This window comes from Lycium barbarum, chromosome 12 (genome assembly GCF_019175385.1).
Source record: "Lycium barbarum isolate Lr01 chromosome 12, ASM1917538v2, whole genome shotgun sequence".
In the NCBI taxonomy this organism is placed as follows: domain Eukaryota; kingdom Viridiplantae; phylum Streptophyta; class Magnoliopsida; order Solanales; family Solanaceae; genus Lycium; species Lycium barbarum.
This window is the reverse complement of record NC_083348.1, coordinates 52,856,360-52,928,448: the sequence shown is the minus strand read 5'-3', so window position 1 is coordinate 52,928,448 and position 72,089 is coordinate 52,856,360. Positions and strand designations below refer to the sequence as shown.

The 72,089-nt window shown below is 37.0% G+C and overlaps 3 protein-coding genes across 4 annotated transcripts; 1 reads left to right on the top strand and 2 right to left on the bottom strand.

The window, feature by feature from the left end:
- The first annotated feature begins 50,769 nt into the window (after positions 1–50,769).
- LOC132623937 (BURP domain-containing protein 3-like) lies at positions 50,770–53,203 on the top strand. Its single transcript, XM_060338753.1, has 3 exons — positions 50,770–50,947; positions 51,206–51,317; positions 52,138–53,203. Exons 1-3 carry the CDS (start codon positions 50,909–50,911, stop codon positions 52,923–52,925), a joined length of 939 nt encoding a protein of 312 aa, XP_060194736.1. The 5' UTR covers positions 50,770–50,908; the 3' UTR covers positions 52,926–53,203.
- A 3,273-nt stretch (positions 53,204–56,476) lies between these two features.
- Positions 56,477–59,481, bottom strand: LOC132625069 (uncharacterized). The gene is made up of 3 exons (XM_060339845.1): positions 59,355–59,481; positions 58,454–58,665; positions 56,477–56,846 (listed from the first exon to the last, which is right to left on the bottom strand). The coding sequence occupies exons 1-3, from the start codon at positions 59,403–59,405 to the stop codon at positions 56,792–56,794; spliced, it is 318 nt and encodes a 105-aa protein (XP_060195828.1). The 5' UTR covers positions 59,406–59,481; the 3' UTR covers positions 56,477–56,791.
- Positions 59,482–61,115: 1,634 nt separating this feature from the next.
- Positions 61,116–69,166, bottom strand: LOC132625068 (uncharacterized). 2 transcript variants are annotated; one of them, XM_060339843.1, is made up of 11 exons: positions 68,923–69,166; positions 65,689–67,688; positions 65,524–65,613; positions 64,902–65,366; positions 64,471–64,567; positions 64,215–64,379; positions 62,866–63,089; positions 62,667–62,760; positions 62,527–62,579; positions 62,354–62,447; positions 61,116–62,255 (listed from the first exon to the last, which is right to left on the bottom strand). In XM_060339843.1, exons 1-10 carry the CDS (start codon positions 69,059–69,061, stop codon positions 62,373–62,375), a joined length of 3,402 nt encoding a protein of 1,133 aa, XP_060195826.1. In that variant the 5' UTR covers positions 69,062–69,166; the 3' UTR covers positions 61,116–62,255; positions 62,354–62,372. The 2 variants fall into 2 exon arrangements, with proteins under 2 accessions (XP_060195826.1, XP_060195827.1); XM_060339844.1 differs by having other exon boundaries at positions 62,866–63,086.
- Between the last annotated feature and the right edge of the window lie 2,923 nt (positions 69,167–72,089).

The following is a 72,089-nucleotide window of genomic DNA, read 5'->3' as shown; positions in this document are numbered from 1 at the left end:
CTATGAAGATAATGTATATTCATGTAGGTCATAGTGTTGAGGAATGTTCAGCCCGATCCATATTTAATATCCCATCGGCCTTTTTGCGGCCATCATCATATACATTGCTACGGCATGTGCAGCCCGATCCATATGTCATCATCATTGTGCACCAGCTGATCAGGTGGTAATGCATATATAATGCCTATCCCTTTCCCCATACCCCATATACATATAATATACGCGTATATAACACCTTCTGGTCACGGGTCAATGTGCCTACGTATGAATAAATGCAATGCATAAGTAAAATAAATACATAGAATTCTCAGAGTGACATAAGGTCATACTACCTCTGATACATATCTTCAAGCTGATATCATCAATATAAGTAGTCTCAAGACCCATGAACAGAAGGAATAATCATGAAAAGGGGTACAGGAACATCAAAGACTGAAGTACTCCTAGTGCTTCTAAGAGTAGAGTAATATGGAAGCTCGTTTACTCGCTTGTTGGTTCATGTCATAAGATCATGCCAAAAATGAAAGAAGGATAGCCTTAACATACCTTAACGTTCTCTTTCCAAGTTGGCAAAGTCTACATTCAAGAGGATCATACTAAGGTTAAGTCTTGAAAAAACTCTTATGTTCAAACTAGCGTAATTTAACGAATTAACGAAATTTGGGCAACGTTTCCCTTGTTTTGTCAACTTCCACTATATCATAAAATAGCTCTCAATCAACAACAACGTTATCATCGATTCCATAATCAAGAGACTTCATTTAATGCCCAAAACTCTCTTTCATATTGGACACATAAAAATAATTTCAACACAACTCTATATACACTCGTATACCATACTTCCTTATCATCACTACCACTATTCATAACAGATTATACTCAAAACATTCCAACAATTACAACTCAAGTCAATTTATTACTCATAATATCATCAAACCCACATTTGAACTTCCTCTTTTGCTTTCTTCCCTCAATCAAGTTATTCAACAACTAGTCGTTCTTAATAACATGAAAATTGATGTGAAAGCTTACCTTAATCACATAAGAGAAAACTTTGAATCAACTATCCCACTTGAGTGAAACCCCAACTTCAACACCAAAGAAATTTTTGGGTTCTACAAACCCTAGTGAGCCTCCCAACACTTGATTCTCTTGATTTTTGCCTCTTGATGTTGGATTTCACTTGGATTTTGTTAAATATAATAGGGAGAAGGTTCTAGAGCTCTCAAGAAGTTGAGAAATGTTGGAAATGAAATAAAATGAATGAGCGCCGAATATATATAACTTAAATAAAATCTGGGCCAACTCGGTTTTACGATCAACTTTACGGACCGTAAAACTTATATGTTCCGTATAACAAGACCTTAAATCCTGACTAGTGATTCCCCCTCCTTTGAATCAATTTTACGGTGGGGGTCAGCCAATTATACGGTCTATAAAACCTTATATGATCCATATAATTGGTCTGTAATCCTTCACAGGTGGTTCACCCTTTCTGGAACTAGTTTACGATGGAGGTTAGCCAGATATACTGTTCGTAAAACATTATACGGTTCGTATATCCAGTCGTAAAACACACTTTTCCCCTGAAATATTTTCTCGTCAATTTGCACAACCCTTAATCCGTCCAATACCTGCTAAACATGAACTTAATCCTTTATAACTATGAGATAAACTTGTCTAATCTCATTTAACCTTGACAACCCCCGTATCAAAGACTAGAACCACTAATGCACGGCGAATCTCAGGGTACAAAACCACGGGGTGTAACAGTATACATCACCCATTTAATTCCAACAGCATAATCAAACTTAAAATTCTCCTTCAAATGTATTTACATTCATGAATCAATATTTAATGACAAAAGATAGACTAATTGAACCTAAAAGAATTAAGATAGTTACCTCAATAAGCTGCCATTGTAGGCGATTTTTCGCGTCTGGCATTCTATCCCATCTCTCAACTGATATTGGACAAATTAGTGACTTTTGAGAAAGTTTGCCAAGAAATCTAACAAGCAAGTTTGAACCAGTATCACTTCCTTGTCCATCCCCGTTGGGTTCCACCATAATTTTTTTATTTTTGTTTCAAAGTTCCAAACTCGATCTGCTTGCATCTTTTGAGATGTAACTTCTCAAGTCGAGGTATCTATCATTTAGAAGTAAACATCAACATTAATGAGGAAGCGGAATTGCATTCTTATGTTTCCAGGAAAGTGAAATTCAATTCTTTTGTTAAAAACAATATAAGATGAAGAGTTAGCGTCTTCATTTCACACACAAACACACATATTCCGTACCTAAAAAGAACAAGAAAACAGAAACACTTCCAAGAAATAACACTTTCAAACAACCAATCAAACTATTTCAATTCAACAATTGCATTAAGTTTATCTCTAACCTCTGATATTGACAACTAAGGGCTCCTGTTTCTGTTGTGATTTAGCTTCATTAGAGCTTGAAGAAGAATTTAAGTTGTCATCATCGAGTGTAGGGGTTTTTATGTTCTCATTCTCATGTTGGGCATCAAGTTGATCACGGCTAATTTGTTGCTGCAGATCTTGGGAAGTTGGGCTATTATTATCAGCTTGCTGTCCTCGTAGACTTTCCAACGGTGCTTGAGCTGAATTCTTGCTTTTTCTTTTCATGTTCTCCTAGAATATGATAATTTTCATGCTGAGGTTAATTTAAAGGATACAAAACTTATAAGTTACTTAAAGCTAGAAATATAAACAATAAGCTTTATGCAATCAATAAATAACAAAGGGGACAAATTTCAAGAAACAAAATCGACAAGTGGCAGAGGTTAACATGATCTATTATCTTAACATTTTCTTCTCAAGATTAAGTAGATTGACTTCAATTATGCCTCTCAAATTAAGGTATCACTTAATCAATCAATTTCTCAAAACAATTAACTTTGTTTCTCCTCTATACTCAGTGGAATCGAACCGGAGATTGACTATATATAGACGGATCAAAATATTGCAGTACAGTCCCAGAAATTGGTTTTAAAAAAAAAAAGAATAATAGTTCAAACTGAAAGTCATATCAAATAGGGTGGCTAATAACACTAGGAAACAAACATCAAACATGAAAATTTGTGAAATTAGACTCTCTTAATTATAAGTTGGGTAGTATCCTCGCAGGCCAAAAAAAAATAAAAAAAAAAAAGAATTGGAAAGTAAATGCAGTAGATAAATTACTAATACAACCGGCTAATACAATAATTAAAAATGCAGTAGCTATATTAAAAAAAAGAACTGCTATCCTTTAGGGATTTTCAAACATACAACAATGTAATTTTCACAAACATAAAATCAACATAAACAAACAAGCAAATCAACTATTGCAACATCAGAGGATAACATTGGTATTCAAAATCGATTTACCCACACATTTTGATTAAATTAGAAGAAACCCCCAAAACAAAAATTGCAGTAAACATGAAAGCAGTAACCACAAAGACCCAATTTATAATTTAGCAGTAGAAATAATAATTTTTAACTTCGGGCACAAGGATGGAGTTACACTTACAATGCAATGCTCAAAGAGCAAACCCATAACATCAGATACAAAAATGATAAGCTAGATGCAACAATTGAAGCAAAAAAAAGCAACTAAGCACTGGAAAATATTAGAGCCTACCAGGAGAATGGAGAAGGGCAAAGTTGGGGTTTGTCTACCCGGAAGAGCACACACAAATTTGGTGAAGCAGTACTGATGTTTAGAGAGTTTTGGTTTTTGGTTGTGAGTATTGTTAAAAGAGATCAATTAATTCGAAACCAAAAAAAAAAAAGAACAATGTAAATAAATGGGGGGGGGGGGGGGGGGGGGGGAATGAAAAAAAAAAAAGGAGTGAAATTTTTAGTACCGGCCTGATTTTGCCACGGTATTTTAGCTTCAGCTTCTTATACGTGGAGAAAGGTCATTGTAACATTCCGTAGATTCGGGTTAAGTGTGAATGAATAAATGAAGGTTGGCGTATCATATTTTTGTTATGTGAAACCTTTCGGGATGATTTTGGTGATAAGTAGTTTGTAACTCCTCGTACCTCTAAGCTAAGCCACGTCCATGATTCGAGGGTATGTTGATTCGTATGGCGGATATAGAGCTCGTACTAAGGATTTTGCATGCACAAGAATTCATGAAGGAAGATTGTCCTGGCTCATCTTCAAGTCTTGCCAAGCACGAACCTTAGCGAGCCAAACAAGTTGGTAGACTTCCGGGCTCGTTTCTAGGTCTTGTTGCGCGAGAAATGGGGCAAGCTAGGCTTATTTTGAGTGCCACAAACCAGTGAAGTGAGGCCAAGGCGAGAAAACGAGGCGAGAACGATTTTTTAGGCTCGACCAAGTCCGTGCCTCGCAAGGATGGTGGCGAGGCAGGAAAAAACAGCTTTCAGCTTTTCTCGTCCACTTTCGTGCCAAGCACGGATCCTGCCGAGCTAGGATTTATATAAATTCGCCCCTTAACTTGAAAAATCAGATTTACCTCATTCTCTAAACCCTAGAACAATGTGTTATTCTCCTATTAACCTCCCACAACAAGGGTTTGCAACATAATTCTTTCTAAAGTGATTCAAGCTAGGGTTTTGGGAGTTCTTTATTAGAAAAGTGAATTGTCAAACTTCATTTAACATATTAAGGTATATCTCCTTAAAAATAAAATCCTTTTTGAATATAAAGGTAATTTATATGTCTCTTTTGCAAACTCTCTTGAAAGATTGATTCTTTATAAAAGCATGTTTTGAATGATATGACGAATTGGTTTTACCCTCTTGAAATCTATTACATGTTTTGATTAAGGGTTAATGTACGTGAGGGGAAAAACCCACATTAAACCTAGATTATAATAAACCCTAAGGCCTCCCCAAACCTCTAAGGTGAGTTCCTACCCCATCTACATCAAATTCTACACCAAATTCACCTCTTCTTGACACTAGTTAATCTCTACAAACCCTAGGTTCTTGAAAACTCAAGAAGAATCGGAAAGAGGCGTTTGGAGTTCGTTAAACAGTGTGATTATGGAATCTTGGGAAGTACGTTGGAGCGGGATTTGAGGTATGTCTATATTTTAAAAATCGTCTTTTCAAGTATGTCTAGATTTTCCCAAAAATCTTCCTTGAAGTATGTCTACTTTTCAAAACACTTCTTTGAAGTATGTTATCTTGCTTGAAACGCGTGGATGAATGTTTATGACTTGAAATCTTCCTTTGGAATATGAACATGATTATTACTCTTGTTTGGTGGAAGTTCTTTCGGAATTAAAGATGATTTCTTTTAGACAAGGTCATGCGTGTGTAGGGTCAAGCCCGCATCAACCTTATACGATTTACACTACTTGTGAAACTCGTTGTTCCTATTATTGGATGATTGAACTTACTTTTCTAAAGGTTGGACCTTAAAACTAATTTTGCTGTTAAATGGATTTCTTAAACTTGAAAATTGAATAAGAGATTTGAATAAGATTCTAAATCGGTTATGACTTGAAATGCCTCTATTTTGAGATAATGACTTGAGAAGTGAGATTCAGCTCTAAGCGATGATTGATGATTTGGTAATATGCCATGATTTGTATTTTGTTGTGTTTGGGCCTGTATGGGAAATCTGTGCTAGTCCAGAGAATGATTAGCCATTATGGATCCTAACGTATCGATACAAGTATTGCTGTGTCAGTCCAGAGGACGATTGACCTCCGTTGCTTCCTAGCCCGGAGTATCTATTATTTTGTCAGTCCAGAGGACGATTGACCTCCGTTGCTTCCTAGCCCGGAGTATCTATTGTTGTGTCAGTCTAGAGGGTGATTTACCTCCGTTGCTTCCTAGCCCGGAGTATCTATTGCTGTGTCAGTCCAGAGGACGATTGACCTCCGAGGTATGTCGCCCGATGCATCTGTTGTTGTGCTAGTCCAGAGGACGATTAGCCTCAGTGTCTTCTTAGCCAGAGTATTGAGTGATTGATATTTTGTTGCCTGTGAGTGGCTTGTGGTGATATTGAATTCGTAAGTGAAATACGCGGCATGGTAAATGATAAGGAGTTAAGTTAATGTGTCATTTGTTGTTGGATTCTCTGATGACTCTTTAATGTTGCTGACTTTCCTTATTCCTGGGTTTGAACTTTATTTTCATTGATATCATTTTATTGATTTTAATCATCAAATCTTTTGTTAACTATTGCCCCTTAGACACTCACTGAGTACCCAGTACTCAGGCATATCATTGTTGTTTTTTATGGTATGTTAGGTATCACTGAGGAGCAAGTTCGCGATACACCCACGACTTAAGAGAACTTGCTGCTTTCGAGACTATTCGGTGAGCCCACATGATTGTTCGTGGGGCACCATTCTATCTTTACTTTTCGTATTCTAGTTTCGGGTTGCGCCTCAATATTTTTAGACAGTCTTTATTATCTTAGAAGCTCCATAGATAGTATACATTCTTGTGGGTAGTTGTCGAGTTATTTAAATCTTGGGCATGTGATAGGTTTGATTTAGTTTTATAATATTAAAGACTTCCGCTAATTTAATTCATATCTCATGATTCGTTTGAATTTATTTTATAAATTGTTGGGGTGATGACTGAACCTGCGGGTTCAAGTGTTATTATTGCATCTTTTAGGTTCTTTCGATGTTGTTCATAACGTCAGATGTCGGTCACGTCTAGGGTGGGTGTTGGGGCGTGACAAGCTTATTGTTGGTTAGTTTTTCCATGGCTTTTGAAACCGTGGCTAAATAACCGTGGCTAATAAGCGGTTTTTTAGTAGTGGCTCCGTCACGAGTTTTACAAGAGTCAACCTTAAGGGTGTGTTTCTTATGAAGAAAAATATTACAACAACAACAACCCAGTGAAATCCCACAACGTGGGATCTGGGGAGGGTAGAGTGTAAGCAGACCTTACTCCTACCAAGGTAGGACGGTTGTTTCCGAAAGACCCTCGGTTCAATAAAAAACATAAAAAGAGGTCAGATAAGGCTAAGAGATTCAATAAAAAACATTGGGGGAGTGGAGGGTGGCTGGGAGATGAGGGTTAGTGGCATTGTGGGGTAGGGAGGAGACAATTAACTTAGAATGTCACTTATGAAACTGGTTTTCCTTACTCCCATTAAGGAAGCCATTTTCCTTATTCTTATTTTTTAAAAACTTATTTTTCTGAAAAAAATATTTTGACCAACCAAATATGAAAAAATTACAAAACCTTCATGTGGACCACACCCTAACAGTATCTTTCCTTAACAATGGTACTGGATTTTTAACACACACACGCGAGCGCTCGCACACACACTTATATATATATATATATATATATATATATATATATATATATATATATATATATATATATATATATATATATATATATGACATCGATGCAATATCCCCAATATATTGTAAGATGGTTTGTAATAAAAGAGGTCTTAAATTGAATAGACACATCTGTTCGTGAAAGCGATGACTATTCTGAAAAGTCATCTCTCAAATTTTATAAATATATAAGGACACTCTTGAAGTAGTATATAGAAAAATCTGCAGGTGTAACACGGGCTTTGTTGTATCCTGAAGGGAATTGCTTGGTATTTTTCCCAATTTATACGGGCAATATCTCTTTAAGGAAAGTTGATTTATTCACGCCTCAAAGTCATTTCTTCTTCGATTATGTTTACTTATTTTTCTAATAATCTTAGAGAGATATTATGTTATTGTTACGGAGAATTCGAAATAGTATTGCCAAAAAGAAGATACTGCCTACTCTGAAGCAGGTTTTACTCTTTGTCCATGTTCGAACTTTGAAGAGAGAATAATCAAAAGTGACAAAGTGGTGTTATCCCAAAGTCCCGCCTCTTGCTTGTTTACGTGAAGTGATACAGTCCGTGAGATTCAGGAAACTAAGTCCAAGTGAATCAAGGTTTTTTGTTATTCTGTATAAACAATATCTCCTAAAATGAGATTACTGTGTGTCACATGGTTTGCCCGTAGAGAATGAATTGTGATAGGCATTGACAAAAGTAAATGATTGACATTTAGTTTCATGACAAACCAAATTCGATCGGCATTTTACTGAAGATTATCAAAGAAGATGAAGATTATTGAAAGTAAATGCCAATAATTTAGTTTCATGGAAAATTTTGGAAAAGTTGCGAGTTACTGCCAAGCATGTTAGAAATCAAGGCACGATAAAAAGAGACCCGCAGTTTCTTTTGAAATGTCTAAGGCGGCAACTTTGATTTTGATACGGCAAGCCCATCAACAACAGATCAAAAAAAAAGTAATAAAATTCGGGTTCTATTTTCTTGACTCTACTTGTTACTCCTCCGTCCATAATAAGTGATTTTTTAGGTTTTTCAATTTTTTTCAAAATAAGTGGTGCTTTAAGATTTCAAGAAAACTTTGGGCAGATTCTTTCAAGATTACCCTTATTTAAATAGTTAAGATTCATTAAAAGAAAGTAGTAAAGCATGATTAGGGTAAGTTAGTAAAAACACTCCTAATTTTCTAGGAGTGAGCAATTTCGTAAGGGGTGTGCTTGAATCTAAAAAACCACTTATTATGGAACGGAGGGAGTATTTGTTTTGAATTCTGCCCTTATGGTTTTTCGTGAAAATTAATTTCATAAATATTAGGGTAGATGGTTCACTTTGTGATGAACTTAATATGCATGCTGTGTTTAGGAATAACATATTTGATATGCTCATCATAATTTGTTATTCCATGCCAAATTAATTGAACCCTCATAAATTGGCATAATTATGTTACATGCATGATTATCAAGTATACTTTCAAGTTTATTAATTAATATATGAAGGATGAACAGGTCATATTGGCCTACTTCATATATTAGAAGAATTCAATCAAATCAGCTATTGCATATTTATACTTGAAAGTTGTTCTAACCATTTGAGAAATATGATGTTAAAATACTGTGGCCAGCAATCATTCTAAGCTATTTATATATGTAATGAAGCTACGATAAGAGAAGGAGTTAACCAGTATACTTTCAAGTTTATTAATTAATATATGAAGTATGAGCATGCCATATTTATACTTGAAAGTTGTTTTAACCATTTGAGAAAATCTCAGGGTGTGTTTGTTAGATTATAAAGTATACTTTCAAGTTTATTAATTAATATATGAAGTACGAATAGGTCATATTTATACTTGGAAATTGTTCTAACCATTTGAGAAAATCTCAAGGCGTGTGTGAGAGAGAGATTGTTGATGTTAGACGGTCCATCTGACTTTTGGAAAAGACATTTGAGATATTTAAAGTGTGGGGGTATTTGACTTATGATTAAAAGTCAATGTTGAATTCAATGTTTAATATAATTTTGAAGACCTTGAGATATAAATTTTCCCACAAAATCCTTAGGTGGATATTGACATGGCAGTGAATGAATTCATAATTTGGGCTGTCTTGATGAATTCAAAATTTGGTCTGTCTTGATGACGACAAGTTGATGAACCAACTAAATTTGAAAGTTGAATATGATTGGCCATACGTCTTTTCAGAAAAATTGTGTTCTTTCGTGAAAGGGTATCACTTGATGATATATTATATTCTTTTATGAAAAAAAAAGGGTCACTTGAAATGTTGTGACTTTTCATGATAAGACGTGTTCGTTGAAAGTTGAAAGACAACCCTTTGTAAAGACAAAAAAATGCATGAGCCATTAGTCTTTAAAGTGAAGAAACAACTGATGATAATGATGAAAGTCCATATAAGTTGGATTTGTTATACAAGTAAAGGTGTTATAATTTGAGCATCAAAATAAACTTGTATTCCACAATAGAATAACAATATATTTAGCAAACAAATGCTTGAAAATAAGTAGAATGATTTGAGAAATATGATGTTAAAATATTGTGGCCACAACTGATGCAATCATTCTAAGTTATTTATATATGTAACGAAGCTACGATAAGAGTAGCCAATAATTGGATATACAATGAAAAGTTTAGGCATATATATTGTTGCATGCCTATGTAAAAGATATATTTTCAACTTGTCATGAAAATAATTTATGTTGATCTTGCAAGATTTTTTTAGAAGAAATGCAATAATGCTGAGGGAATAAGGCTAAAATCCTTAAACTAAACACAAGTAATGGGAACCCAACTTGAGTTAGTATACACTAATCTAACAATATAAGTTCAACGGGTAATAACAAGTTATTTTGTGTTGTTAAAGCATGAGTCTCCTTGTCACGACCCAACTAGAGGGCCATGACGGGCACCCGGAGCTAACACACCGAGCACCTCTAAACATACATCTCATAAACATTTCTGGGTGGACCACAAAAATAGCTCATGCATATCATAATCTGTAAGGACATATATCACAACATAACGGCACATCTCTGTATAATCTTCAACAATTATGTCCATCATCACCAGCCGTCAAGGCTACTAAAATGTTACACAACGATATGAACCGGTAGGGTTATGAAACATCTAACGGTACATACATGTCTACGAGCCTCTACATAGAATACAAGTCACCATGAAGACCGATACCAATTGACTGTCGCTCCGAAGTAAGTAGAGCGCTCCTGAGATTCCGCTGATGAAGTTCCTATGGGTCAGATCCATCTACTTGTCTACCTGCAGGCATGAACGCAGCGTCCACAAGAAGGGACGTCAGTATGAACAGTGTACTGAGTATGTAAGGCATGAATAACAACATAATAAGAAATATAGAGCATAACAGGAGATAAAGACAACCTGTACATCTGATTGCCTCATAAGGCGAAAACCATGCATGCTTAGCTTTCAAAAGAAAACATTTCTCATATACATATATAACATAATAGTGTTACGGAAAGTGCAGCCCGATCCATAAATATATTATATTGTTGCGGAACGTGCATCCCGATCCATATATATATTATATTGTTGTGGAACATGCAGCCCGATCCATTTACCCATATATCCCGCGTCTGGGCATCCCGCGTCCAGGACGATATCATAGTATACCAACTGATCAGGTGGTTATGTTATATCTTGTATTTTCGAACGTCGGATTATTTGTAAGTCGAGGTGGGGCCCACACGTCAAGATTTTTTTTGGGACACGTGACAAGTTATATGAATCGCATATGTAAAGTTAAACACAACTCGTGAAGGGCCCTGGGGCCAAATCAAAGTGGAAGCCCTCCAAACGGATATTTTTAAGAAAACGTTTTCGGATGACCTGACTTGGAGGGGCAAAATCGGCATTATAAGTTTGGAATTTTGGAAAACGCCCAGAAATAAAAGTTGTAGATAATTGAAATAGCTTTCCAACGGTAGGTCGTGGGCCTATAGGTGACATTGGTACAAGGAGATATGGACGTTTTAAGGTTGAAAGGTCAGTGGGCTAGGCCCAACTCGTGACCAACCGAGTTGGCCCAAAAAAAAATGAAAAAAAAAATATTAGGCCCAATGTTTAAGGGGTGGCCGGCCAAGTGAGGCCCAACCCATAGTTTAATTAAATTTCCATCTGCTAATTAATATAAGAGCCTTGGATGAGTCATAAAGCATAGAAGTTTCAAGAAAACTTGAGAAAGAAAAGAAAGAACAAGGAGAAAACTCCATGGCCATTTCGGCCAAGATGGGGGAATTTTCCCCCCATGAAATATTGTTCTAAAAATTATTTTCTTGTTGTATACCCACTAATTCAAGGGTCCTCTACAACTTGGTGTAATTATTTTGGAAGATAGAACCCTTGGTTCATCAAATGCACACCTTGGTCAAGTGAAGAAGTAAGGAGAAAAAGGTAAGAATTAATCCTTTTTTATGTGGTATGAAGGGTTTATTTATGTTGTAGTATGTAGAAATGGTTAGAATTCATGAAAGTATGGAAGTTTGTATGGTGTTTATATGTGTGTAAGTAGTCGTGTGCATGTGAATATTGTATAGCCAAAATGAGTTAATTTTATGTTGTATTTTAGTTGTGGTTATGGTGAAAATTATATTGGGAATGAAAGTTGAATGAATTTTGGTTGAAGTTGGAATGTAGAAGATTATGTCACTTTAGAATGATTTTGTGATATTATGGAAATGAAGTTGTTAAGATGTGAATTATGATTATGGTTGATGAAATTGGAAGATGGAAATATGTTATGGATAGGTAGGTTGAATATTAGAAGTTTTGGATGAATTATGACTTTGGTGGAAAGTTTGTATATCTTGTATACCTTGTGAATATTTTGTGGAAATGATATGAAATATTTCCAAATTGTATTGTAATGATCTTGATTAGTAAATGAATATGAGAAGGTTGATATTGACTTGAAAGTGTAAAGTTGGTTTGGAAGTTGTTGCATTATTTGAAAAAGAAGACAATTTATGTTAGAATGCATTTCTAATGGATTGTTGATATTGTTGGCATTGTTGATTGGGTTGGTTGTTGCTATTTGAGCCGAGTTGAATCTCGGGGATGTTGTATGTATAGGGGAGATGCTGCCCAAATTTCCGTAGACAAGTATTGGCAAAAATTGAACCTTTAGGCCCTATGATTAATATTTGGTAAACATGACCAAATGCAGATTTCGGACGAAACGGGATTTGAATTTGGAAAGGCGTAAGGAGCGAATAAGGTATGTAAAGCCTACCCCTTCATTCTCAGGCATGTTCTAGACGTAATAGGCTCGGCTGCGAGCCTTAGATACGACTCTGTTCTTCGGAATTCGAGATTGAAATCCGCTCCATTTCCTTCAGTAAGATTGAATCAGTTTTCTTATAACTTGCCCTTAAAGTAAACTTTATGTATGCAACTTTCCTAAACGGAGTCGGTATGCTTCTAAATGATTATGGACGACCTCATAAGGTCTATTATCTGTAATTTACGTACGCCGCCTCGAGTTGGTCTGAGGTGGGCCCACAAAGCCCGATACTTTCTATATAACTTTAACTACCTTGTTTCTGTCCGATTTTCTCAGACAACATCTGGACTAATATTCTATCCGTTATATGGCAAGCGTTATGACTATTTTCATAAATCTGACAAAATATTTTTGACATCTGGAAATCTGATCCTGCTAATAATCTGTCGTGCCATCCCAAGTGATATATAGGCGCGTATTTTGAATACTGTCCGAATACTTTGATTTGACCTGCCGTTTGGCCTATTTCAGTTCCATTGAGTCTGTATAATGATCTGTATGTATGTGGTTTCTCATTAATCTGTTCGTGGATGCCTCAACGCTTCCTTCACTGCGCCCGGGCCAGGTTCTGTTATCGTGCATTGTTCACCGCGTCCCTCGGTGTGCGGACCGGGATCTGTTTACATCTGTATATGATATTACGATGTGTGTATGGGGTTGGCGGCCAGGATGGCATATGATCTGATCTGTCTGTCCACCGCGTCCCGTACTAAGAGGGCCGGGTTCTGTTACCGCGTCCCTCATGAGAGGGCCGGAATCTGTATGTATGTATGTATATGCTATCTGCATTTGTATAAGCATATGACTCTGTATGACTCTGTATGACTCTGCATGCATGATTCTGTCTGTCCGTGTGGATTATGATTCCGTCCGTCCGTCTGGATTATGATTCTGTCTGTCCATCTGGATTATGATTCCGTCCGTCCGTCTGGATTATGATTCCGTCCGTCCGTCTGGATTATGATTCCGTCCGTCCGTCTGGATTATGATTCTGTCTGTCCGGCTGGATTATGATTCTGTCCGGTACATTTCTGCCCGTCCGTTTGGATTATGATTCTGTCCGCTATATTTCTGTGCTTCTGGTTCAGACTATGATTATATTTGTTATATTTTCGCTTTACATACTCGGTACATTTTTCGTACTGACCCCCGGTTCTTCGGGGGCTGCGTTACATGCCCGCAGGTACAGACGCACCCGGTGATACGCCGCCAGTCTAGGACACTGATTCTGCTGTTTTGGGAGAGCTCCTTTGATCCGGAGCGTGTACTTTTGGTATATATCTTCTGACATCTATATATTCTGTATGTATGGTAACTTGGGGTACGGCGGGGCCCTGTCCCGTCATCTGATTCTGTATGTCCGATTAGAGGCCTGTAGATATGTATGTGGGTTATGGGTTGTCACTGTTCAGGTAGGTATGTACGAGTTTGCTATTCTGTTTGCTATGATAGCCTTAACGGCTTAAGTGTAAGTCTAAGTATGCTTATGTATGTATATGTTCTCGTGCGCTGTATTTTATTTTATTATGGATCCGTGTACAACTAATGTGAATTAGTTTTTTTGGGCACGCCAACTCTGGTAGGTAATTACGTACGGGTATCCAGTTAGGATACCAGTCACGGCCCACGGGGTTGGGTCGTGACAGGTTATGCGTATATAACGCCTCACCTTTCCCCATATCCCTTAAGTACATATATATATATATATATATATATATATATATATATATATATATATATATATATATATATATCATATACATATATAATATAAGTAGCATGCATGAGAGCCCAAATAAAAGCTACGACTCTATCGGAGTGACGTAAGGTCGATAACCTCCGATTTATATTATGGAACAATCATCATCGCTATAGCTCACCTTGAAGGAATAATTATTATAAGGTGAGATCAACAACAATGAATAAAATCGAGAAAATCATGAAATAAGCTCAATAATCTCATAATAGCATTAAAATCATAAGCTTTGGAATTTCTAGAATTAAACTCATCCTCATCATGTTCATCATAGAAAACATCTCATCTTTAGTATTGTAAGAAGCTTTTAAGAATCATGAACTTATAACTTTTGGAAGTAAGAAGGTTATGGAAATCATATGGAATCATAATATAGGAATCATGCCTTTTGAAAGAAAGGGACTAGCCTTAACACACCTTTTTGGTCGCCTTAACTTTAACTACTTAACACTTGTCCTCCCAAGCTCGTAATCTACATTTGAGAGAATTCATGCTATTGTTAGGCTTATCGTCACATGCTTATCTTAAGCCTCCAAATTAAACCCCTTTAGAATCTGCCGAAATTCGGGCAGCATCTCTCCTATATCTTCTACTCCCTCCAATCTTCAAAACAACTCCCAAAGCACAATAAAACATCAACAATTCCATAATCAAAAGATTACATTCAAACTATACTCAATTCAATCCCAAAACTTCTTTTCATAATCAATCCATAACAACAACTTCATACAACCCCTTATATACTCGTATACGACAATTCCTTAACATCATTATTATCCCTCATAACAAGATTATTCTCAAAACATACTAATAATTATAACTTAAGTTGATTCATAACTCAAAATATCATCAATTGCATATTTGAACTTTTCCTCCAATTTTCTTCTCCTCAAATCTTAACATAATTACCAAACAAAATCATAAACATAAAACTAATCTAAAATCTTACCTCAAAATTCAAGAACACTTCAATTCCATAGTTTCTCCACCTTAAAAATACTCAAACATTCAAGAAGGGGAGACAAGTGTAGACCTCCCTTGGAAATCCTTAACCACTTTAATCTTCACTTTGATCCTTGGTTTGGGCTTGAAAATATGTTGGAATATATTTGGAGAAGTTTCTAGGACTTCCTAGGACTTGAGGATATGTTAAAAATAAAATAAGAATGACCCAAAATTGTCATATAGACTTGTAGGAATATATGTGCATGTTATAGAAGTTGGAAAAAGGTTCTAGAGGATTTGGGATAAGTTTAGAGAGGTTTGGAGATTGGATGATGTTGTGGGAGATTCTAGAGAGGTGTGGAGGTGAGAGATAGTGAGAAATTGATGAAAAATGATTGAGTTAGATGACTTGAGAGGTATATATATAATAGTCCAATTCGGTCTTGGGCTAATGGGCCGAAATGGTTGGGCCTTTTTAAGTGGTTTCTAGAATTTCCGCGTAGGTTCGCGGGCTTCTGACAGTCCGTTTTAAAATGCTCATAACTCCCTACTCCGATGTCATATCGACGAACGGTTTGTTGCGTTGGAAACTAGACTCGACGAACTTCATTTTAGGATTTTGAAATACCTTAATACTCCTGATATACCCGGAGATATACCCCTCCAAATTCGACCCAAAATTCTGCCAACATTTTTCCAAATTTTCGACAAACTTATTTTCTTTGATTTGCCTGGTCCCGGAATCTTCCGAAACTCTCCATACATGATATTTATCGTTAATCATACTTGATAATGGTCATGTCCTTTGGTTCCAAGGTTGTCCTTCCCGGTTACGACTTACGAGATCGTAATTCATCATTTACTTCATTGTTACGTACATCCCATGGCTTGTACCTTCCAAAACTTCTTGGACGTCTCCGATACTCCATTAATACATTGAAGTACGTAGCATGCTCATGCTCTGAAAGTGCGAGGTGTAACACTCCTCTTTTAGAGTCTTGATTCCAATGTATTGCATACTGTTATATGAGGAGTTAAGGAGCTGTTAAATGGCTAAATAACAGGGGCATAGTGACAAACTCTATAGTGCAAACTGTTATGAGAAGAGGTTGAATTTATTCTTAATGAAATTAATAAATGTTTGCACTAACAGGGACATAGTAGCTAATTTCACCAATATGAATATTGAAGTGGTGCCGCTTCACGCAAGACTTAGAGGATTGCACTTGTAAGTATTCATGGAATCAAGATGAGCACATGGTCATAGACATGCTAAAGCAAATACTGGATTTTCTAAGCTACTAAATATCATGTGTGTGATATTTTCGATTTTGGTACAAGGAGTTGTGGTTCAAATCTTTAAAGATACCAATAACTTCATCAAAATTTTAAAGTATTTACACTAATGAAAAGTTCAAATCAATTATAAGACACTCTCCGGTATGCATAATATTATAAGAAATATTACAAACTAGTAGGGGATCGTTATATAGTTTGTAATATAAGAGGTGTTAAATTGAATAGAGATATCTGTTCACGAAAGGACATGATTATTCTGAATAGTCATCTCTCAAATTCTATAATATAAGGACACTCTTGAAGTAGCATATAGAAAAATTTGTAAGTATAACACTGGTTTTGTTATATCCTGAAGGAAATTGCTTGTATTTTTCTCAATTTATATACGGGCAATATCTCTTAAGGAAAAATCAATTTGTTTACGCTTAAAGTCATTTCTTCTTCGATTATGTTTTACCTATTTTTCTAACATCATTGTCTTAAAAGACTTGTGAAATTTATCTCTATGTATACATTGGCGAATATTGACTACCAAGTACAGAAGACACCCAAATACGAATCTTTCAAACTTCAATCAAGTACAACAAGAGCAAATCATAAAACTGTCCTTAATTTTATATTGAGATGAAAACTGTAGTCTGATTCTTGAACCTATTATATAATGCCTATAAATTATCAATATAATAGCAAAAACATCGTCGGCTATCTTCAGCTTCAGCGTTGTCCCCTCGTTTTTGATTGTTTCATCATCGAGATCTGTAAATTCTTGATCTCAATTAAGCATATTAATTCCATTGTAAGATCTCAATTAAGCATATTAATTCCATTGTTGGTACACCGAAACTAAGGGCCCGTTTGGCCATGAAATTTTTTCACTTTTTTCGGAAAAACGTTTTCACTTTATTTAGAAATCAATGTTTGGTCAAGGAAATTCCAAATACAACTTGAGGTTGTATTTAGAATTTGAGAAACACCAAAAAACTTATTTTCACTTTCAATACATTCAAACAACCAAATATTATTTGCAAAAATTATGACCAAACACAATTCCATCTTCAACTCTAACTCCAAAATATCAAATAAAGTTAAAAATATTTGATTTTCATGGCCAAACACCTACTTAATCATGAGAAATTTTATTTTATGTACTTTGGTCATCTCAACACCCTTTGCCAACCAATAATGGGAGCAAAAGGGTCCCACCATAAGGAGTGACTCCTCTCCTCAGTCCTCGCCTCCCAACTTGGATTCCACTTTCTTTATACTTGTATTATACTTTTTTTATTTTTACTTATCCAGTTTGGATTGCATTCTTTGGGAATCAATAATTGATATGGGTACTTTATCACAATATTCATATTAATTGATGTTTAGTCTTAGGTAGAGGTGTCAAAATGGGCTGGCCTAGTCCAACTCAACCCAGCCCTAAAGGGCCAAGAGTTAAATGGGCTAGGACGGGCTGACCCTTTTAATTGAAGGGCCTGTAAAATGGCAGTCCAACCCAACTCTAAGCGGGCTGCGGGCTAGGACGGGCCAGCCCTTTAAATTTTTTTGTCTTTCGAAATAACATTTTCTAAGTGATTTTTGGTACAATTTGAACATGAAACTTTGCAATATGAAATAGAATCTTCTACCACTCCTTCTTGTGCAAATTCATATCAAGAGAATAACTATAAATTATTATTTTTAATCACTAATTCAAATCATGTTAAAAAAAAAAAAATTAAACATAATATAAATTCTAAGACTAAAAAGAATTACTCTAGTTTCTAATTGCTACTTAGTAGTAAGTACATTCTTTTGTCTCATTACTTTTTATTTTTTTGTTTAATAACTTATATATTTTTTAAAAAATTATTTATTTATTATTCTTTTCTGGCCTCAAGGGCTGACCCAGCCCAACCCTTGAGGCCGGCGGGCTAATAGAGGCTGGGCTTTTGAGCCTCACTTCTATACAGGCCAAAGAAATCTTAGCTCAACCCTACTTAAATAAGGGAAACTTACATAAACGGTATATTATAGCTATTTTTTCATATTTACCATATGTATCTGATTTTTAGATTTTTATTGTTGTATTTTGTTTGTAAAAATACATGTATTTCCTGACCTTCCTTATTTTTTGGAAGATTTTTTAGTGCCCCATTAATTATGGAATCTTCTAATAATGGATACACCTCACAAATCACGTATTTACCATATCCTCCATAATTCATCAGGTTTCTCTTTCATAGTTAAATACATGTATTTTTTGGGCTAAATATTTGTGTTGTATTTCCTTATAGTTTAATATATGTATTTTTTTCCTATTTTTTGAGCTAAATATTTCGGTTGTATTTCCTCATAGTTAAATACATGTATTTTTTCCCTATTTTTTGGGGCTAGATATTTCGTCTATATTTCCTTATAGTTTAATACATGTATTTTTAAATAAAAGAAAATACACTCTATACAAAAAAATACAAGCGAAAATATAAAAAAATACCACTGTATTTCCACCAAAAAAGATGAATACATTCAAATCTTTTTAAAAAATACACTATAGTCGTGAGGAGAAATACAACATAAACAAAAACACTAAAATTTACCAAAATTTGTTACTTGTAATGGGAGTAAAACTCATGCTAAGATGTAAGAGAAATAATGCTAATTATGATGAAGAATAATGTGAGTAAAAATCGGATAGAGAGAACTTAAGATGTGAGAGAAAAATATTTGAAAAAGAAAAGAGATTGTGAATAAATGGGAGAGAGGTACATTATTATTAGTAAAATACACTGCATTTATAAAAACAAGTTATAGATGGTAATTTGATAAATAATTAAACTACTAATAATAAATAGAAAAAAAGATAGTTAATATTAATAAATAGATCTTAGACATAGCTATAACAAGTAAATTTTTCCTTAAATAAAGGGTTGGGTTGGGCCGGCCTCGCGGGTCAAGCCCATATTGACAGCTCTAGTCTTGGGTCTTGAGAAATGGTTTGAGGAATAAGTAATTAATGCTAAGAGAAAATCATGAAAAAAAAAAATACTCCCTCCGTCCATTTTTACTTGTCATCTATACTAAAAATAGATGTTCACTTTTATTTGTGCAATTTGAAAAAATCAAGAGATAATTTATCATTATTTCATACTTGTTTTAGCCTTACTAATAATTATTGGGTTGCAAACTTCAATGAAATGTAGTGGTTGCATAACTTTTAAAGTATATTTGATTGATCAAAATTAGATGACTTAGTAATAATTAGGAGTGATATAATAAAATTGTCAGTCTATTTATGGTTCCTTAAGAGGTGTGTCATGTCAATACAGGACAAGCAAAAATTGACGGAGGGAGTACTACGTTTTTCTCTTGATATACTAAAAGTGACAAGTAAAAGTAAACGAAGGGAGTAAATAAAAAAAGATCATTTAAAATGTCGAGTTTTTTCTTACAAACAAAGCAATAGTACTAAATGATTAACCCCCTGTTTGGATGGTTGTTTCCCGTGGTTCATTATTGTATTATTTTTTATGAAATCATGTTTATTTTCATAGTTCTTAAAATTATGTTGTATAGTGTTGTAAAGCCGTTGTAATTTCGTGGTTATATAACAATGAAAAAATTCAATTTTTGTAACCACAGATTTGATGACTTTTGTTTGGTTAAGTATTTCATTTCCCCATTATACCTCCCACCCACTTACCCACCTCCATCACACCCAAACCCGCCCACCTAACCCCCACCCTACCACCCACCCCACCACCCCACAACCACCCACTCCCCTCCATGACACCCAAACCCACCCACCACCCTTTGCCACCCACCACACCCCCATCAACCCCATCAACCCCTAACCTATGTCATCCACCCGCACCCCTACCCACTCCACACCACCCACGCAACAACCACTCACCTACTAATTTTTTAAAGTTCCTATTCTATCCTCTACCTAAGTTTTATTACTATATACTAATGGTTAAGGGTATTTTAGTAGACTTACGTGTTATTATACCGTATCATACAATCAAACCAAACAATAAAAATATTATTAAACCACAACAAATGATAAAGTTTATCCAAACATTGTATTCATTAATACAGTACAATATATGCAATACTATATCGCACAATACTATACATTATGAAACCATGGGTAACGACATTAATCTCATTGCAACATTATGATTGCTGCACAAATTTATATGCTAACCAAACGACTCCTAAGTGCCTATAAATAAATGGCAGTTTCTGTTCTGGTTCCGTCAAAGCTCTCGCTTTCAGCCCTTTAGCTAATCTACACAAAATCATAGCAAAAGTTTTCCAGTAAAGTCGCAGCTGCTCTACTCGCTCACCATTTTTTGGGTGAGTAGTATATTTTTATACAGTTTTTGTCCTATCTTTCACAATTTATTTACTTTTCGTCCTTTTCTAGTTATCAATTCATTCTGAAAATATTCTCATTCTTAAGTCCAAAAATTAGAGTAGTAGAGTTGGATCTCGTTATAACAACATTTGTATATAACAGCATCGCTCTATAACAGCCAAGTTTTCCGGAACTGATTTTTTATGTTATATTTTACTTCTCTATAACAGCATTTTATCTATAACAGCAACAATTAATTTTATAGCAGTACGCTCTTTGTAAAATTACCCCCCATTTAACAGCTATCTTCATTTTTTGGTAATACAATAATAACCCATCTTTATAAAAATAGAATATCTATGATTACCAATAATAAATGTAGAGATTTTGACCAAATATTTGATCTTTTAATACACTATTTATGAAAAAATATATCATTTGAATATATATATTTTCATCATAAAAGATTTAATTAGTTATACAAAGTGGAATTAAGCTTAGAATTTGACAATTAAAAATGAAAAATTAAATTTTACGTATCTTTTTTGCCTATAGCAACGAAATATTATCTAAATGTCAATGTTATTATATGTGTTTAACAGTCATTCTCAATAACACTCAAAAAATTTCGGACCCAACGATACTGTTATAGAGGTTTAACTATATTTTGCGTGAAATAATAAGTTTTAATCTGAAGTCATAGCACTCCAACTTTTTTGTCTTTAGTGAAATTTAGTCCAAATATAATTTCGGCTTTTAAATACTCTTTTTAAACTTCAACTTCAAATATTTATTTTTTCAATTTCAACAAAATATTTTCTAAACGGCAACATATTTCGGGAGTAAATCGTGCATAAATCAAAAGGGATGTATCTGCTACTCCCTCTGTCCCAATTTATGTGGCATATTTCGATTTTCGAGAGTCAAATTTCCTGATTTGGATCATGAAGAATCTTTAAATTTTTTTAAAATAAAATTTGTATATTTAGAAACTGCATAAGATGTATTCTAAATCACAATAATTAACAATTTAAAATATTTAAAGACATCAAAAAAATTCACCTGTCAGAGAAATTCGTTAACTCTACAAATCTGAAAGATGCAACATAAATTAGAACGGGGGAGTATTGTTTTAATCCCTACCCACTCAAAAGGATAGTGTTTTACCATTATAGTAGACATCACTCTTCATCTTCCATTGAGTTTGAAATATTCCGTATACGACGCTTGACCGCAGCCAAATATTAGAAGTTGGGAATACAAAATTGTACTCTTTCTCTCTGAAATTAGATGTCTTAGCTTAACTAGACACGGAATTAAAGAAATAAAGAGAGACTTTTAAATCTTATCGTCATAAATTAAAAATGTGTATAATGTATTAAAATGTATTTTGATTAAGATTGTGTATAATGTATTAAAATGTCTTTAATATCTTTATAAGGATATTACAAACTTGTCATGTAGAATCTTTGTAGAAAATGACACTCTTTTTGACATAGATTTAAAAAATAAAACATTTAAATTGAGAAGGAGGGAGTAATATACAAAGTAGTTAATACATTAGTTGACAAAATGATGTCACTGTAGGGATATTCCAATCTGTCATTCAAAAAGAAACTAAACAACCACTCCATGTTACTACTAGTTGCAAGTTGCGACTTAGCCGCCAATTTAAGAGGGAATACATGGTCAACTTTGTTTGATGAAGACTACCGATAATTAGTTGTGGGGTCAAATTTTTATTAAGATGATTTAAAATATAAAAAATAAATATACAAACAAGTTAAGGAGACTCTATATCAAGTATATTTACATTAAAATATTGCCACGTTACCGAAAATATCACCTTAGTGTTGTGTGATTTTCTGAGTGAAATGGCAAGATTTGAGTGATTATCCAGTTGCGAGCTAAAGCAAAGTGACTTCCGTATGCAAAGACAAGATCTAGAGTTGAGTAACTTTTCTGTTACAAACTAAAGAAACGAGACTTTCTTACACAATTTCTATTAGTTGATTGACTTTCTGAGATCAACTCTATTTATATACCAAACTCTTAATACATGACCAAGCATCTTACTAATTAAATTGAAAGGGTTCCAACGTAAGGAATGACTCCTCCCCTCACCTCGCAACCAACATAACTTATGTGAAGATCTCTTATTACTTGACACCTGAACTCGTTCTCTTTAAATCTCAATCAAATAAGTCAAAACGTCAACATTTTTTAGAGTAAATCTTGAATAAACCAGAAGTAAATTATCTGCTATTTCTTAATACCCTATGTATACGGTAGAAACCGCTATGATGAAATTGAGTTAGTCCAGTGAAAGGTCGGGGTAAATTGGGAACATGAATGTCGAGTTGGGATACCGATTCGGGTTCGATGATACGGAGTCAGCAAGGTTTGTGATGAGGTCAGTCCGGGAGCTGAGATGACGTTAGTTAGGCTCAACACGAGAAATTCGTGGTAGACCAGATTTCTCGCCACCGGATCCTTCGTCCGTTATGCTACGGCCGAGGAGACGCCAGTTAGGGTCAACACGAGAAACCTGCGACGGGTTGGATTTCTCACCGAGAATCCCGCCGTCTGGTTGGTTCGGACCGTTGGAGCCGCCAGCTACAGTAAATACATTTTCACCTTTTTACCTTGTTAAGGGGACCATTAGGGTTTTGCCTTGTAATATAAATAGGGGTAACGCCTCATTAGTGAGAGGATTCTACTTTTTTGGGACACAAACTCGGTAACACTCATTGTTCAAAGTTATAAGCTATACACTTTTTCAGTCCGGTCAAGAGGCAAGAGAGCTTGGCACCGGACCAATTTCCCAGTGGAATTATTCACAATACAGGCTATCATTCTCTTTGTTTATTATATTTGATTGATTGTTATTTCTTGTTTCAATACATTAACAACTAATCAAACCACGTATCCTTTAAACTGCGTACAAATTCAATTCTTACCTCTTTTAGGGTAAATGGTTTGGCGCCCACCCCGGGGCCAAGGATGATAGAGGTGATTTTTTTGCAACTCTACTTTCACTTGTTCTATTGAAATTTGTGATTTCAGGTTAACCTTGAAATGTCGAACAACAGCCAATCGATTCACTTGAACAATAATGCCGAACCAGGTAACCATGGTGAAAACAACAACAACAGGGTACCAGTCAACAATTTGCCCCAAGATCCAAATGGCATTAATCCCATTGATCCAAATCATGTCAATGCAGATGACGTTGTCGACCAGAATGTAGACGGCAACCAGTCCGTTGATTCGTTCAACAGCAACAACCTTGTGATTTCACCTCGGGCATCTGTGCGAAAGACACTAGGTGATGCGGGAGAAGAAATTGACTTACGCTTGATATTCGAAATGTTGCAAGAATAGCAGGTGGCTATTGCCCAACTCCAAATGAAGGACAGTGGAGTCAATGCGAAGGAACCAAACTGAGCCAATAGACCGGCCCGGGGAATATCAGGTGGTTGATAATGGCAACGGATCGAGTTTTGACAAGTCTACTGAGGTCATGAAGATTCTTGAGGCGTTGGCCTAACGGATCGATACAAACAAGAAAATGGTGCAAACGTATAATTCTCGAGTGGACCAGATGTTACACCTCGGAAAAGTCCTCGTACATGTACAATGAACAGACCAACGAAGTGTCACGACCTAACCCCGTAGGCCGCGACTAGTGCCCGTGCTGGACACCTAGACGTACCCGATACCCTAAACCAGCATACTATTAGAACATATTAATAAGAGGGTTAGTTGACGCTACTGAATATCACAGATGAACAGGTTTGGCACGTAGAGGCCGATAAGGCCATCGCAGATCAAAACAACCCAAAATATATATACAGAACCCACATAGATACATCTACAGACCTCTACAGAGCATAGCAAAATCATAAGACGGGACAGGGCCCCGTCATACCCCTGAATAACGTACATATATATACCATAGTGACAGACTGTACCAAAAGATGGGCTCTGAATAAAAGAGCGCTCCAAATGGCAGAAAAGATCTCCTAGACGGACGGGTCAGCAAACCTGTCGCCAGTAATTGCGCGGCATGAAAACGCAGCCCCCGAAGAAAGGGGGTCAGTACGAAATATGTACTGAATATGCAAAGCCTGAATTGCAGAAACAAAATCATAACTGGTGCAGAACGTACAGAAAAAGTGAGTAGAAAATCCAAAGTATCAAATGCATATTTTCAAAACATACAGATTGCGTATAGAAAACATATGTCATATCAAATCCGGCCCCTGCCAAGGGACTCGGCAGACAGAACGTGGCCACCCTCCCGACACTGGTGCCATCACAGAAGAATCAGAATAGGGGCATAGCCCCGTAACATAAAATGTCATATCAGATGGCCATAGCAAATCATATCAAAACGAGCGTACATGGCACAGCATACCCCACAAACCCATGTACTCGTATGCCTGTCCCCTCACATCGAGGCACGGCGAACAATGCAGAGGATCACGCTTGACAACATATCCTGGCCTGGGCTCAGTGTGGGAAACATTGGGGCATCCACGAATAGAGTAGTGAGAAACTAAATGCAATTAAAACATCATAAATATTTTCAAAGACTCAATGAGGCATATCAATGGCAAACCAATCCAATGAAGTCGGACGGGATCATAATAAGTGAGTTTCGGATGTCATAATGAATTACAGAAGCGTAATCTTTTCTGAAATCGTTCCGAGTGTCAAAACATTTTATAAAACTTGATGGAATATTTAAAACAATTTTTGTTTAGTAATTAAAAGAGTAGTCAGAACATTTCTTTAAAAAAAAAACTGCTCGAAAACAAGTCTTAAGTACAATAAGGGCAAAACCGGGAATAGTGGGCCCACCTCGGGACAAGCAAGGCGGTGGGCTCAAATTACGCATGTTTAAGCTTATGGGGTCACCTACGAAGGTTCTACGGACATTCTATCACTTTCCAAGTAATTTGGGGAAGGTTCGCATAACTCACAAGAAAACATACAAAAAGGGTTCAGTCTTACTGAAGGAAAAAGTGACATTTTCAATTGTGGATTCCGATGGGCAAAAAGTCTTTCGAGGCCCGAATCCGCTCCTAGTATACTTAGGGCATGCCAAAAGAAGAATCGGGGTAGCTTCACATACCTTTTCGTCAAAAATCTGCAAATGGTCACATTTACCAATTGTGAGTTATAGATTCTACGAATTCAACTTAACTCATATTTGTCTACCGAAATTTCGGCAGCACCTCCCCTATACATATAGCACCCCCGAGAATTTAACTCGGCCAAAACAATCAACAACAACCCAACAACAACTTCAACAACAACAACAATCACTACATAACATAATATAGCACAACTAGTATCTTTCCAACATAATATCGCAACCTTCATTCCAACTTCGCACTTCCAAACCAAGTTCAATGTTTTCATATTCATCATTAATCAAGATCATCACCATATAATTTAGAAGCATTTCGTATCATTTCCACAAAATATTCATACGATATACATAATATACAAACTTTCCGCTAAAGTCATAATTCATCCAAAGCTTCTAATCTTTGGCATACATATTCATAACATGTTTTCATCTTCCAAATCTATCAATGATCATCACAATTTGCAACCTAATAACTTCATTTTTCATAATGTCATAAAATCGTACTAAAACGACATAAGCTTCTACCTTCCATTTCAATGCAAACTTATATCATTTTATCTTCATTTACATTGCAAGCATCACAACAACACAACTACCACATTAAACAAAATTAATTCGTTGGCATCCTACCAACACCATACCACACGGCCAAACACCTATATTTCAACTTCAACCAAATTTATTCAACTTTCATTTCCAATGTGCATTCCACCATAACCACAGCTAAAATACAACATAAAAATTCAACACACTATAGGTATACATATACATATACACACGGCTACATGCATATATATGTGTCCACTTGGTAAACCACCATATTTCCATACAATCAACTCATTCCCACATACTACAACACAAACAAGACTTCATAACACAAATAAAAGGGATGAATTCTTACCTTTTTCCTTAGTCTTCTTTACTTGGATATGTGATCACTTTGAGGAACCAAGTGCTCCTTCCTCCAAAACAACTATACCAAGTTGAAAAGGGCACTCAACTTAGTAGAAATTCAACAAGAGAAAAAATTTTGAAGCAAGATTTTTGGTGGTCAATTTTCTATGGCCAAACCCGAAACCCCTCTTTTTTTTGCTCTTGCTTTGCTTTGTTTTCTTGCCTTCTAATTTCTTGAACTTTCTAATGTATATAATATGAAGACTTGGTCTTCTTATATTAATTTGTCACATGACCAAGCACATGACTAAGTGAATGGACTTGGGCCAAGGCCATGTTGGCCGACCATGCCCCTTGATTTGGGCCTCAATTTCATTGATTTTGTTTTTAGCCCAATGATTCATAGTCTACGTTTTGTAATTCCCGAAGCTAATTTCCAAAATTCCAAATTTACCCTTAGCCTTATTCCATACTTTCACAGCAATATTCTTTCACGCATAACTCCTACGTTAAAAAAAATCAATTTTGACCTTATTTCTTACAAGTCAAGGATATTTCCAATTCTTTCCAAACGTGTGAAAACACGGGATGTAACACGAAGGGTATGAGTATGTGATGTTATACTAAGTAGGGAATGGCGATTTATGAATTTTGGAAATAAGGAAGTTGTAGGATTTCAACACAACCAGTGGTCGTAAATCAGTATACGGCCCGTAAAGTGATTTACGGACCGTATACCGCCATCGTCCTCTAGCCTTCCAAAATTTCAACTTTCTGTCCAATGGTGAAATGGCTAAATACGACTTGGAATACGGCCCGTAAACTGGTTTACGGACCGTAAACCTCGATCGTAAACTGCCATGATCTCAGCCATCCTTTCTGTTTTGACATGCTTAAATACGACCACACTATACGGTCCGTAAACTGGTATACGACCCGTAAAGTGTGGTTTACGACCACTGTACACCCCGACGACTGTTCATTAAAAATCAGATTTTGTGATTATTATAAGTGACCTTCTCACTCATTTTCATTTATATTTCATTCACAACCTTCAAGAACTCTCTAGAGCTCTCCAAACATTTCATCCACAAAATTCAAGAGAATCAAAGGAGCATCAAGATCAACAACATTAAATCCATGAAACAAAGTGTATGAAACCTAGTTGGAAGTCATCTTCTTCAAGAAATTCCAAAAGAGGTGAAGAAGGGTTTTAGTGCTAGAGGAGTATTCTCATTCAAGGCTTGCTCAACCATCAACCAAGGTAAGATTCATGACCATTCCATGTTGTTTAAAGTATTGGGAAGCTGAGACACTTGAAACATAGAAGAACATAGAAAATGGGTCTTGAATGAGGGAATAGTGTCACAATTGATATGCTATGATTATAAATACGTTGTAAATGATGTTTAGGTCATGAAATAAGTATTATATACAAGGAAATGTGATAACGAACTGTAACCATAAATGTGAAGGAAATTGGGGGGAAAATGATGGAACGTAGTGAATATATATAAATGATGGTTGTTGATTGTAATAATGTGGATGTTGCTGAGAACGTGGGGAGTTGATAGGGACTATGGGAAAAGTAGTATAAATAAAGGAAGTTCTGCCCAATTTTCCCTAGAAATAACGACGCGTTTTAAAGCCAATTAACTAATGTTAACACGATTCTCTCGTGAAGGTAATGACGTGACCTCGAAGGAAGACGAGTGATCGATAGTGTAGCTAAGCGACAAGGTATGTGAGGCTAGACCTTTCTTTCTAATGGCATGAATCCTATAGTATAAGTTCCTTTCCTCTTCATGAGTCCTATATCCATAACTATCTATATAAGATAAGAGATATGATACGATGATGCCATATTGATAATGATATTAATCATTGCTTACACTCACCTTATGTATTAATTCCTTCAAGGTGAGGAAGAATGTCAATAATTGCTCCATAATGACATCGGGGGATCACGACCTTACGTCACCCCGATAGAATATAGATGATCTTGAGCCTTATGCATGTACTATGATAAGATAAGCATATTATGATAAGCATATGATTATAAGTATTTTATGATAAGCATGTCATGATTGCATCACACCGCGCCTAGTTGGCCGGGCAGTCACCGCTAAGGCGGGCAGCTATACGGATACACCATGACCATTTTGGCATGGGCAGACACCACTAGTGGGCGGCATGAGATGGTACCCCGGACGCGGGAGGCCTGGACGCGGGCTAATATTACTGATTATCACACCTTTCCAATATGGACGGGCAGCTTGCATGTCATGCATATACGATATGATGATAAGTATGAGTAAGACAGCATGCATCACTTCTCTTATGATTATCATTCAGATTCAGATGTTCATATTGATGTTCTCATTATATTATTGTGTTGTCCTTCTTCATTGTTCATGCCTCTCATACTCAGTACAATAGTCGTACTGACGTCTTTTTTCTTTGGACGATGTGTTCATGCCCACAGGTAGACAGGGAGGTGAGCTAGATCCAGATCCATAGCAGCGGCCAGCTGAGTGAGAGCACTCCATTGTCCGGAGGTGCTTATGCTCATTCTTTTGTTATATAGATGCATATTTTGGGCACGATGGAGTCTTGTTCCATCTATGTGTATTCAGTCTGTCAGTAGAGGCTCGTAGATATGCAGTGTGGGTTAGATGGTCTCACATGATGTTACTATATGTATATATTATTTTGATAGCCGAGAGGCAAATGTATATAAAGCATTTATGTTTCTACTTAAAATATGATTTTTCCTGCATTTCGTGTATAAAATTTGCAAAGAAGTATTAAATGAGTAAGATGAGCATTAGAACGAGTGGTGCTCGGTGGCTAGCCCCGGGTACCCGTCGCGGCCCCTAGCTAGGTCATGACACCAGATCCCCGGGGCTCCATCGATTTTGAAAGGGTCATATGCCAAACGATACCGTCAAAGGTGTTATCCCCCGAGTGCGGCCCTGAAGCTGATCCCGAAGAGATTCAAGATGCCGGATATCCCTAAGTATGACGGAACGACGGATCCGTAGGAGCACACCTCCTTCGCCTGTACCATAAAAGGCAATGATCTCGAGGAGGACGAAATAGAGTCGGTGATGCTGAAGAAATTCGGAGAGACATTATCCAGAGGGGCAATGACGTGGTATGATATGCTTCCTGAACATTCTATTAACTCCTTTGAAATGCTTGCAGATACTTTTATAAAGGCTCATGCTGGAGCTCGGAAGGTCCAAGCAAGGAAGGCGGACATATTCAGGACCGCCCAAAAGGACAACGATTTACTCCGAGAGTTCATGTCGAGGTTCCAAAAGGAACGGATGTTGTTACCCCCAGTTCCAAAAGAATGGGAAGCCTTTACCAAGGGCCTTAACCCCTGGAGCTCTGCTGCTTCATTCAAACTGAAGGAGAACTTGTTAGAGTACTAGGCAGTGATGTGGGCCGACGTCCACAATAGGTATAAGTCCAAAATTCGGGTGGAGGATGATCAAATCGAACTGCCACCGGGAACGGCGAACCGAGGTAAAAATGCAGATAGGTCAGAAAGGGTGATAGATGCAGAGCCAAAGTCATCCAAGGATAGATACCATGGACCTCCGGAGAGGTCGAGCTTCAGGTCAGACAGGGGAAGAAATGGTCCTAGTCATCACTTGATCAGGAATGACCAATGTAATGAGCAAAGTTCGGGAAGCCGAGATTATATCTAAGAAGTGACACCAGCGAAGAAAGACCAAAGTTGTTCGAGTACAATTTCAATGTGGATGCTGCTGGCATCGTTTCGGCGCGAGGTGGCCGAGGCCACTTCGGTCCGATCCTTCCCAAAGGGATCTAAATGTGTTATGCGAATACCATGGTACTTATGGCTATAGAACCGAGGACGGTAGGTGGCTGAGAGATGAAGTGGCTCGACTACTAAAAAACGGGCACTTGCACGAGTTTCTAATCGACCGGGTTAAAGGTAATTACAGAAATAGAGATACAAACTAGAAGGTTGAGCTAGTGGAGCACAACATGTGGTCAACATGATCATCGGTGGGGCTGAAACTCCCGGGGGTCCGATGATGAAGAGTACAAAGGTCTCAATCACTCGGGAAAAAGGAACTCGAGACTACGTACCAGAGGAATCCATTTCCTTTAGCGATGAAGACGCGGAAGGGATTATGCAACCTTACAATGATGCCTTGGTAATCTCTATCCTTATTAATAAGTCACAAGTTAAACGCATTTTGATTGATCCAGGTAGTTCAGCCAACATTGTCCATTGGAAAGTGGTGGAACAGCTGGGACTATTAGACAAGATCGTGCAGGCAGTCCGGATCCTTAACGGATTCAACATGGCGTGCGAAACTACAAAGGGAGAAATTACCCTACCAGTGAATATCGTCGGGACGGTTCGACCGATGAAGTTTTATGTCATTAAAGGAGAAATGAGGTATAATATGTTGTTGGGTAGACCTTAGGTACATGACATGAGGGTGGTACCCTCGACGTTGCACCAAATGTTGAAATTCCCAACCCCGGAAGGGGTAAAGACGGTTCATGAGGAACAGCCAGCGGGAAGGGAAATGTTCGCCGTTGAAGAAGAAGCTCCTGTACCAAAAGAAGCATCATTGAAGGATGTTGACAAGTCAGTCAAAAGCAAATACACTAAATAGCAACTCGGACACAATTGGCACAAAGAGAGAAGAAGGATCGACGAACTTTAAGAAGAGGATTTTGGGGTTCCCAGATCGTTCATACTGCTGGATGATTCGGACGCAACCAAATCAACCATGGAATAATTAGAGCAAGTTGTCTTGTTCATACATCTGCCGGATAGAAAGGTATACCTGGGCACGGGGTTAACCTCGGAGCTCAGGCGTAAACTAATTGAATTTCTTCAAACTAACGCCGATTGTTTCTCATGGTCCTATTTAGATATGACAGGTATCCCACCAGAGATGACGACTCACAAACTAAGTCTGGATCAAAACTTCCCCCCGGTGAAGCAGAAAAGAAGACTGATGGCCGAAGTTAAGCATAAGCTTGTCAAAGAGAAGGTAACCAAGCTTTTAAAAATAGGTTCCATCCGGGAGGTCAAATACCCAGATTGGTTAGCTAACGTAGTAGTTGTGCCTAAGAAAGGCAATAAATTCAGAATGTGTGTAAATTACAAAGATTTAAATAAAAAATGCCTGAAGGATTCTTTTCCTTTGCCTTACATTGATCGAATGATTGATGCGACGATAGGACATGAAATGCTAAGTTTTCTTTATGCTTACTCCAGTTACAACCAGATCCGGATGGAACTGGAGGACCAAGAGAAAACTTCTTTTGTAACCCGATATGGCACATATTGTTACAATGTAATGACATTCAGACTAAAAAATGCTGGAGCAACTTATCAACGCCTAGTTAACCGGATGTTCGCAGAACAAATAGGAAAAACAATGGAAGTTTATATTGATGACATGCTAGTTAAGTCCCTGGAGACATAGGACCATTTGAAGCATTTGCAGGAAACTTTCGACATACTCCACAAATATTACAAGAAGCTGAATCTGAAAAAATGTGCCTTTGGGGTAGGCTCGGGCAAGTTCTTGGGCTTCATGGTGTCAAACCGAGAAATAGAAATCAACCCGGACAAAATCAAAGCCATCAAAGATATCAAAGTAGTCGACAATGTAAAGGCGGTGCAAAGGTTAATCGTAAGGATTGCAGTTTTGAGCCGGTTTATCTCTCGATCTTCAGATAAAATTCATCGCTTCTTTTCACTGTTGAAAAAGAAGAATGACTTCGTATGGACACCGGAGTGACAACGAGCTTTAGAAGAACTGAAGCAATATTTGTCGATCCCACCTTTGTTGCACACACTGAAGGCGGATGAACAACTGTTTCTGTACCTGGCAGTGTCCGAAGTCGTGGTAAGTGGAGTTTTGGCTCGGGAAGAAAAAGGTATGCAATTCCTAATTACTACATTAGCAGAACTTTGGGGGGTGCAGAAACCCGATATCCACACTTAGAAAAATTAGCCCTAGCTTTGAGAAGCGCATCTAGAAATCTGAAACCTTACTTTCAGTGTCATCTTATATACGTAGTAACCACATATCCTTTGAAAAATGTCATGCATAAGCCCGAATTATCTGGCAGGTTAGCAAAATATGCAGTAGAAATTAGTGGTATTGACATAGAGTATAAACCCAGAACAACCATAAAATCTAAAATTTTAGCAGACTTCGTGGCAGATTTTACACCCGCAATAGTCCCCGAGGTGGAAAAGAACTATTGCTATCTTCGAGGAAAATTTCAGGGGTCTGGACCTTATACACAAACGATGCATCAAACGTGAAAGGGTCCGGATTAGGAATCATACTTAAAGCCCCTGCAGGTGATATTATTCAGCAATCGATACGGACTTTAAACTGACTAACAATGAAGCCGAGTATGAGGCTATGACTGCAGGTTTAAAGCTGGCCAAAAGCTTGGAAGTCGAGGCCATAGAAGTAAAGTGTGACTCGATTCTGGTCGTGAATCAAGTTAATGGCGTCTTCGAGGTAAAAGATAAGAGGATGCAGAGGTATCTAGACAAAATTCAGTGCTATTGCATCGGTTTAAGGAATGGACCCTGCAGCGAACAAATTAATGAGGCAGATGCGCTGGCCAATTTAGGTTCGTCGGTAGGAGCAGAAGAATTCAACTCCGGGACAGTCGTTCAATTAATGAACTCCGCGGCAGAAAATGATCATGCCGAGGTAAATACAACGAGACTGACTTGGGACTGGTGCAATAAGTACGTAGACTGTCTTCGAGATGGGAAATTGCCCACGGATCCTATGGAGTCTAGTGCTCTTCGGACCAAAGCGGAAAGATTTTGCTTGATCAATGGCCAATTGTATCATCAGTCTTTCTACGGCCCTCTGGCTAGATGTTTGGGGCCGAGAGAAACGGATTATGTGATGCGAGAAGTCCATGAGGGGACTTACGGGAATCATTCGGGGGCAGAATCATTGGTCCGAAAGTTGATCAAGGCCGGATACTACTGGAATCGGATGGAAGAAGACACAAAGAATTTTGTCCGGAAGTACGACGAATGTAAAAGGCACGCGCCGATGATACACCAATCGGGGGAATTAATGCACCCGATCCTATATCTGTGGCCATTTATGAAATGAGGAATGGATATTTTTGGGCTCTTGCCTTGGGCCCCTAGTAAGGTACGATTTATTTTATTTATGATTGACTATTTTTCTAAGTGGGTTGAAGCGCAAGCCTTCGAAAAATTCAGAGAAAAAGAAGTCATCGGCTTCATTTGGGATCACATTATCTGTAGGTTCGGTATTCCCACCGAGAGAACGTGTGACAATGGCCGACAATTTATTGGCAATAAGGTCAGTAACTTCCTCAAAGGTTTAAAGATCAAGAAAATCTTATCAACCTCATATCACCCGAGTGCGAATGGACAAGCGGAGTCGACAAACAAAATCATTATTCAGAACCTAAGGAAGCGGTTACAGGAATTAAAGAGAAACTAGAAGGAAATTTTGTCGAAGATACTCTGGGCTTACAGAACGACCTCAAGGTCGAGCAGCGGGGAAACGCATTTTGCTCTTGTTTATGGAGCAGAGACTTTAATTCCTGTGGAAATCGGTGAGCTAAGCCTAAGATTTCAGTACGCGACAGACGAATCAAATGACGAATCCATGGCTGTGAAGATTAATTTGACAGATGAGCTTCGTGAAACTATATTTGTCCGTTTGGCAGCACAAAAGCAACGGATGGGAAGATATTACAAATCGAAGAACGAATCTTCGATACTTCCAAGTTGGGGACTTAGTTCTACGAAAAGTTACCCTTCACACTAAAAATCCCAATGATGGGAAGTTGGGTCTGAATTGGGAAGGGTCGTACAGAGGAACTGGAATAACTGATAAATGCTTGTACCACTTAGAATATGAAGATGGTCAGCAGCTGTAAACGAATTCAAACATGGAAAACTTGAAAATATACTATTGCTAAGGTATGGACAGCTAACCCTTTGTGAATATCTTCTAAGTTATTCTAGTCAATTGACCCTCGCAGGTACAGATCGGATCAACAGTTGAAGATTAGAATTAGGTCTAAAAACACGTGTTGCACTCCATTTCCCTTAGCTCAGTTTTGTCCGAAGTGGGTTTTCATTCAAGGTTTTTAATAAGGCAACAATGTACAACGTGTTACTTACTAAAGGCTAGCTAAGTGCTGGGGACTGGGGACTGCCCAGCATCGACTATTCGTGTTTGACTTCTCATACTTCGGACACAGACACGAGGGGACTACCATACCCTCGACGAGTTCGAGCCAGCTCACCGAAGCCTCGTTAAAATTCAAAGAAGCTTAAGGGCTGAATAAATTTTGAAATTTTCTACTCTAGGATCTATTGTAGTGGCCAAACGATCAAAACAAATCGTGCCCAGATAGTTTATTTGCTATGGCAAAAAATCCCAAAGGAATCTTACATCAGTCGTTTGTATGAAACATATTGAAATAAGAAGATTTCTTCGGATGAAAGTCATGTCAATTATACTCTTGCATGAATATTTACTTAAACATACTTGAGCAAATCTTTGAAGCCTACAGGCTACCCTTGATTGGGGGTTGTCATCACAAAATAAACGTAACAAAACGAAGGCACTAAAGTCATAGTGAACTAAGCCTAATTTGCAAAGACTTCAAATAAGAAAAAAAGGTTAGAAGCAACTAAAACATATATGCCCGAAGTGATTTGAAGACATCCGAATTCACAAGCATAAAAGTAAGGTCCTTACATGTCTTCAAAAGAAAATCATCGGCAAGAAAAGGCTCGGTGTAAAACGAACCTAGGACACTCAAGTTCTTTAAATTGGTTCGAGAATTCGTTGAGACAAAAACTATTTTAAGATCACCACGGTCACGTTCAGGTCGCATTCGGATAAAATAAAAGGCCGATGTTATCCGACTCAAAGTCCGCTCGTTTAAATTTAAGCATTAGAAGCAGGAAGAAAGTAACGACGAAATGAAGACAAAATAAAGCTTTCATATATACAAAAGGCTGAGGGTGCCTTGGTAAAGTTACACAAAAAGAAAAAAAAGGCTTCCTAAAAATCCTATCCAATCCTCCAAAGAGGAATCAGAACCTTCGGAGCCAGAAGCCTCGGGATCATTTGTTACACCTCGAAAAAAAATTGCGTCTTTTGCGTTGTGAGTGAACTAGCGTAAGCTCGGAGAGGTCATGGAACCCTTATAAGGTTAGGGAATACTCTTAACAAGTGTTTAGAAAGTTTCTAAAGGTTTCGGGATCAAGAGAATCGAAGAAATTAAGTTTGTCGAAATGTTTGAAAATTTGGCAGAATTTTGAACGGGAAATTTTGGTCCAACTTGAGGAACGAATATCTCCTAATATACTAGAAGTTTTGAAGTGAAACAAAGCCTAAATTGAAGTTCATGAAGTCTGGGTTCCAATGCAACAAATCGTTCATCGATATCACATCGGAGTAGAAAGTTATGGACGTTTCAAAATTAGCTGTCAGAAGCTCTTCGCGAACGCGAGCCAAGGCCTCGCGAACGCGAAAAGAAAAATCAGAGTCGGTGGATCCAACTTTAAAGGGGTATAAATACCCCTATCCACCCCATTTTTTCATTATTCAACTCTTCCAAGAGTTGTAGAAACCTCTCAACACATCCCCTAAGCACTTATAGCCCTATTGATCAAGAATTCAGCAAGAGTACACTAAACTAGTCTGTGGAAAGTGATTGTTCTTGCTTCTACGTGATTTTGTGGTGAGTTTGGTTTTGAAGCAAGTTGTGTGAGTTGAAGCTATTCAAGTATAAGATTTACAAGTTTGGGAGGATAAGCGTTAAGTAGTTAAGGAGATGACAATGTACGTTAAGGCTATCCCTTTCTTTCTTAAGGCATGATCCCATTGTTATGAACTTTTACAAATGATGTCCATAATGATTCCTCTCATAGAAATGCTAGAAGCTTACATTCTTGATGTTCTTACGATATTATTGATGTTGGTATCACCTTATGATTATTGTTCTTTCAAGGTGAGATATGTCAATGATGTTAGCTCCATAATGGAAATCGGAGGTTTACCGACCTTACGTCAATTCGATGAATTTAGAAATGTGTTCTTAAGGAATGCTTTGTAGGACATGAATTGTGAGCTAGTAGAAGATCCCTAATGAATTATTTAATGCTAGAAAAGAGGTTTATGAGGTATCTCAGGATTTGTTTGAGGTTTAGTTAATCAGGAAGAAGTCCTGATGGCTCAGAAATATGCTTATAAGTCTTATGTGATCATGTAGGCATTAACGGATAAGTGATGACCATGAGAAGAGCTTAGAAGCTAATAGGTAAAGAATGAGTACTAGAAGTATACAAAGCGTACCTATAGGGTATATTTGGATCGGGCTGCACATTCAGCAGCATATGAATTCATATTTACCACTGGTCTGCAGCCAGTTTGTCGCACCCCATTTTAACCGGGTTGATTTAAGGGTGTAACGTATTGGTGATTCCTGTTTATTTTATTTAAGGAGTCGCCACCTAATTAATTTAACGGTGAATTAGGACACCTAAATGTTAACTAAGGTAAAGTTGAAATTAAACCTCTGTTAATAGTCTGCTTAACCAGTGTGATTGTAGGTAAGGGCTCTATATTATCCTAAAGGGAAGGGATTAGGCATCCTTTAGGATCTGTTAACTTACGGTTATCCGACCAAATTTAGGTTAATTAATTTAGATTAAATATAATGCTTAAATCGTAAGAAAAACAGGTCGTTAATGTTATTAAGGTTTTAAAGAAAGAAAAGAAAACATAATGATGTTATTTAAACTAACTTGAAGAAATATATAGTAATCCACCAAAAATGAGACTCATAAATGTTTTGTTAAGCTTTAAATAATAATTTTTATTTTAAAGTGAAACTTGCAAAATATAATGATTTGTATATAAATAGACTTTTAAGAGAAAATCTAGCCAATTTAACTTAGAATAAAATGACAGTATATGAGTATAGTGATATAGAAAATCTAGACTTGTTATGAATGGAATGCAAAAAAGATTTCAAAATAATGTAAATAAAGCTTTAAAATTCAATTGATTAGATATGCTTACTTAATCAAAACTATTTTATATATAGAATTGCAAAAGGTCATGGGTTTTCTCTCTCTTTTATGGACTTTATTTCACTTCATTCTTCCCCACACCAATCAACTTTTCACAATAGACCTTCAAATGGAAAAAAGGGTTCCCCGACCCATCAAACTTCTCAAATTTTGGAATCTTGTAACCTGGTGGCAATTCTACCTCAGGAAATGCACATAATTCTTCATATCTCACGCTTTGGTTACTACCAAGTCCACGCAAACTTCTCATGGCATCTTCCAAACTTTTGAGCTTTCTATTTATCATTTCATCATTAACTGACCGTGCCTCATTTTCAACTTCGACATAATGATCAACATCTGTGCGACATTGTCCTTGAATCTGTGTCATGGGTGGAGCTGTGGTATAAGTATACACCGGCGGAACTTGATGTGTGTCATGTGCTGGCGGTATGAATTGAGCTTTTGAAGAGGTGGTTGTAAATAAAAAGGGAGCATTTTGAGTGAGGTGTTCGGAACGAACTGGCTGAGAAGTGGTGAAATAATTTGCTTGGTTAAATTCGTCCAAATTTGGGAATGGATGTGGCACAGGCAAAGTTTGACGAACTCCCTGGGACGGAGTCATATGTGGCGGTGTTTGAGAAAATGACCGGTTATGAAGTACCATATGACTTAGTTCGGCAACTCGTCGCTCCAGACGAGCAATGGTCTCCAAATGTGTTTCTGGTTCATTAGAGGATGTGGGATCACTCGTGATTGGTAAACTAAGAGATGGCTCAGATGAAGTGGTTGCATTGATCAAACTTTGCTCCATTTTAGAACGAGTCCTTTTAGTTAACCAGGTGATTAGTGATGAGTCAGAATCTGATTTCTTGGCTTTAGACCGTGTGAAATATGGATGCTCCGCCAGTTCCCTTTTAGCACAAGTCAACCTTCTTCGTTTTGAAAATAAGTTTAAAAAGAAAAAAGATAAAAACAAGAAAAAGAAAAGGAAAATGAGTCAGTATACGGTAAGGATAATATTATTGCATATAAACACATTATTGCACATAATACATCGCGTTTTATAATGCAAGGGACCTCTTTATGCCAGAGGTAGGCCTAACGAACATTGAAGGACAAACATGTTTTTATGTATCATTCCATAACTCTTCTTACAACTAATTTACAAGAAAATAAAATTTATTACATGCCAGTTTAATAATACAATTTAAAGTTGATCTAGGATATCTAACGCTTTATCTCCACTAATTTCTTTTAATTGTCTTCAACCTCCGACATTAATTTTAGATGCTCCACGTCAACCTGCAACAAAAGGTCAGTTTTTCTTGAAATACTTATCTATAGAGTACTAGGTCTACATATTCCACATATTTATCCTTCAAATAATGCACATAGATAGTGAGTAGTGTCACTTAGAGTCATGGACTCTTTTGGACATTTGGTAAGGTTGACTAATGAACTTAATACACCAAGGGTATTAAGCCTCCTAGGTTTAAAATGATGCATGTTCTTACAAGGTTTTGGCTTCGCTCTACCCTAAGTAGACTAAGAATGGGTTTGCTAGACACAAGGTTCCCGAGCGGACTGCTCGAGTGAGAAGGCTACGCGGTCCCCGTTATTCGGGCACCCCCGCGCATGCGCCAACTCCCTTAAAATTTGGATTCTATGAAGAAATTTGCGGGTGCGCTAAGCACACCTCGCGTGTACGTGTGATAGTGTGAATTTTCCAAAAGTGGAGGAAATATGAACGGAATGCCAGTTTAAGGAAAGCAGTAATAACATATTACACAGAAAATACATATAAGGAATAAAAATACTTAAAAGCATATAAAGCAACAATATAGACAAAATAAAGCAAAATAAACAAAGCATCCAACAAATGATTTATTAACCTAAGTTGTTATGGTTAAGAGCCTAAAATCCCCAGCAGAGTCGCCAAGCTGTCGCACCCCATTTTAACCGGGTTGATTTAAGGGTGTAACGTATTGGTGATTCCTGTTTATTTTATTTAAGGAGTCGCCACCTAATTAATTTAACGGTGAATTAGGACACCTAAATGTTAACTAAGGTAAAGTTGAAATTAAACCTCTGTTAATAGTCTGCTTAACCAGTGTGATTGTAGGTAAGGGCTCTATATTATCCTAAAGGGAAGGGATTAGGCATCCTTTAGGATCCGTTAACTTACGGTTATCCGACCAAATTTAGGTTAATTAATTTAGATTAAATATAATGCTTAAATCGTAAGAAAAACAGGTCGTTAATGTTATTAAGGTTTTAAAGAAAGAAAAGAAAACATAATGATGTTATTTAAACTAACTTGAAGAAATATATAGTAATCCACCAAAAATGAGACTCATAAATGTTTTGTTAAGCTTTAAATAATAATTTTTATTTTAAAGTGAAACTTGCAAAATATAATGATTTGTATATAAATAGACTTTTAAGAGAAAATCTAGCCAATTTAACTTAGAATAAAATGACAGTATATGAGTATAGTGATATAGAAAATCTAGACTTGTTATGAATGGAATGCAAAAAAGATTTCAAAATAATGTAAATAAAGCTTTAAAATTCAATTGATTAGATATGCTTACTTAATCAAAACTATTTTATATATAGAATTGCAAAAGGTCATGGGTTTTCTCTCTCTTTTATGGACTTTATTTCACTATGTTCAGCTCAAGATATGCATAATCAAATTAATCTAAAATGTTTATAAAATATACTTGGATTAATATTTATATATCGACGACGTTTTGAAATGTTTAGGTAATAAGAATAAAATGATTCTCTTTACTTGATATACATACATATATATATATATATATATATATATATATATAACCATCCTATTTTGTAAATTGATTTTTTAAATATAATAAATATTAGACATTGTAAGGGATTTTACGTGAAAAGGAAGGAGTGGTACTTATGAAACTAATGTTAATACCTCACTTAAATTTAACTACCCGCGACTAAAACTAAACCTACTAATTAATCACGATTTATCCAAACTAATAAAAAAAGGGGAGTTAGTTACATGATATAAATTAAGTGCACAAGAAAAAATAGAAGAAGAGATAATTTAAATGGGGCTCAGCCCATTTTTAAGACAGGCTGTTGTGATCCGTTCACGCTATTGGGCTTTGGCCCAAAATTCATTTATCTCTTTTGAATATATGCTGCTGTATATTCTGTCCTTTGGGCCTTGGCCCATCATCGAATGCGGAAGAGGAACGAGTCCTCGGACTCGTACACGAGTTTCATGCATAAAAGAAAATGAAGGAAAAGGATTAGCATATGATCAATAAGGTTAAACATGTAGAAATATAAATTCAAACACCTCTATAGATCATATGTATATATTACATATACTCAAGTATAATCCATGCATACGCAAAATAGCCACTACATACATATAAACAAGCAATACTCAAACATGGGCAAAATCAAATGGTGTGGCATTCATTGTTCTTAGACGTTTATAGAATTTGGACATCTGCAAAGGGTGATATACACTTAATATTCAGAGTACACTTGATATACCTGAAAGGTATACACTAATGTACAACCCTTGTATACACTCGATGTATACTAAGGCTCACATACTATGTATACTTCGAGGTATATCATACCATAAACGAAACTAGATGAGGAACAGATGAAGATAAGTCAACGAGTGTCGGGAGCATCAATATAACCAATCAGACAACGGGCATGAAAGATTAAATTCCGCTAACTAAATGAGTAGCCATTTATCAGGAATGCATATGAGATTTTAAACCAATTTTCAGACAAAAGAGTTAAAAGCTGCAGACAAAACAAAACAGAAACCAAACGGGACTCAAAACACCCTTTCGCATAAGTTTTAAAGAATACAGCTACAGTAAGGAATTAACTGGAGACTACTCTTTCCCTTTTGACTTCTAACTTTTATATCAAATTCCAAAAAAAACAGTTATCCTTGGTGAGAGTATAAGATTAACCCTCTGAAGTCCTATTCTCTGCCTAATTAGTTAATAAAGATAGTTTCTGATCTTAAGCTTTGCAATCATTCAGTTCTATTGATTGGATGTCATACTTTACTAATTACTGATACCACAAGCCAGATCTAGATTATAGGAAATGAGTTATAGGAATCATATATTTACACAGACCATATCAGCTTGCTCAGGTAACCCCCTTTTTTGACTAGTTTAATACTTAACCAAGTCATATTAATCATTTAGGATTTTACCAACATTATGAACCATCAAGCATCCAACCCTAAGGTTTTATATATCTTGTCTATCTTAGGAATTAAGCTCAACATCAAAATCACATAGCACAGCTTTAGCTAAAACAGGCGACTTAATAAGCCAAATACAAGTCTAAAATCAAGTAAACTCAACTAATCACAAGCAAGACATCATACAATAATGTTGGACTAGAGGGTGACCTAATACAGAATAAACGACAATATATAGCAGTGTGGGATCAAGGCCTAAGCTACTCCAATATTAACACAACTGTGTCAGAGGGAAATCAAAACGAGCAGAAAATACAAGATAGCATAAATTTAGACAGACTTTAAACAGATTGATTACAATGACACTAAACTAGACTATATAAGACATTAAAATAGACACACTTAATCTGAATATCAATAATGCCTTCAATTAAAAATTTACCAAGCAAAAGACTGCATAATTAAACAAACTATACTAAGCATACACAAACACCAAACATGAATATGAACTAAACTACACTAACACCAAACTACCAATATCAATCACATAACAGTGAAATAAAATACAGAAAACTAAAAGGAGGAAAGGATGAAAGATTACCTTCTTCGGGTGCAGCGAAGTGAGGCTTCGAGTCTTCGATCTACACTCGAACACTACCAAATCCGAGCTTGCGATGCTCGGATTCACAGCAACACCACAGTAAATGACAGAAAAACAAAGAATTGATTTGATATTTCGACTCGATAGCAAAAACAGAACAAACAAAAAAAACTGCGAATCGAGCTCGTATTTCAAGGAATTAAAGGTGACTAAAGGACTCGATCTTTCAAAGGATTTTGTGCGACTCAGTATTTTGTTTCAATCCCTTTTCCCTCTGTTTCTTGAAGGCGTTTTGATTTCCAGGATCTTCCTCGTTGTTTTTGATTTTTGATTCAAGATCTTTTTTGTGTAAGAGAAAAAATGCACTCCTTTTCTTCCTCTCCCTTTTCCCCCTCCCTTTTCCGTCTCCCCCAGTTCATCTTATAGAGCCTCCCTTTTAGGTTTTTTTTTTTTGTTTATTTCTTTTTTTAGGCAGATGCGCATGGGTGTCGGGGTATGGGTGTGATAGAGGAAGACGTGGTGGTGTTAGATGGTTGTGACGGGGATGTCGGGGTGAGTGGGATGTTGATGGGGTGTCGATGACGAAGTGGAAGTCACGAGGTGGAGATGGAGATAGTGGCGAGGGTGTCGGGTGTCAGAGATATCGGGTGAGTGGAGGTATGGGTGTGGACGATGAAGTAGTGGGGTGTGTCAGAGGTGTCGGTGATGGGTGCGGTGTGACGAAGATAGTGAGGGGGTGTGTTGCGGCTAGGGTTTTATGGGTAAAAGGAGAGGGAGTGGCAGAGAAGGGGATAGGGAAACGGTTGGGGTGGAGGCGATGATGAAGGAGGGGAAATGGGGAGGCGCGGCGGTGGCGATGGGGAGGTGGAGAAGACGGAGAAGGAGAGGAAATGGGGGAAGGGAGAAGCGGCGGTGATGAGGTGGGAACGAGAATGAGGGGAAACCCTAAAAGGGTTCCCCTTATTTTCACTGAAATGGGTCAAACCCGGTTCATTTATGGACCGGGTCAATTTTTAGACCGGGTATTAAAAAATGGACTAGTGAATTAAAACATGGACTGGTCTGAAAATTGAGATAAAAAATATGGTCTGGTCCAAAAAATATTAGGAGTTAATCGGACTTTGATTTGGGGTCCGGTAAGTCAAAATACGGACCGAGTGCAAGAAATAGTTTGGATTTAAATTTGAATAAAAGACCCATTTTAATTAATGAATATACCGAGGGTGACAAAATATTACTTAATACCAAAAATGTGTGATTATTAGACTCGGGTAATAAGATCATATGGTGTTATAATAGCCGTGTAATAATATATATTATTTTTCTTTGAAAATCCGCACTAAATAAATACTATTATTTAATTATGCAAAGATAAATGCGTAAGCTGGTAAAAATGCCGAAATGATAAGAATTGTGAATTAATAAATAATAATAACAATAATAATAATAATAATAATAATAATAATAATAATTATAATAGAATAATAAAGTGTCGGTATTGATAAGAGGCTAATAATTATAGTAAACATAATATATATATTTTTATTTTTTCAAAAAATATTAGAAGCTTAAAAATAGGTATTTTGGCAGAGAGGCGGGACAAAATTGGGTGTCAACACAGTTGGGCAGTTATTACCATCGAGCTACGGCCAGTTAGGAAGATATGTATTTACCATCATGCTACGGCTGGTTGGGCAGTTATTACCACCGAGCTACGACCGGTTGGGAATATATGTATTTACCACTATGCTACGGCTGGTTGGGCAGTTACCACTAATTAGTTAGGCAGTTAGCATCGGGAAGATAAGTAAGTTAGAGGACTGTATTGTACATAGATTTAGTTAAATGTATGAGAGTATAGAGAGATATGCATACTAGATTCTCATTGGTAAGTTAGAAGTGTCAGGTTGATTCTTATCCTTCTCCTTTGCAGTATATGTTTATTATGTTACATTTCCCGCCTTACATACTCGGTACATTATTCGTACTAACAACCTTTTGTTTAGGGACGCTGCGTTCATGCCCGCAGAAGTAGACAAACGAGGTGAGAACCTCCATAGTAGGCTACCTCTAGGTACCAGTTTTGATTGGTGAGCTCCACTTCTTCCTGGAGCATTGCCGAGTCTGGGGTTGTATATGTATTTTTGCGTTATGGGTATGCTGGGGGGCCCTGTCCCGACTTATGTACTTTGGTCGTATTCGTAGAGGCTTTGTAGATAGTTCATGTATACAACTTAGTCATGCTTTGTCAGTTGTTATGTTGGCATCGTGGGCCCATTGTACATATACATATGCATGATATTATATTCATAATTGGCCTTCTTGGCCTTATTTTGCCATTGGAGACATAGATGATGCGAGTTAAAGTTTGGTTCAGTAGGGTGTCGGGTGCCAATCATGCTTCACCGAGTTTGGGGTGTGAAATCATCCTCCGAGTTATCTCCAAGGAGCTCCTTAAGCGCATCGACCTCGCCTCCTTGATTTTGGCAGCAATATTAACAAAGCCAGGCTGAGCTTCTTCCAGAGTGAGGCTCCGAGAATTCCATTCGACATGCTCCACATTTAGCACAGATCGGCTGTGGCCACATCGACATCAGCACGAGCTTGATCCCGTTAAGTCAAGGTTTGCTGAAGCTGGACCGTCAACTCAAAATTGCTTTGGCTCAGGGTCTCGAGGGCATTGGTAGAAGTTTCAAGCTCAACCTGAGCTCCTCGTTGGCCTTGGCCTAGCTTTCGGCTTTCTCTTGATCCACCCTTAGAATTTCTTTCTCAGAAGCTCTTTCAGTTTTGACTCGGGCAAGTCTTTCCCTAGTGTTGGTGGCCTCAGTCTTCAGAGACTCAATCTCTTGCCTCATCCCAGCAATTATGGCTTCGTGTTCCTCGATTTACTTGGCCGAGGCAGTGGCTTCTTGTAAAAACTGAGCACGGTCCGCCTCAAGAACTTGATTCTTCTATGTAAGAAGCTCAAGGTATTTCTTTGCTTGGATGCGCTCTTTTTTTGTGTCGAGCTCGGCGCTGAGGACTAAAGGATCCCCGTTCTACTACAGTTGTTCCTCTTTCTGATGTAAGAGAAGTTTGAACTTTTCAACTTCCCGGCCTTAGGCATCTAGCTAACCCCACAGATCGTCCACGTCTCTCATGGCCCGGATGAAACCTTCATTCACAAGTACGGTGGACTGCAGAAGGAGAAAAGTTAAAGTTAGCAGACCCAAAAAAAAAAGCTACCCGAAGCAGACAAAACTCTTGAAAAGATAGGATGCTCACCCCATTAGCAGCATGCATGCTCTCATTAAAGAGTCATTGCCAGGACACCCTTGCTATTTTCTCCTTGTAAGACTCCAACACAAGAGGTCGGAGGTAGCTGGCCATCCCGACAGGCCTGGACAAAAATCTAGTGTCCTCAGGGACGATGATGGTAGCCGACCTCATCTTGTTCGGATCAGCGCTGGGAGCAGGAAAGACTTCCACAAGCTTCGACCTTGAACCATCAGGGTTTCACTCAGGGAACCGAGAAGGCCTCCTTGGCCTTTGAGGAATGGCAAGGTGGCCAAATTCGGAGTCCTCCGTCATCACAGAAGGAGTAGCTACATCCCCTTCTTCGGGGAACGTCTCTTCGAAATCTGCCTGCTCAAAGGAACGGGCAGGTGAAGGGGTGGTTCAGTTCGTCTGGCCCTTTTAGCCAGGGGATCCTTTTCCGAAGATGACTCATCCCCGACGATAACAGTCTCTGTCTCGGGCATAATGGCCCTTAACAGAGCAGGATATTGGAAAGCTTCAGCGATGGGGACTGAAAGGCCCTCGGAGGTGGCAAGTGCAGAAGGTTCAGTCAAACTGGCCATGCCTCTCTCCTCCAAAACACCGTCGAGAGATGGTTTCGCCTCGGCGGCAGCAGTAGTGGTGGCACTAGGCCCGACTTCAGCAGGCACAATATCGTCATCCAGCAAGTCTTTCATACCCCAAACTTGTGAAGGACCGCCTTCAGCCTTTGAACTTTTCTATCTTTTATGGCCCACCGAAGATGACTTCGGGGGCCTGGTAAACTTAGAGGCGCTCCTTTTCTTCTTTGCCACTTCAACAATGACCTGCGCTAAGTCCGACGGATCAAATACCGAACCTGGCACAGCAGAAGCAATTGTTCGTTCTGGCCTCGGGATTGATGAACCCTTCGATAAACCTGAAAAGGGCAATGTCAAGTTAGAAGATGAAGAAAACGAAGGAAAAACATAAATCGAGGCAGGGAAACTGCACAAACCATAATTCTTAGCCATCCATCTCTTGTCGAATAGCTCTTTCCAGGTACGCAACTGATGGGGATGTTGACTTATGATGCTCTCAATCCAGTCGAAGAAATTTTCTATCTCGTCCGGAACCCATCCTGCGGCTGAAATAAAGGAGAGTTAGATGTGAAATCGAAAGCATACGAAGTAAAAAGGTTCTATGATACTTACATTTATCGTTTCATCGCTCGGGGAATGGCATATACCTCTCCGGGACAATCTTCTCGATTTTGACCGCAACAAAGCGCTCCAACCACCTCGGTCCCTGTTCTCGTCAACACTGTAAATAATGGGGTATTTCCCGCTCTTATTAAGCTTTACAACCACGCCACGGAAAATCTGCAGGCTATAAAGCCGGATAAAATGGTGCAGGATAAAGGGAACTTTGACATGTCCGCCAAATAGTGGAGGCAAGTTACAGTCTGCCAGACGGACGGACCAATTTGTGCAAGAGACAAATTGTACGTCTTGCACATATCAAGAATAACCTCATCAATCGGAGGGTCGAGGCTGAACGTGAAGGGATAGGTGTACACCTTCGAATGCCCTTCCTTGAAATAGGTGATATTCTCACCTTCTCCCATGACTACAATCTCAGAAGGACGGGTTGTCCAGCCGCAATCCTTGCGAACTCGGTGAGGTCCTTCTCCTTGATTGAAGAGGGATATCGTCGGACATCATAGCCCCTGTCTGACTAATTCGCCGACTTCTTCGGGGGCGCTTCGACCACAAACTCAGTGTCGAAATGAAAGTTCGAAGGTAGAATTTCATAAGCCCGGGGTTCGTAATATTCAGATTGGTCGTTAAGCCCTGGGCTAGCGCCGACGTCGGCCGCCGGAGGAAGAAAAGCAGTCGGTGAGGCGCTTCTAGAAGAAGATCGGGAGTTCGTTGTCATTTTTGAATATTTGAAGATAATGTATGAAGATTTGAAGAAATTTATGAAGATTTGAAGGCTTTTGACGAAGATTTGAAGATTCCGATAGTGGGTTTAGACAGTTCAGATGAAGGGTAAAAGCGAGGCAAGAGTGGAGAACGAGGAGTAAATGATCAAGCTGTAAATAGTGAAAATGAAGGGAAACAGACTTTTATAGGGGGGGGAGTAATTATGGCGAAAATGCATCAATCAGAGAACCGAAGAGACGTCCAATCAGGAAGTTACACGTGTTCGAAATCAGCCAGACGTGATGTGAAAAGACATTTTGTTTTCCCGCCTATTTCGAAACTTACAAGAGAAGATACCGAGGTTATCATTCCACTTCCCATCACTCCGATAGAATTTGATTCGGAAAGTGTGGGGACTATCTGTATACGGTAAAAACTGCTATGATGAAATTGAGTCAGTCCAGTGAAAGGTCGGGGTAAATTGAGAACATGGATGTCGATTTGGAACACCGTTCCGGGTTCGATGATACGGAGTCAGCAAGGTCCGAGATGAGGTCAGTCCGGGAGCCGAGATGACGCCAGTTAGCCTCAACACGAGAAATCCGTGACAGGTCGGATTTCTCGCCACCAGGTCCGCCATCCGTTATGCTACGGCCGAGGAGACGCCAGTTAGCGTCAACACGAGAAATCCGCGACGGGCCGGATTTCTTGTTGCGAATCCCGCCATCTTGTACGTTCAGACTGTTGGCGTCGCCAGCTGCAGTAAATACATTTTCACCTTTTTACCTTATTGAGGGGAACATTAGGGTTTTACCTTGTAATATAAATAGGGGTAAGGCCTCATTAGTAAGAGGATTCTAATTTTTTGGCACACAAACTCTGTAACACTCATTGTTCAAAGTTATAAGCTATACACTTATTCAGTCCGGTTAAGAGGCAAGAGAGCATGGCATCGGACCAATTTCCCAACGCAATTATTCACAATACAAGCTATCATTCTCTCTGTTTATTATATTCGATTGATTGTTATTCCTTGTTTCATTACGTTAACAACTAATTAAATCACGTATTCTTTAAACCGCGTACAAATTCAACTGTTACCTTTTTAGGGGTAAACATCCCAACCCTCTCAAAAGGATAGTGTTTCACTTGTCATTAGAGCAGACATACATATTCCGCATACGACGCTTTAGGGGTGGGCGTTCGGTTTTTCGGTTCGGTTTTTCAAACTTCGGTTCGGTTTTTTCGGTTTCGGTTTTTTGAAAGTGGACACCGAACACCGAACCAAATTAGTTCGGTTCGGTTCGGTTTTTTGAAATTCGGTTCGGTTCGGTTTCGGTTTTTTAATTCGGTTTTTTTTTTTTTGCATGGGCCTAAAATGAGATATTTTCTGCTTGTAAAATGGACTTTTTTTTTAATTAAAAATGAGCTATTTTATTGTTTTTAAGTATATGCTTACCGATTCTATAATGCGAAGATGTAAGCTAGATCATGCAATACATAAAGAACGAAAATGTACACGACGGGGGAAAAGAGAAAAAGTCAGTAGAAGCTTAGGATCAACACCGAATATCTAATTAATTAAGCTTCTATTTCAGAACCAGTCCAAACCTTGCTCAATTGTTACACCATCCCTCTGTCGTTAATAAATAATTAACATAAAGGTACTATACATTTTAGAATCAGTAGTATCCTTGGAAAAGTATAACTAGAACTATTCATAGCAATTAGCAAACATAAATAAAGTATAACTAGAAGGGGTGCAGCAAACTGAGAAAACTGGAAATTGGAAAAGACATGAGCAATTAGCACTGTAGCAGCAGCACTGTTCGGTTAAACCGAAAAACCGGTGAACCGGAACCGAACACCGTACCGAAAAACCGAAAAACCGGTGAACCGGAACCAAACACCGTACCGAAAAACCAAAAAACCGAAACCGAAAAACCTAATTAATTCGGTTCGGTTCGGTTTTTCGGTTTTCGGTGTTTATGCCCACCCCTACGACGCTTGACCGCAACCAAATATGTAAGTTGAGAATACAAATTGTAAAATACAAGTGGTTCATTTATTCATATTTAAACTTAATGTGACTATTAGGGATATCCAAGCTTTCATTCAAAAGAAATTATGCAACCACCTTCTATGAATAGCAAGTTGCAACTTAGCCTCCAATTTAGGGAGGATGTCTAGTCAATTTTGTTTGATAAAGATTATCGATAACTAGTGACGGAGACAAAATTTGTATTAAGGGGATTCAAAATATAAGAGACAAACATATGAAGAAGTCAAGGAGATTTTATATGAACTCTATAATTCTATATCAACTAGATATATATATATATATATATAAGTAATTTTAACTTTATATATATAATGTAATTTTTGAGCTAAAGAGATTCGATGAACCCTTGCGGTACACTAACTCCGCTCATGCCAATAATTATCTAATTAATATTAATACTATTGATAGATGATGGACCTGCCACATTTAATTATATGGTCAATAGTTCTAGAGGAATTCAAGTTCAACACACTAGAGGGTTCAGCATAAGATAATATATAATATTTAGTTTCATGACCATTGATGTCAGGCTGTCAGCAATTCATTAATTGTTCTAATTAAGAGGAGCACAAATATCTAATTTCTGTTTTCACTAAGTGGATAGTAATCTATGCCTATAAATATAGTTTTGCGTTCTTGTTCATCCAAGCTTTTAGTTTTAGTCTTATATCTATTCTACAATCTATTATAGCCATAAAAAATGAAGTTGCAGGTGCTCTACTCGCTCACCATTTTTCTGGTGAGTGGTACTTTTATATGGTTTTTGTCCTATCTTTCACAATTTATTTCATTTTCGTCATCGTTTCATTCTGAAAAGTTTAAAGTCGAGTACTTTTAAAAGAGTACTATATATGAGCATATAAAATATCACAATTTATATGCTCATAGATAATACTACTCTTTGAAAAATGGAAGTATTCGAAAATGGAAAAGCTTATTATTGTTTAATCATGGGAGATACTGATAAAAAAAATTGTTTATTGTTTTATATATGTAGCTTGCTTTTATAGCAAGTACTCATGCAGCTATATCTCCGAAGGTTTATTGGAAAATAAAATTGCCTAACACTCAAATTCCCAAGGTGATCAAAGATTTCCTTCCCCAAGCAGGTTAGTCTTAATTCATCTCAATGGATATTGTTTTAGAGAGTTATTTCACTGTATCATAACATCTAAAAATTATATTGGAGAAAATGTTGTAATTTTACTGTTCAAATATTAAAGTTTTGCAATTTTATTATCATAGTGAATAAAGTTCAGTTATTTTTATGTAACAAAAGATATGAGATGTCCCCTCCGATAAAATTGGGACAAGAGACCTACGACTTTATTATTATAATGAACAAATTTCAGTTACTTTATCAAAAGTAGATTCATTAATTACTTTATCATTACAATGAAAAAAGTTAGCTAATTAATCATTGTTTACATGTTCAGTGAGAGAAAGCACAACATCTGTAACTTCCATTATTTGCGTCGTTTGACTTGTCTTCCAAATATGTATTAATGCATTTCTGACTTAATTATATTTACGCCAATTAGGTGTGTTTAAGCTACTTCCAGTATGGTCAAAAGTTTCTTAGACAAACTTCAAACTTCAACTGGCATACGTATTTAATTTTTTACAATTTTATGTTTAAAACAGAATAGCTTTATACCTGGATTATTACTCTGTTGCACTTTTTTATCTCTATACTATCCAACTTTACATATTTATTCATGAGAGTTTGTAATCCAATTTGAAACAACCGAAACTAACTACTCATATGACCGGTACACATATTGTTTCCAAGTTGTTTTTTGGCTAGTGAATGCCCATTTTGTTAGCTATCAAATTCGTTTTTCTTGAACACAAACAATCATTGTGGACACTTAATTTGGTCATTAATATTCAACCATTTGAAGAAAATTGATTGTTGTGTTACTACAGAGGATGAGACTCGCACAAAGAAGAAAGTATACTACGGTTTACACCAACATGGAGCCTGGATTTTCCATGCTGCTACTGATGAAGAGATTCGGGAGATAACAAATGAAAGCCCTACCCAGAGCGATCATCAAGATAATTTTCTTTACAAACCTTATTTCTTTGAAAAGGAATTGGAGAAAGGAAAAGTCATCAACTTTCCCTCTCTGAAAAATAAAAACGAAGCACCATTTTGGCCTCGCGAATTTGTGGAATCAATTCCCTTCTCGCCGGAAAAAATCCCTCAAATTCTAAACCATTTTTCTATAGATAGCAACTCAAAGGATGCTAAAACAATCGAGGAAACAGTCAAAGTTTGTGAAGAGCCAGCGATGAAAGGAGAGAAGAGAAAATGTGCAACTTCTTTAGAGTCTATGGTAGATTTCGGCATATTCATGCTTGGAACAAACAATATTCAGGTAGTTACAACAGAGGTACAAGGGGAAAATCAAATGGTGCAAAAATACACCATTAAAGAAGTTGAACTGATAGCTGATGGGACTAACATGATATGCCACAAACTTAATTACGCATATGCAGTGCATTTTTGCCATGGCGGACCAGGTACAAAGACATATGTGGTATCTATGATTGGTGCTGATAGAACAAAGGTTAAAGCAGTATCAATATGCCACAAAGATACATCTCTTTGGAATCCCAAAGGATTGCCTTTTGTAGTGCTTAAGGCTAAGCCCGGAGATCCCTCTATTTGTCATTTTCTTCAAGATGATCAAATCGTTTTTCTCCCTTAATTTGAAAAAGCCTAATAAGGGTATGTGTTAGTATGGTGTTTACATCAAACCAACAATTTAAATTTAGCAGTTTAGAAACTAAAGTTGAAGCGTTAAACGTGTGTATCAATTAAAAGACATGTCTCGCATTCATAAGTTTAGTATCGAGTACAGTGAGTGCACATAAATATGTACCTGGATTGCCCTTAAAGGATACTCCTGTTATACCCTTTCTGGTACTTTTTTTTTTCTGTAATGTTTTATCATAATAAATGGAAATGATTTCTGGCTTCAAGGTATTTTTTGTTTTGTATCCCATATGAGTCCATTTGATCAATAGCCTTGTGAACATTTTTTAAGGTAAAGCCGCGATCGAGCATGATGCAAAAGTTCGATGTTATCCCAATTCTAAATATTCACATAAATGTTATTAAATCATATGTTTCACTTTTAAATCTGTGTCGCAGAATCATAAGTCCCCGTTTAAACATAATTTAATATCATGATTTGAAATCGGTGATTTGAAACAAGTTGATTTGAAGTTGAAGTTTTATTTGGACATGCAATTTGAATTTTTTTAATTGTATTTTTCCTCATAAATATGAAAACCCCACAAATTTTGAAAACTATCAAAACTTTCTTAATTCTTATACAATCTTACCAGATAAGCACCATAGTTCATAACAAAGTTGATACGCAACTAGAAGGCATTTCTAAAATATATAACATCTAGTCATCAAACTTTAGTTCAATAAAAAAGAAAATTGAACATGAATCGTAGTGCTACTACTCTTTTATAATCCTCCCACGTAGTATTGACAATCTCTTGACGTCGAGCATGTATTTCTGATCAGATGACCGAGAAAACGAACCAACATTGTTACTTTGAGTCAAATTTTACATTTAAAAAATATATTAACCAACTTATTAATCTTTTTTATAGAATATAAACTTATGGGTCTAAGTCTTATATTTTTAAAAATTTGAAATCGTGATTTGGAATCCCAAATCCTACTTTTTGAATAATTTGAGATTTGAAATCATGGTATGAATTGTTGAAATTGAAATTTTGTGCAAATTTCATAAACAAAGGGTGAATTGAAATCATGATTCCAAATCGCAAATCCCGTTTGGACATGATTTCAAATCATAATTTGAAATCACGTTGATTTGAAGTTGAAATTTTATTCGGACATGCAATTTGGATTTCTTAAGTTATATTCTTTTCATAAACATGAAAACCCCACAATTTTTTAAAGCTATCAAAATTTCTCCAACTCTTATACAGTCTTACCAAATGTGCAAATCATAATTCATAAATAAGAAATCGGAATATCTTAAGGCGCTACATTAATAAGTTACATCTCCGTATTCTTTTCATAAACAAATGCTCACGGTTACATTTTATTACAAACTTTTACATACCCATAATTATATAAAGATCCACTTCCTAAAAATCAACAATAATAGTAGCTAGCTATTCTTTCAAATAATCAATGCACGTGGATCGTCCAATCTCCATGTCGAGCAGGAGTCTTGTTTTACAAAAAGGAATAATTACACTGTATGTTAATTAGGGTAACAATGCTATCAAAATTGACTCACCTTTTTAAATCTTACAAAAATGACTCACTCCCTCTTCCTCCTCCTCTCTCTCGCTCCCTCTCTGCCTCTTCTCTCTCGATCACCGAAAAATTCACACAATACTGGCAGTGGTGAGCGAGGTGGTGTGGCCGGCAAGGGCGGATTTAGTGTGCTATATGGGGTTTCTCGAGAACCCCCATACATTTGCGCGGTTTATGTATTTGTATTGAAAAATCTAGTAGATATATAACAAATACGAATTGGGAACCCATTAACAAAGTGTGATATTAGTTTAGTGGTAGAAAAACAACTTTTTAAGTTTTGTTCCTCTTGGTTAAGGGTTCGAATCCCCTTGGTCACCATGTATTAATTTTTTTGTTTTTTAACTTAGATGGATGGGAACCCTCAAACTTCAAATCCTAAGTCCGCCACGGGTGGCCGATGATTTTCGCCAGAGCTTCAGCGAGATCTCGTCGAGAAAGAGATAGAGATGAACCGAGAGGGAGAAAGACTGCTCGTCGGACGTCGTTGGAGTTCGTCGGAGAACAAAACTCCGGTGATGGCTGGTGATTGCTGCTACCAGGCGATGGCTGGTGATTGCTGCTAGTCGGTCGTTGATGGTGTTGGAGTTAGTTTATGTATAATACTGTATAAGAGGCGCATATACACCAATATACACACATCTTATACACTATTATATATTTTTATACACCTATATATATAACCAGGTAGGAAAAGTACTTGCTTGACCTTCAGAGGCTTCAGGGTCCACAGTTCCTCTTCTTGCATCTCTATGCTGCTTTTCTTGCTCAACTTCGAGTCCTCTGAAGTCTCTGAAATAAGGAGCTAAGTTGGAAGAGTATCGACGTTTTTTCAGAAAAGCTCGTGCGTGTATATAATTGGCATATATATGTCTTGTATAAAAGTGCAATTCTTATTCAAAATCAATCCAAATCTATATTTATACCCACTTATATAATGTTGTATAATTATGCATAAATATGTATAAATGTGTATAAGTTCATTTTTTCGTGCGCAATATTGTATAATTATATCTTTTAGTGTATATACATGCACATTATACAATTTTATACACCTATATACATAATGTATCTTTTGTTTATAAATGTATAAGATTGTATAAAAGTATTTTAGGGCTAAATATTTGCAATGTAAGCTTTGAGCTATATTTTTGCAATGTAAGTCAACGAATTGTACATTTCTGAAATTTTCCCTTCACAAAATATAATATGATGATTCTTTTTTTACAAAATATAAACTTATGGATCACATTTTATATTTAAGAAATTTTAAAATCATAATATGAAATTAAAATGAAATTTTGTGCTAATTCTATAAGCAAACGCTGATTTGAAATCAAAATATGAAACCATGCTTTCAAATAAAATGGCCAAACGCATAACAAGTGTCAGGGTACCAGTAGGGATCTAGTAGCTCAGTTGGTTAGCTATCTGAACTCTCACCTTATTGGTAAGGGTTTAGATCCCCACATTGTAATCCCCTTTTTCATTTTCCCTTTCCTTACCACCGATGTAATAAAAAAATAATTTAAAAAAAAAGTGTCAGCGTACCACTTCTCTCTCAAACACTATTTCGGTTATTTGTCCGAATTATTGAGTATAGCTTTCAAATATCATACAATATATACATATATGTGTGCGTGTGTGTTACGTTGTTCAAATAAGAAAAATAATTAAGATAACGTAATTGAAAATAAGAAAATGATTTAGATAACGTAATTGAAATCTCAATTAATTTTGAAGTACTCAATATTAACTTTCTACATTTTAGTACAAAAAAATTATTGATTCCAAATCCCAAATATTAGAAGAAATAATGTGAAAGGTATTAAAGTTATATTACATGACTAAAATATAAAAAAATTATATATTGTAAAATTCTGATTGATTTTAGAGTCCTAATATTATCACTTCCTACGTAATTCAAATAAGATTAATAGCCCAAGATCCAATTAATCTCATCTTTTATAGATATAAAACAAATACTTAAATTACAATTTTATCCAATATAAAATCTATTTTTAAAAGGTAAAAAAAATCTCAACATTTCATGACCTAATAAAGCTCAATAACAAAAGTCCACAGACCACCCAATCGACACAAACTAGTAAAATTTCCTTCTTCAGGACTCCATAATAACAGCAACGATTGTTCTTAAACTATTAGGAGTACAAATTGCGGCAGTTAAGAAATTACATCCTTCCAAATAATAATTAGTTAATCCTTGGGCATACCAAGAAGTTATAAAGGATGTACCAGTGATTACAATTCCATGCAGCGAAATGCGCATAAGGAAAGAGCAATAGATTGGACCAGCCTACACAAACAAAACACTACCTATGTAACAACTAACAAATCATCCAAAATATTAAATAAATCATTTTCGCGTCGCTTCGTGTTTTAATAATAGCATACCGATATATATAAACAGATATAGATACTAAGTGATGAGATAAACAACAGTTTTATTTTTGTACTAAACACATTTCTAACTAACGACAAATGCATCAAAATCGCTGACGCTGCTAATGGTAAAACAGAAGACCCAAAAGTCCCACCACTGAAGGTTACGGATTTTTCGAAGAAGCCTAGAAAGTAGAAAAACTTTAAGAGAGTACACCAAACAAACCAACAGCAAAATTATTAAGACTTTAAAAAAAAAAAAAAAAAAAAACACCATGTTCGAATATGCAAGTAAAATCTGCATTAGGAGATGGTCGAAGCATTTGAAGAGACATATACTGAAACATCTTATAAGCCAAAAAAAAAAAAATTGGGGTAACCCAGCTTATTTTTTTGACTTATAAGCTAAGCCAAACGAGCCCAATTAATTTTTTGGGCTTATTTTAAGCACAAAATGACTTTAAGCTAGTCAGTCAAACACTCAAAAAAGCTAGGGCAATTGCTTTCTTTTGGGGTGGTCTTTAAATTTTACCCCTCATATTTGAAATCTTTAAATTTTGCCCTTCAGCTAAAACCCATAGGTTTCAGGTTCGAACCCCCACTCAGTCAAAAATTTTTAAAAAAATCGCAAAGCAGAATTTAAATTTCGCTATGCCCCCACCGGCATACACTTGTTAAGGAATTACCAAGTTATGCCGGACATGACATACTTATTCCTTATGGGCAGACTTGGCATAAGTATGCCGGGTCCGGCATAACTTTAGTAATTCCTTCACAAGTTTATGCCGGATCCGGCATACTTATGGGCAAACTTTTAGTTAAGCCTTAACTAAAAGTCTTTTCCTAGTTATGCCTTATGGGGCAAACTTTTAGTTAAGGCATAACTAAAAGTATGCTCATAAGACATAATTTTTTCTTAAGACATAGACTTTGTCTTATAAGACAAATTTTTAATTATGCCTTAAGGAAAAGTTCCTCCTTATGGGCATACTTTTAGTTATGCCTTATGGGGCATACTTTTAGTTGTGCCTTAACTAAAAGTCTGCCCCATAAGACATAACTAGAAAAAGACTTAACTAAAAGTTTGCCCATAAGTATGCCCCCACCGGCATAAACTTGTTAAGGAATTATCAAAGTTATGCCGGACCCGGCATACTTATGCCAAGTCTGCCCATAAGGCATGAGTATGCCGGATCCGGCATAACTTTGATAATTCCTTAACAAGTGTATGCCGGACCCGGCATACACGCGACCCAAATCTTGCCTTGCAATTTTTTTTTAATTTATTCTTGAGCGGAGGTTCGAACCCAGAACCTCATGATTTCTGCGTGAACACTCAGGGTTGCAACGCGAAGGGCAAAAATTAAAGACCAGCAATATGAGGGGCATAATTTAAAGATCACAAATATGAGGGGTAAAATTTAAAGACCACCCCAAAAGAAGGGCAATCCGTGCAAAAAAAATGAAAAAGCTAAAAACAGCTTCTAAGCAACTTATAAGCCAATCCAAACGGGCTCTTACTTTAACGCTTTCTGCAGTAACCATGGGGAGGTCGTCATTTTTAAAGAAACAGAGCTGCACGAATCAGCTATCTTACTTCTAATATTCCACTTCAAGCAAATAATTAAGAATGGCACAAACACAAAACCAGCGAATTCCACAAGCCTGATCTGCACGTGCTCCATAAATGTATCGTACTTCTGACATCTTAATCTCTTACGAAGAAAAAACCACTGAAATGAAGTAATCGAGAGCTCAGAGATAACACGCTCAATGTGATGTCTACAGTTTTTAACTCACTTTAGCAGTGTACTAAAATTGAATCCACATGCAGTTAGATTACAAGAATGCAGAAAAGAATTACTTACAACCAATAACAAACCTCAGTTATCGGTTTATCTAATAAATATCCTACGTATGCATCAACCAAAAAGAGAGTAAATAGAAGATGCAAGACTGGACCACTTAGATTGAATTGGAAAATCACCTGCCATTTCATGGAAACGATGAACACAATCTCACCTAACGTAAGACTCGAAAAAGAGAGGTACGAACAAAACTGGACCATCAGAGCCGAAAAATCTTCACCCAACTCACAGACAACATCTATCAATCACATCTGAAACTAATCATGTAAAGGAGACAGACACCAAGTAAAAGATCTACTCCCATTATAGCAAACAAAAAGGTATAGAGATATAATCTGGAACCACCTCTACTGCAGCAAACATGAACTTTGAAAAGATGGTATATGTAACAGAAGATGAGAACATCCATGCCCATTCCTATATTAGTAGCTAAATGACCAGGTTTAATGCAGTGGAGTAATTAATATCATTGCAACAGAGAGCATAAACTCTAAAATTTCCAGTCCATAATAGAGATGCAATAATTGTTAGCTTTACTGTACTAAAGAACCCACCATGATGCATACCACATCAGCAGAATGGATCTCGAACTGGAAACTGTTCATATTTATCAAAAGAAGAAGAGTGGAGGAACAGAGAGAGCAGCACCAAAAGCTCCAAAGGCTCACATCATGGTACCAAATTTTCCTGCACTTCGAAACAGATGGTGATCTTAACCTAGATTTATTACTTCCCACCACAAAGCAACCAAAAAAGAATTAAAAAAAGGAGATAACACATAAGTATCTCCCTAAAACGCGTCCCTGACTTCCAATTACACACTTTTAGTTTGAGGGGGGTCTTAGTAGCCCCTGAACTAGTTCGACACCTTGCACTTTTTGTGTTTGCACAAAATTAGGAGCGCAGGAGAAGCCCCAAGATTATGTATTCTACCATTTCTTTCATTAATCTTTTTAGCTCTTTTACTTTTCGTTCTTTTTCTTTTCTTTGTTACTATTTCTTCACTTTTCATCTTCTCCCTACCACATCCTCCACCACTCCTCCCTTTTCTTCCTTACTCTTTTTTTTATTATTATTTCTCTTTCTTCGTGTTTTGCTAAATCAAAACGACCTCCTCCGCCACTTCCACCACCTCCTTTTTTCCTCTCATTTTCTTTTCTTGTTCTCTTTCTTCCTTTTTGACGGTTCAGTTTCTTTGGCAAGGACCACTCTCCAACGATTTTGATTTTCAGATTTTGTGCAAAGGATATTTGGTGGCCCAATTATAGTTTTTATAGTGGGGGTTTGGTGGTGGCTGATTTGAGAAGAAGATGAGGGCGATTTAGTGGTAGTTTGTATTTTCAGCTATTGTGAAGTGGTGGTTTGGTTTGAGGAGAAGATGCGGTGAAGATGGTGGAATAAAAATTGAAAAGAATAATAAGAACAGTACTAGGACAGAAAAGAAAAATTATGTGGCAAAACATGATTGGTATGTGACAAACACTGCCTTTGTTAAAACTGCAGTTGGTCGCAAAAGGTGGTATTAAAACCACTTCGAACTAGTTCAGTAGGGTACTAGGAACTTCGCAAACTTAAGCTGTGTAATTGGAAAAAGTAGGACAAGTTTGAAGGGATCCGTATGTATTAACCCAAAGAAAGGTGGATTTCCATATATCAATATGTTACCACCGACCCAAACCCATTTCTCATTATTTGTCAGCTAAACAAACACGCAATTGATTAACAAGGAAAATACTATGTGTGATTATGGATCATACAGAAAAAATAATAGGCTTCCAAGCTGGGGCATATCTAGGTAGTACACTAAGGGGTTGTTACCATGCAAGGATTATTAAAACAAAGATCAATAATCTGATCATAACGCGGGGATTAGTAATGTCAGATGATTTTAATGCATAGATTGTATAATTGCAAGATTTATTTCTTGTTGAATGTTTAGCTTGATATATTACATATTAGTATACAATGTATAACTTAAAATATTTGTTTGGTTTTTAGACAAAATAAAAGATTTTTACTATTATGAGGTGTTTGGTCATTTCAGCATTACTAATACATGCATTCTTATTCCACATTCTATCCAGCATAAAATAATACCTAGATTCTCACATAACTTATGCAGGTATTGTTTATGAGTAAAACAAAAAGGATCAACCAAACATCGTATTAATTAGTGTTGATCTCTATGTGGAGATTAAATCTCCTCGATTTCCAAATAAACATTATATAAACTTAGGTTGATTTCTATGTGGAAATTATATCTCCTAGAAACCAAACGAAACGGCCCCCAAGGCTACATAAATTGTTGTCAACAATTGAAAAGAAAAAGCCAAACCTCAAAATTCTCTATATTGGGAGCTATGAGTTTCCATCATCAAGCTTGAACAGGGACATTCATCCATTTAGTACAACAGAATTCTATAGGACCAACCATCAGGGCCTAATATTGATGGTAATACACCTTTTTTTCACCATCAGAAAAAGGAAAAAAGAATTTCTACTAAGCCAACCAAGCGCTCTATTCTTTGACGCTTCAAAGTAAAACTCTTAACACTTTATTCAAACTTGGAGAAACCTGATGATATAATATAAAAGCTTAGGTGGCTCTCTAGATACACCAGATTCATCAGTACTGTAAAATGGCCTATAACCACATCATATTTCCGTTACAGAGCAACCATGAGAATACATTGAGCCAAAGGCGATCCCACAAGACAATATAGTAGACAAAGTCACTCATAATGCATCACAATGATGAGGCAAATCTCTTCAAGATAATACATCACAGCAATTTGCAAATACTGTTCATAATTGAAACCAAATGCTACTCTTCTTCTCTTGAAAGACTGAAATATCTCGATGACTATCACTGCTCCATTGACGAATTTTACAAGAGTCTAGCTTAAGAGAATCTTTTCCTTAACAGTAGTGCTGAATTTTTGAACCTACATACAAAATCCCACAAATGCCATCAAGGTAATATCCCCAATATCATTATTTTGAAAGACTCTGCAAATTTGTCTCTCTATGTGTGTGAATGTTGACCACTAAGTAACACCCATATATGAATCTTTCACAACGAAGGTCTTAACACATGTAACTATTCTCGCAAAAACAAACGCTTGTAGGAAAGTTGACTTATCTTAATAGTTATATCCACTTCCCCATAACGCTGCTTCTATCTAGAGCAGAAGAAGCTCGTAACTAGTCAAGCTCCCTCTAACAGACATAGTAACGTATCCGGATTGATGCCCCAAAAAACAGGCAGAGTCTAACCTAAGAAAGATTGAACTTTGGACAGCCGAAAGCGAGAATTACAGTGGGGGGAAAAAGAACAGAGATAAACATTAGATGATAGGGGAATAAGTTAAAAGACTGATTCTCTTTCCTTTTTGTGCAGCACCAGAAAAATCCCATTCCATTGTCAAGAAGAACATTCTACCATCTTAAGACACCTGAAATAGTTTTGTAACAGAAAACTTAGTGAGACTAACAATATGAGGTAAGGTAAGTATTTATAAAGAACAATAAAGCATCCCATTATCCAACTTACCAGATGCTCATCAAGACTACTAATAACCACGTCCATAACCACGCCCATGTGGACGACCACCTCCATAGAAAGATGGATATGGGCCTCTGCCATACTGCAAGATTACAAAGAAAGGAATATCACAACTAGGGTTGCATAACACTAAGAAACATGAATTGAAACATGATACTCACATCAGAGCCATAATAATCACGTGTGTAGTGATCTCCACCGGGAGGAAAATTATCTAACATAGAAGAGAGTTAAATACATAAATAATAATGGATCTAACAAACAAGCAGCCCAAGACAAAAACTGCAGATAAACCCCATACCTCTACTATAACGATCCCCATGAAGAGAACTTGCAGAATCTGAATGATCAAACCGAGGACGTCTGCTAGGCCCCAAGTAATCCAGATTCGGGTCCTAGAAAGTAAGAGGGTCAATTGTAATCTATTACTGTCACTCATCTAATGCTCCTTGGCCTAGGATGATAACAGGGAAAAGAGCAACAGAGAAATTCCAGCTTACTGTCATAGAGAAGGGCCTCTTTAACCCATGGCCAGCGTTATCATGGTAGTAACGGTCCTCGAAGTGCCTATCCATGAATGGGCTGTTCGGTCCTTCAATAGGAAATTGTTGTCTCCTAAAGAAGGCATCATTTGCATTGCCTCTATCTCCATGCCTCATTCTATCAACATACATTGGACCACCAGGTACTGGATAAGCACAACTGAAATTCCACCTCCCGCCTGCTAAATTAGTAAGATAAGTTACTGAGATCTTTTTTGTGAAAATATAATGATATGATTGATAATAAGAAGTAGCCATGAAAAGGGAGAAGTGTGATGTACTTGGAAAATAGATGAGAAGAGCTAAGCAGAGATTACTAAGATCTACGATTATCTTAAACTCAAGCATATCAGAAGATTTAGAACTTGATCTATTCTATGTAGGTAACATATGCTATTATGAAAGTAGAAACGAAAGTAAAAAGTTGAAAGACCAAAATTCCAACATAAAGTTGAGCTATCTTTTGCCCTTCAATTAGACTACTTTTACAACATTTTTGAACAAAACTGTAAATTAAAAAGTTAGTCTTGAAATATTCAATTGATAATTCATTAATGTTTTGAGAATTTATTCCGGAGCATGAATCCACCTATATGCTTTACCAGGTTAACTTCAAGTTTCACAAAAACCATATCCCATCATCTCAAATTTCAACATTGGCTTTTTAGAAGATATTTAGGTAAGATTTTGGCTTAAAAAATATATTTGAATCGGAAGTACAAAATGTAAGATTATGGTAATTTGGATGTATAAAATTATGGTGATTTAAATATTGAAGGCGTGTAGAGATAGCGAAACTGGCTATGAAATTATTCTAATGTATTATAGTTCAAGCATAAGAGTCTCACCAAAAGCTGCAATAATAAGGAATTGTATGGCACCAAAGGAAGCACTAGTATTACAACCTTATAATTTAATTTCTTCATATCAAATATATTCATCTAATTAATCTCCAAAAAAGGAAAAAAAAAATAATAAGAAGACAATTGAATAACTTCGATAGTGGGAGGCACAGCCATAAATTACAATAAGACATCCAGGGTAAAGATAGAAATGATAGCGAGGCATTTGAGGACTTCTATGGGGCAGGATTTGTTCCTTTATTGAGATACCTAAGTAGTATCAACATTCCTTACTTTCAGGAACTTATACTTTTTCCTTTGACATTTTATTTTATAACTCAAATATAGTGTGTAATAATATTTCTGTGATTCTTTTAATTGTGTACTCATAGATATGGGGTACACGCACAAAGTGACGTGATTTTCATTTTAATAAAGATGAACAAAGTTTGTTATTTTCATTACCTCGTCCAAAGTTTGACCTTCCACGGAAAGGAGGATAAGGGCTACCAAACTTGTGTTCAGCAAAGCCCATTCTACCGCCATGACCAGGTCCACGAGGGTTAAAGCCCCTACCACGCGGAATACTAGCTCTACCAAAAGTATGTCCTCCCCGCGGAGAGCCCCTTCCTGAAAGCAAGGTCCATACTGCAGTTAGGTCATGCACAAAGGAAACTTTCTTGAACAGCTTATAGAGAAATATAGAATTTAATAGAGTTACCCAGGGGACCCTGGCTAATTCGGAACCCTCCAGATATTCCACCTTTCACGGCCTGAGTTTTTGGTTGAGGATTTGAAAGTCTGGCTCGCACTTTTGCCTAACAGCACAAAGTGAAAAAGTAATAGAACAAAAGTGTGAGCATTCACCAATCCACAAAGCCATAACACCAAAATCGTTGCTAATGTGAGAAAGGTTTTTGCATGTTTATCTCATATACACACTACTGAATAGCAACAGTCCCTCATCAACTTATAGCCCTTCCACAAGGACCACCATCCACTCAAAGAGCAAAATATATGTTAGTAAGATACCCATTAGGTTATATATAGAAGTTCATCAACATACACAAACCGGAAGCATTCTGTATATTCTGAAGCTTTAGAGTATGGCATCAGCACAAAACACTTAAAACAACATAAAGTCAAGAGTACCTTCAAATTCCCATCACCCAGCTCTGTGTTATTAACGCCCTCAATGCAAGCAACAGCAGCTTCATGTGTGCCGAAATCAACAAATCCAAAATCCTTCCGCTTTGCCCTTGACATATTCCTGGCTAGCGTGATTCTTGCAATCTCCCCAAAACATTTAAACTTCTCACGGACGCGATCTTCATCCCAATAAGGAGGGAGTCCATCAATAAATACTGACTTCACTTGAGCCATTACCTCTGGATCTGGATCACGTAAAGGTTCAGCAAAAGCTATTTTGGCAGTCCTCTCAGAGTGACCAAAAACAACATCAGGCCTTTGAAGTCTTTTGTAAGCCGTCATGGCATCGTTGTGACAAGAGAACTCAAGAAACGCGAAGCCACGACTCAAACCTTCACGTTTCGGATCGGCCACTAGATTAACGTTTTCAACACCTTCTACACCATAATCTTTCAGCTTCTGTCTCACCTGCCATAGCCACAGATCATAGTTAACAAGAGATACTTAATAACCCAATTGAGCACATTGAATATTAACAATCCTGCAGAAACCAATTCCTGCACTGTTGAAGTTAAACAGAGTTATCCTGAAACATGATTCAGCAGATATTAGTTATATCACTTACAGCTTCCTTTGTCCATGTGTTGCAAATGTTTCCTAAGAATAAGGTATCATTGTCCTCACTTGGAGCAGTCCCGCATCGCTTTCCCCGTATCTGATGTCAAAAGGATAATTTAGAATTATAATGCAATTCCAAATATATACAAATATGAATTGGAAAAGATCATACAACTGGATTTCTCATTTCAGCCAAAGCACGGCTAACTTGCTCCTTAGTTGCAAACTTCACGAAGGCATATCCTTTATTCTTGTTTGTTGACAACTCTCTGTGCATTCGAACATCAATTACCTCCCCAACATGCTGGAACACCCTTTTCAGATCCTCCTCCACAGCATCACGGTCTAACCCACCAACAAATACTTCCAGCTCTTTCCTCTTTTTTCGTTCCTTTGCAAGAGCATTCAATTGAGCACGCTCATCTTCCAATGTCTCAGCTTCTTCACAGTGCTCAGATACATCATCTTCCCCAAATTCTTCATCATTCTCTTGATCAGCAAAAGCCTCTATTTTATCTTCACCAGTTTCGTCAAGAGAAATATCCTTTCCTTTCATCTTCCTATCTGTATCTTCCTCCATTCTATCTTCTGCAGACTCTGCCTTTAAATTATCCCCTGTAGGAGTTAAACCATCGTCCTTTTCTCCCCTCAACTCCAATCCTTCTTTTCCTTTAATAGATCCTTCACCCTCCTGAGATTTCAGTTCTGTAATAACAAGTTCCTGATTGTCTGAAGATTTCATATCCTCAATAATAGGCTCCTGAGATTTGACATTTGTAACAGTAGGTCCCTGATTTTCTGAACTTCTCACATCGTGGTCAATTTCTTCTGCCAATCTCACATCATTGACAACAGTTACTTCATCTAGAGACACTGAAGTATTTTTAGCTGGTTCCTCCTGTGAATTAACTGCCTGATCCTCCTTGTTTCTACTTTGATCTTCCATCACGGAATCACCAACATTTTTAGCTGTGGCCACTAAATTGTTTGAACATTCTTTGATTTCCTCATTTGTCTCATCCATGGGTGTTGGTCCTGCATCATTTAAGTCCTCTGCATCTTTCTCCTTAACAGGAGCTTCCTTTGAATACTCTGTGTCTTCCCCCATGACAGGATTTTCCTTTGAGTTTTCTTCATCTTCCTCCTTGATAGGATCTTCCTTTGAGTCCTCCGCATATTCCTCCATTAAAGGACTTTCCTTTGAGTCCTCTACATCTTTCTCCTTCACGGCATCTTCCTTTGAACCCTCTGCATCTTCCTCCTCCACAGGATATTCCTTTGAGTCCTCTGCATCTTCCCCCATGATAACATATTCCTTCGACTCCTCTGCATCTTTCTCCTTTATGGCATCTTCTTTTGAGTCCTCTGCATCTTCCTCCTTGACAATATCTTCCTTTAAGTCCTCTGCATCTTTATCCTTAGCACAATCTTCCTCTGGGTCCTGTAGATCTTTCTTGTCGACAGGATCTTCCTTTGGATCCTTTGCATCTTCCTCCCTGACAGGAACTTCCTTTGAGTCCTCTGCATCTTCCCCAATGACAACATCTTCCTTTGCCTCCTCTGCATCTTTCTCCTTGACGCGAGCTTCCTTTGAGTCCTCTGCATCTTCCCCCATGAGAATATCTTCCTTTAAGTCCTCCATATCTTTCTCCTTCACTGCATCTTCCCCCATGAGAATATCTTCCTTTAAGTCCTCCGTATCTTTCTCCTTCACTGCATCTTCCTTTGGGCCCTGTAAATCTTTCTCCTTGAGAGGATCTTCCTTTGAGTCCTCTGCATTTCCCTCCTTCACGTCAACTTCCTTTGAGTCCTCTGTCTCTTCCTCCTTGGTAGATTCCTTTGATTCCTGTACATCTCTCTCCTTCACATGATCTTCCTTCGAGTCCTCTGTCTCTCCATCCTTGACACATTCCGTTGATTCTGCTGCATCTATCTCTTTGACATGATCTTCCTTTGAATCTTCTCCATCCTTCTCTTCGACAGGATCTTCAAGCATTCCCGTTCCAGCACCTTCTGATATAGGTGTTTTATCCGAAGTAGTTTTAGAAGAAGCAAGACTTTTCTTTACCACCTTCCTCGCAACCCTTCGAGCAGTTTTCCTACCTGACGCGGGTTTTGCTACTGGTGTTGACTGAGCAGCCCCATCTGCATCTGAAGCTTTTGCTTCTTCAACTGCATGAAAAAAGATAGAAAACATGATAACATTCTTTGATAAATAGAGAACATGATAACTAATCACGTATCTGTCAAACTTTAAAATTGCTGATAAGCTGAAAAATCATAAGTTGGGGGTGACTTCACGCATAGCTTATATGCACTTAGCTTATAAGCACTTTGGGTGTATACCAGATGCGTAGATAAGTTAAAAACTGTTTATAAGCTAGTTTGACCAACTCTATAGGTTTGCCCGAACACCCTCTAAGCCGTTGTTTATGTTGAATCAGGTACAGTTTGTAAAGTCGAAAGGCAAAAAGGCCTCTCTAATATCCAATGAACAAATCCAACAAACTGGAATGTGAAAAGGTCGCGACTTGGAACTAAAAAATAATCATCTTTTTACTTTGTAATGAAGATGGCAACAGGCAAGCTATTATCTTTTCTACAAATCTGCGGCCCCCACAGATATTGTTAGTTCCAAATCACGACCTATTCTCATTTCTTGAAGGAGGTAATGACTTGCTAAGATTACAATATCACATTCCAACAGGCAAGCTATTAACCTTTCTATATCTGTGGGCCCAACCCACAAACCAAAAAAAAAAAAAAAAGCTTATCGAAGCAATAGAACAAAAACAGCAACAACAACACCATACCCAGTGTAATCCCACAAGTGGGGTCTGGGGAGGTGGCGTGTACGCAGACCTTACCCCTACTTTAGAAGGTAGAGAGGTTGTTTCCAATAGACCCTCGGCTCAAGTAAAAGCTTTCAAAGTAAATAGAAAAAAGAAACCAACATGACAGGGCATACTAAAAAGAGGACATTTGAAGAAGTACAACGACCAACAAAAACCCAATAGATACCCCAAAACCTAATCCACCATGCTTTTGAAGCATAAAGATTAAGCAGTAAAGGGCAAATAACCACAACCAAACAACATGCAAGGCCAACAAAGAACGAGTTCAGATATACATCAAGTATCATCTACGTCAATTACTCTATATTCCAGCAAATTCTTCCAGTACTGGTACATAATTACCCTAAATTTTCACATTTATTCGATGCTCACATAATCCCCCCAACCCCAACAAAAGATACTAGGTAATTTCTTCTCATCTATCCTAGCCTTGGTGGACAGAATTATCTGGTAAGGAGCAGGTATCCCGTGAAATTTAAAAACAAAAAAAAAGAGGAAGCAGGAAGAATAAAATAAAAGAAATAAAAAAGGTGTTTGGAGTTGTGAAGCACCTGCGGGTGATGTTTTGGATCCAAGGGTCTTAGATTTCTTAGCCCTAGAGGGAGGAGTACGCTTAGGCTCGGCAACCACCGGCTCGGCAGGGATTTGATTTTTCCCGGCAGACCTCTTTTCGGCACTTCGAGTTCTCATTATTCAATAATTGTTGATTGATGGGTTCAAAGTTGGATTTGGGAAACAATTGAGGACTCAATATAAAGTTGTGAGCTTTGATAATGCGACGGGCAGGCAATGTACAAGGACACGAATACCCGTGCGGACGGAAATGCTACTTTACTTAAATTGTTTTATTTTTAGTTTCTTAATCATCGGTTATTCCGAATAGGGGTGTTCATGGTTCGGTTTGGGTCGGTTATTAGTTAAAATCATAACCAAACTAATTTAGTCGGTTTTTAAATGGCTAAAACCATAACCAAACCAAGTAAAATAATAACCACCGGTTTGGTTATTGTCGGTTTGGTTCGGTTTTTCGGTTTATGACTAGCCGTGACAATTCAAATATTCTCTCTCTACGTTCTTCAAATTTCTTATGAAGCTCTTTTTTCCTCACGGCCCACAAGGGTGAACTTTGCTGCATATTGAGGGAAAGACACGCTGTTGGTAAATCAGGTGGACCAAACTTGCAACGCACTTTAGATTCAAAAGAACAAGTCAAACAGAGGTTTCAAAATACAAACAACTCTTATGCTTACGACTTATTAGAGTTGGGCTTGGATTGTTGGACATATTCTTTTAAGACATGGGCCTTAAAAATAAGTAGACCAAAATTAAATTAATAATTAAAAGGTATAAAATATCTTTAATTATTTATGAAAAGCTAATATTATACATATAAATAATTATAAATTTTATGTATATAATTATCGGTTTGGTTCGGTTATTTATTCGGTTATTTTTTACTATAACCATAACCAAACCAAATATCATCGGTTTTTCAAATTTAAAACCAAACCAAACCAAATGTCGGTTATTTTATTCGGTTTGGTTAAATTTTCGGTTTGATTTTGGTTTTAACGAAAACTGTGAACAGCCCTAATTCCAAACTCACTTTGCCCCACTAGCTGCGGGACTTATAGCCTGTTTGGATGGACTTAAAAAAAAGCAGCTTATAAGCAAAAAAAAAAAAAAAAAAAAAAAAAACTGATAGCTTAATTTATTATTTGGCTTATAAGCTATTTTTAGCTTATAAGCTGTTTTAGATAAGTTAAGCCAAATGGGCTCAATTATTTTTTGGGGCTTATTTGAAGCACAAAATGGCTTTAAGATGGCCAGTCAAATACTTAAAAAAAATGAAAACAGCTTATAAGCTGTTTTAGCAACTTATAAGCCAATCCAAACGGGCTCTAGGTGTGTGTGTTTGGTATGAGATTTCCTCAATTTTCTTATAATGCCATGTTTATTGGTTAAATAGTTTTTTGAAAAAATAGTTCATCAACAATCAGAAAAATAATTTTCTTGTGGGAATAAGGAAAAAAAAAAGTTTATATGTGGTATTTCCCAATTCTTTTTCTTGTAATAAACCACCAACACGGTTAGGGGCGTACAAAGAAAATCGACAAATCGCACCAAATAGAAATTCAGAGTCAAATCGAGAAAAATCCGACTAGCGGTTTGGTTTAACTTGATTTGCTATTGAAAAAAAAAATCTGATCATAATTGGTTTGGTTTTAGCTAAAAAAAAGTCAAATCGAACCAAACCTGTTATATCCCGCATTTTTGGGCGCTCAGACAATTCAAGGTAACTGCGGGAAAATGACAAGCGAGGCTTTATTTTTATTTTGTTAAGCACATGAGTTGGTTATGAAAATTTTGAAGTGGGAATATTAAGAAAGGTTAAGGGCATAAAGGGGAATTCACAATATGACTCATGGAATTATGGAGGAAGACGAAGGGCAAATTTGGAAATTGGAAAAAATTATTTGTCATGAAGAATAAAACAAAAAAATGGGCTTGGGCCATTGGACCATGTTGGCCATCCAAGTGGGTGGGCTTAGGCCCAATTAAAAGTCTAATGGATAAATAAAAAGATGACTTAGTCATCTTATTTCAAAAACATTCTAGACATTTCAAGAAAACAAAAGAACAAAAGAGAAGAAAGGAGAAACATCTTCAAGGGCCATTTCGGCCAAGTGCAAAAATCAACAAGAAAATTGACAAAAATTCCTTCAAAAATCATTTTCTACCAAGTGGAGGGTCCTTACCAAAGTAGAGTTGTTATTGAAGCAAGAAAAACACAAATTCATAAGTTGGAAATTCAAGCAAGTTGGAGAATCAAAGAAGAAGGTAAGGATTCATCCTTTTCTTATATGTTATGGATGTTGTGCATGTTGTAGTGTGTAAAAATGAGTGAAATTCGTGAAGAACAAGAATATAGGTGTGTGGCCGTGCATGCCTATGTGTGTGTATGAATCATGTTTTAATTATTCTATCTAGTGTTTGGTTGTTACTGTTGTGGATGCTATGTTGATAATGGAAGTTGAATGATTTTGGAGAGGTTGTAGTTGGGTATGCATGATGTTGGCCGTGTAGTTGTGGTGTGGTGTGGAGGAAAATGAGTTAATTTTATTTAGTGTGTTGGTTGTTGTTATGTGAATTCTATATTGCTAATAAAAAGCTTAATGATCTTAGAGAAATTATGGAAATTGGAGACTTGTGGTTGAAGTTTATGTAAATTGAATACTATGTTCTTACATGTATGGAAGACAATGATATTAGTATGGTATTGTTGGAACATATATTATAAGGTTGTTATTGTTTTTATTGGAGTTGGAAGGTTTTGAAGGAAGTAGTATATTGATTGAGTTATTATAATGTATCTTGGATTGAATATGGAAATTTTTAGTATGGTTGTTGACATTATGTTGATAGTTTGGCCGGGTTGAATTCCCGGGATTGTTGTTGATTGAAATTGGCCAAGTTGAACTTGGTGGGATGGAGTATTTACAGGGGAAATGCTGCCGGAATTTCGGTAGCCAAGTATTATCTTAAGATTCCAATTCTAAATGCTCTAACCAAAGTTTGGTAAATATGACCAATTTGTAGATTGTGGCGGATTTGCAACTTGAATTTGGAATAGCATAAGGAGCGGAAAGAGGTATGTAAGGCTTCACCCTTCCTTCTATGGCATGTCTTAGACGTAATATGTTGGATATGAACCTCG

What these genes read in the sequence shown, in the direction of transcription:
- LOC132623937 (XM_060338753.1), top strand. Translation starts at nt 50,909, where the DNA reads ATGAAGTTGCAGGTGCTCTACTCGCTCACCATTTTTCTG. An exon ending in ACTCGCTCACCATTTTTCTG is followed by an intron (nt 50,948 to 51,205) that starts GTGAGTGGTACT and finishes TTATATATGTAG; the next exon opens with CTTGCTTTTATAGCAAGTAC. An exon ending in AGATTTCCTTCCCCAAGCAG is followed by an intron (nt 51,318 to 52,137) that starts GTTAGTCTTAAT and finishes GTGTTACTACAG; the next exon opens with AGGATGAGACTCGCACAAAG.
- LOC132625069 (XM_060339845.1), bottom strand. Translation starts at nt 59,405, where the DNA reads ATGAACAGTTTCCAGTTCGAGATCCATTCTGCTGATGTGGTATGCATC. An exon ending in CTGATGTGGTATGCATCATG is followed by an intron (nt 58,666 to 59,354) that starts GTGGGTTCTTTA and finishes ACTTCATTTCAG; the next exon opens with TGGTTTTTTCTTCGTAAGAG. An exon ending in TTACTGCAGAAAGCGTTAAA is followed by an intron (nt 56,847 to 58,453) that starts GTAAGAGCCCGT and finishes TTGTTTGTGTAG; the next exon opens with GCTGGTCCAATCTATTGCTC.
- LOC132625068 (XM_060339843.1), bottom strand. Translation starts at nt 69,061, where the DNA reads ATGAGAACTCGAAGTGCCGAAAAGAGGTCTGCCGGGAAAAATCAAATC. An exon ending in ATCCAAAACATCACCCGCAG is followed by an intron (nt 67,689 to 68,922) that starts GTGCTTCACAAC and finishes TTTTTCATGCAG; the next exon opens with TTGAAGAAGCAAAAGCTTCA. An exon ending in AATTAGCCAGGGTCCCCTGG is followed by an intron (nt 64,380 to 64,470) that starts GTAACTCTATTA and finishes CCTTGCTTTCAG; the next exon opens with GAAGGGGCTCTCCGCGGGGA.